The sequence below is a fragment of the Alexandromys fortis genome, unplaced genomic scaffold, assembly GCF_014885135.2.
Source record: "Alexandromys fortis isolate MF-2015 unplaced genomic scaffold, M_Fortis_MF-2015_v1.1 scaffold_3, whole genome shotgun sequence".
NCBI classification, from domain to species: Eukaryota; Metazoa; Chordata; class Mammalia; order Rodentia; family Cricetidae; genus Alexandromys; species Alexandromys fortis.
The window spans coordinates 29468438-29538209 of NW_026067909.1; the positions used below are offsets into that span (position 1 = coordinate 29468438).

A 69772-nucleotide genomic window follows, 5' to 3' on the forward strand; every position below is an offset into this window, starting at 1 on the left:
CCTCAGTATGATTTTCAAATTTTAAAAAAGCCCTATTTTTAACCACAGCATTTTCATACCATTTGAAAGAGACTTCCGTAGCTTACTTTTTTCGATAGTAAAATCTTTCACCATGTGCCTAGCCGGCTCGCATGACTCATGTTTGAAAGTTACAGACGCCAGGGTCCCTCGATCCTCCCCTGCACAGTCTCCGGGCAGCCATCCCAATTAAAGGATAGCGGTATAAATAGCTGCACCCTTGTTTTCGGGTTTTTAATGAGGAGCTGCACTCCGCAGGCACCCAATAAACACTAATTGGAGGAACTCAGGCAACCGCGGAAGCAGCCCCAGGGTCGACAGTCAGGCAACCCTTGCACCCTGAGTCCAGGATCGCTACCCGCGAGGAAGTGTGAACAACAGCAGCTCTAAAACCTGCGTCCCGTCCGAAACCTGCTCAGCTCCGTTTGCTCCAGGCCACAACCACCTTGCAAAGCCACGCCCACCCGCCCCAGGTGTCCACCGGCCCCAGGCCCGGCTCTAACCCCAGGTCCCACCCCTTAGTTCCAGGCGTGGCTTTCAGCTGCCAATCACAGATAGGCCGGGCCGTGGCCGTCCCAGGCAAGGTGTTCAGTCGGGGTTTGCCTCCGGTGTCCGTGTTACTGAAGCGTGATCTCCGGCGCGGCCGCCTCGGACGTCCATCACAGCCAAGCCTCGCCCTTCAAGGGCAGGCCCGACCTCGTCTACACCCCAGCGCTCGCAGCAGCAGCCGCGATCACCTCCAGGCCCCGCCCATTCCTGGCTGGCTCAGGTACCAACCTCAGCACCAGCAGCCTAAGGCGGTGTTCCCGGTCAGATCCACCCCTGTCCCGACCCAGGCCCCGCCCCGGAGTTCAGGACCCGCCCACTCTCGCCTGGCTCTTGAGGCAGTGGCCTATCAGGCTCGCCCTGTCCCAGGCGCAGGCCCCGCCCCCGAGCCCAAGCCCCGCCTCATCCCGGGCAACCGCCGCTTGAGACAGCGGTCTCAGTGAGGCCCCGCCCCGCCGCACAGGTCCCGCCCTCAGTGCTCGCCGCGCTCGGCAGCGGGTGGGACACGGCCGCCGCTCGCCTGTCTTTTGTGCTTGGGTAGTGGCGGACTCGCAGGCCTTCGGCCCGCACGTTCCTCTCGCCGGTCCGAGTCGCGCGCGCGGGCGCGCTTGCCAGCGACACACCATGTCGGCGGGCGCGGGCGTAGAGGCAGGCTTCTCCAGCGAGGAGCTGCTGTCGCTCCGCTTCCCGCTGCACCGCGCCTGCCGCGACGGGGACCTGGTCGCACTTTGCTCGCTGCTGCCGCACACGCCTCGCGCTCACCTGGCCGCCGAGGACTCCTTCTACGGCTGGACGCCGGTACACTGGGCCGCGCACTTCGGAAAGGTGGGCGCTGGCACTTTAAGGCGCCATTTTCCGCGTGGTTTTCCGTGAGGGTCAGCGTGCACCCCACGGTGCCTGGAGAGCGCGGCAAAAGCTCCGTGCCCCCCCCCCCCGGGTTCCAGGGCGCATGTGCGGCAGAACGCGGTCGGCGACTCAGCGGGTGGGGGCGCGAAATCTTCGCCGGCCCGACCGGCGCCTCGAGGGGGTCTACGGCGCATGTGCAGCGCCGCGCGCGACCGGGGACCTCGGGGGGCGCGGGGAGTGCTGGGAGGGCGGAAAGGAAGCGGGGTGGGCCTAACCTGGCGCCCCGGAGGGCCCAGGGCGCATGTGCACCGCTCAGAGAGCGGGTGATGTAGGCCGCAGTCGGGGCGGTTGGCGCCGAGTCCGCCCCGTCCTCGGACGACGGTGTAGACGGTTCCCGCTCAGGAGGAGGGAACGGAAAGCGGTGCGGGCCCGTGTAATAGAAACCCCTGGGGCAGAGCGCCTTTAAAGCTGGAAGGGATGGGCGCTGCCCTCCTCGTAGTCGTGGGTGTCAGGTCTGCACCTGATGGGACCGCAGGCGGGATCCCGACCGGGGCCGCCCTCCTAGCCTGGGAAGGATGGCTTACTGTGCAGGCGGGCCTCGGTGCGGGTGGTCGCTGGGAATCCACCGGCTGGGCGTCTCCATAGTTACCGGGCTGCGCCTCCGGCGCCGCAAAGCGACCGACTTCGCGGTCTACCGTCTTACCCCAATGTAAGATAAAAACTGAAAGACCTTTTTCACTTCCACCGAGGACGAGGTGTAGACTTGGCTGTAGAGACCAGTATGGTAGCTGAGGCGAGGACTCTGGTTTTGAGCTGTCTTACAAACCTCGATAGTCTCACGATGTGGAACCATCTTGGAAACCCGTTCTAACTAGGAAGGAAAGCTCTTGAGATCGCAGAGGCCGAGCCTCCTTCCCCAGCCTGTTGTCTCCCTTTCTGAAGGTTTCCAGTATGTTTTCCTTAGGATGTACCAATGATGCTGAAGTTACCCAGTCGTTTATGAGGGTTATTTATTCCCGGAAGACTGGCCATTATTAAGGCTTAATTATACCTTACTTTTACAAAATGACCCATTTGAAAGTACTTTCCAGAATTCCAAACCCAGTTTTCTCGGTGGAACATGGCCTAGCTAACAAGTTCAAGTCCTGGGAACTCTCTCCGTGTTAAACGTTAATTAAAAGCTTTTCATTTGACACCTATTTATCTTACCACTGGTTTGTACTTTTATTTTTCCCTTGGGAAATTAAAGGAACTCTTCACCAGGCATTACTTTCTACCTCTGTCTAACACTGTGGTGTTTAAATCTGTTCACTGCCTGCTGTGCAAGCTTTGTAGCCTGCCAATCAATAAAACTCAGAGTGTTTTATTGAAGTGATCTGTCCTTTATAAGGACAAGCTTACTAGCACGTGCTTTAATCCTAGCCGCTGGGAAGGCAGAGGCAGGCGGGTCTCTGAGTTCAAGGCCATCCTGGTCTACAACGGCTTGTTCCCAGGACAGGCTTCAAAGCGACAGAGAAACCCTGTCTCGAAAAACCAAAAAAGGAAAAAAAAAGACAAGCTTAAATTGCTTACAGTGACAGAGAAGGAGACCCAGGGTCCTGTTTGCTCTTGGAATTGCTTGCAACCAGGCACAGCTTCTTCACGGCCCTGTGGTCAGTTGAGGAGAAACAAGCAGTCCAAAATTGGAGAGCAAGTAAGTCCCAAAAATTTCCTGGCCACATGGCAGGCACTTGCTGGAGTCATAACCAGCAGCCAGCACAGTGGGACCTGGCTGTGTCTTGTCTTTGCTTGCTAGTCTTTCAGTTAGTCACCTGCTGGGTGAGCTCAGCTGTGGTGTGACTTTTTTTTTTTCCCCTAATTTTCTTTCTGTTCCCTTTTTAAAGACTGAGAAGGTGATGGGGAATCAGCTTTGGGTGGCATTCAGTGTAGAATGGTTGTTTGTGCATGATACAGAAAAGTCTGACTGTAAAGAGTTTACTATACTTAAACATTTTTTGTGGCCTGCCAGTCAGTAACATTTTTATCCTGTGTGAAAGTCTTGATAGAAGTTTTAGAATAATTCACTCTTAGCTTAAATGTTTTAAAATTTTTGTATAGTGTTGGGAAGAGATTAACGTATTGTCAGAAGGAAAATTAATGGTGACAAAAATGCCACCACTGGTGACCGTTATGGAATTTAGACTGTGTCCTGTTAGTTGCTGTACTGACACGTCCTGTTTTTGTGCCCCCCCCCCCTGTTTAAAGTTGGAGTGCTTAATCCAGTTGGTAAGAGCAGGCGCCTCGCTGAATGTCTCCACCACTCGCTATGCCCAGACCCCAGCCCACATCGCTGCTTTTGGAGGACATCCTCAGTGTCTGGTCTGGCTGATTCAAGCCGGGGCCGACATCAACAAACCGGTAAGAAGGCCTGATTGACACTGCCCTTGTTGACTTTTCCAGCTACAGTTACTCACAGGATGCTGTTTTAATTCAAGGCCTTAATTACAGATTGATGTCTTTACCTGAGGCGAACTGGAATTTGTTCCTTCGGTTACTTGTGGATAATACGCCCTTTCCTTCTGAGGCATGCACCCAGTTTGTAGAGTGCTTTTACCTGTTAGGTGACTCACCCAGATCTGGTCCGATGATCTGCCCAAGGTCACAGCTGATAATAGAAGGCTTTTGGCCCACAGCCCGGATTTCCTGGCACCCACTCACTGCTGCCTTAACTTCATAGATACAGAAGAAACACATCCAAACTACCAAAAGGATGGCTTTTATTGGCTTCAAAGTGGGTTTGCCCTCCAGGCACAAGTTGGGGGTGGTGATTGGTGTAGAAACGTCACTTTAAATGTCGTTTTACTTAGTGGGAAGCGTGAGTGGCTGAGAAACTGGTATTTAAGGGTGCAGACTAGAGGATATATGAGTCAGAATTTTTATGATGTGTTTTAAGTATGTTTACGTTATTAACCTATAGTAGAGAAACATCCAGTTAGATGGTCTGAAATGGAGTAGAGAGAACTTACTGCCCAGCTCAAAGGGTGGATTACATACTGGCAGCTCTGGTAGCTATGTTATGCGCCTTTTTTCCCTCTTTCATTTTCCATGTGCTTTTCTTTTTTAAGAAAGAATTGTGTGGGTATGTGCACCTGTTTGCTGAGACCAGTGTTGGCTCCTCTCAGAGCTAGACTTAGCGGTGGTTGTAAGCCACCTGATACGGGTGCTGGGAATGGAACTCGGGTCCTCTGGGTAAGCAGTACATGCTCTTAACTAATGTGCCAACGTTCCAGTCCCTTATGTGTTTTCTTATCCTCATCAGCATCCTGTGTGCAAAGGATCTTCAATTCCTCTTCCTTTTCTCTTTGCTGAGGTTTTGGCCTTGGTTATAACAGCTGTAAAGCAGTGTAGTTCCTTCCTGAGATAAGTTAGCTGCCCACATGAAATGGCAAGTGTTTTGGTCCTGGGTCGGAACGAAGACAGTAGGAGAGGGGTGCGGGGTGTGTTGTGCAGCTTTTTGTCACTGAGACATGAGTAGAGACAGCTTTAGATCCTTACATGCTCTCTTCTCTTACATGAATTTTCTCCTTTGCACTCTCACCTTAAAGGGCAGAGGCATGTCTGTCCATCTGCCTGCTATCCATACTGTTGCCTCCTGGTCTCTGCAGAATGGGCACTGTGGGTTTGAGTCTAATATCTGCTTTGGGCTGTCTGGCTTTGAACAAGTCACTTACTTATTAGACTGTGGTTCCAACTCCACCAATAAAATATGGATAATAATTCCATGAATGGAAATATTTCATATTCGCTGTTAATACGAAATTTAAGTTTAGAATTCCCTATGTGTTAACTTTAGGTAGTTAACAAAGTGTGTAATTTAGTGAGGTATAAAGAAATTGGTACCTTTTTGTTATGTGTGCCTTTTAAAAGAGAGATGCTCCTTTCAGCTAGCATTTCGTTTGTTGTTTTTAGCAGATAGTGAGAGTACAGGCTCACAGGTGTGCCTCTGATGTCCCCCCTATTCTCTGGGGTGCCTTCAGATAGCACCACATGCCTGACTTCCCAGGGCAAGTCTTCCTAGCCTTGCTGGCTGTTGCTGCTTTGCTGGGGCACTGTGAAATGTAAATAGAGACCTGAGCCCTGTTTGAAGAGTTTTCTCCTTCAGGGAGGAAGTCACAAAGCTGGGGCTGGGTAGTCCTGCCTCTTCTCTGACCACTGTTAATATCCCTCCATCTTTTTGAGAAATTTTTTCTCTTGTTCCAAAATTAACTGTAAGGGCTTTTTTTCTTTTGAACGTATTTCACAAAACCTCTTCTAAGCCTGTTAGCTTTCCTGCAGAGTATGTGTGTCTCTGTGTGTAGTGTTGGTATATGCTCTATGTGCTCTTGTAGGTGTGTACAGACAGGTGTGTGAATGTGTGTGTGTATATGGGGGCTGGAGGTCAGTGTTGAATGTTTACCACAATCACTCAGTCTTTTTTAAGATTGTTTCTCATTGAACCTAAAGCTTGGCTAGTCTAGCTGGCCAAAGAGCTTCAGAGACTTCTGTGGTTCCCATTTCCAGGGTTACAGACGCACAGCGCCTTGCCTGGCTTCCATATGGGAACTGGGGCCCAAACTCAGTTCCTCTTGCTTGTACAGTGGGCGCTTTACAGATAGAACCTTCAACCTGGGCAATTTTTGTGTAGCTTTTGTCTCTTTGATGGACGTGGTAGCACACGCCTTTAATCCTAGTGTTAGAGAGACAAGGAGTTGGGTCTGTGTAGCAGGTTCCAAGACAGCCAGGGGCTACACAGTTGAGAGAACCTGTCTCCCACAAAGGAAAAAAGTGAAAGTAGTTTGCTTAAATATCTGGGTTCATCAGTAGTTCATGATTAGTCATGTGACTTGCTGTTTCTCTTTCTTCAAAAACAAGCCCAACTTTTTCCTGATTAGACCCTTGTAGCACTTTATAAAGTCCATGTTTAAATAAGTGAACACTCTTCACTGTGCAGAGCACTGCGTTTGCTAAATTTATGAATGGCCATTTCCCAGGGACCCACACTGTACAATTTCTTTATCCCTAAATTATGTGGTGTGCTGGTACTGCCAGCTGCTGCTCCCGGGAACCTTGAAGTGGGATCCATTCAAGTACTGGCAGAGCTCTCCCTCAGGGCTTCCTAGACAGCACTGGGTGTCTGAGACCCTCCTCTTGCTTGCAGCTCTGGTTCTCACAGCTTGGAGGGATTTCCCTGGTTTTTGTTTTTTTGTTTTTTTGTTTTTTTTAAAGATTGTATTTATTACATATACAATACAGTATTCTGCCGCCATGTATGCCTGCATGCCAGAAGAGGGCACCAGATCTCATTTTTTTAGAAGGTTGTGAGCCACCATGTGGTTGCTGGGAATTGAACTCAGGACCCCTGGAAGAACAGTCAGTGTCCTTAACCTCTGAGCCATCTCTCCAGCCCCCTGTTTGTTTGTTTTTTAATGACTATTGTACTCCTTCCTGAGTGGCTTCCCTGGGTGCTCACTCCTTCTGTTTCCTTTTGGTGTCTCCAGTGTCTTTGCCTAGCCAAAGGTCTGTTAGCACTACAAAGCTTTCCCTGCCCATTACCCCATCCTCTGGCTTGAGATCAACTTTTCTAAAATACAGTTCCTGTCAGGATAGGGAGTTGAAGCAGGCTCTCGTGTCTTACTGGTGTTGGCTCTACAGAAGCTATAGAGGAATAACAGGAGGTTGGACTTTATGTTACCTTATAAGTTTTTCTTGACCTGGGTAGCTGTTTTAATGTGAATTTGTTTTTATTTGTCGTAAGATAGTTATTTTGAGTTTGTATACAACACATTTGTACCAAGCTTCAGGATAAAATGGTGGGTAAATCAGCATCACTGGCCTACACCATCCATGTGGGACACCTCCCAGGTCTTCCTCCATGCCCTGCAGCTAACTGGTGGAGCAAGCCTGCCCTGCAGCCTGGTTTTCCGTGTGGTCTCACAGGTGACTGCCTTCTCCATTTCAGATTGTGCTCAGGTTACCTTTTGTCAAAGATAAGGGAGGCTCTGTACTCAATACCTACGTGTCACTGCCAACAGCTGTGGTAAATCTGAGCATGTGCATTCTGTGTTTCAGGACTGTGAGGGGGAAACTCCCGTTCACAAGGCGGCCCGTTCTGGTAGCCTGGAGTGCATCACTGCCCTGGTAGGGAACGGGGCTCGTACTGAGTAAGTGTCTTCAATTATTCCTCTCACCTAGAGACTGCTCGAGGTGTTCTGTACAGAAATAGCATTTAGAGCAGCAAAAGCCTTAAAACAAGGTCTTTGTTTCTAGAGTTAGCAATATAGTTTGATCAGGGTTAGTGAGAAAGGCTGTGCTAGGCTGACCACTAGCAGATCTAGGCTTCTCTCCGTAGCCAGAGTGAGGCAGCAGAGTGAATGAAAAGAGCAGTCGGTCCATTAGAGACTTTGCCACTAAGTCATGTCACTATGGCAGGTCTTCCTCACACTGTCTGCCAGGCTATAATTTCACACGGGGAGGCCTGGATTAGAGTCAGGTTTTTGCAGGTCCCTCTGGCTCACAGTCTTGAAGACTGTTTCCAAGTCTGGGTTTCCTTAGCAGTGTGAGGCCTCGTTTAAAGCCTCCTTGGACCTCATGATTTACAGCTTCTAGTAAACGAGCTCCATACATAAAGGCTTAACTTGCTTGGAATCTGATGCTGAGGGTTAGTTTAGAATGTTCTTATTTTAGTGCTATTCACATGAGCTGTAGTCTGTCACCCACTAGAACAGTGCTAATGTGTGAGTGTGTTAGTTCTCAGAAATGTGATCTTGTATGCAAATCATTAGCTAGCCATAGCATTATGCATCATTTAGGTATTATATTCATTTGTTTAACTTTTTTTACATTGTAAAAATTTTCTTCTGCAGTTCACAGCATTAACAAATGGATGCGGTTTTTCACCCCTAAATCGTTGAGTATAAGCTATAGAGAGCTGCAATAACCAAGATAACTGAGAATGCCAGCTGTTAAATTCTACTGTAACTTAATGAGTAATTCATTTAAAAGTTAATTAGAAACCACTTTATTTTAACAGGAAATGTGGAAATTGAGACTCTTGGATGTGATGAGACCCAGACAATTTAGTTTAACCCTTTGGTTTCCATTTTATTGTTCCAACTCTGTATTACAAGTAAATTCTGAACTTAGATCCTAAGTAACAAAACCATGTATGTTAGCTCATGTAGGCATGTCTGTGTCCAGAGCTCACCCTAGTCATTGTCTTAGCTTCCGTTTCCTTCTTTATTGGCTAGTTTTGCCATTAGTTTGGGCTTGGTGGTTTAATGTTATAAACACAGCCTGTGTTGCCTAAGCGTAGCAGCACATTGCAGAAAATCCAAGCACCCAGGAGGCTGAGACAGAATGAGTGGACCTTTGAGGCCCACCTGAGTTACATTGTGAGACCCTGTCTCAAAAACAAACAAAAAAATGGCATATATTAACTGCTATATTTTAAGGACCCTTGTGACCATTTAGTTGTGATGGAAGGTAAGGTAAAAAAACAACTTGATAATGTAGATATATATTATATAATCTTAAAACATTTAAGATGATTCTCAGTTGCTTTAAAGTTATAGAATCAGTTTTATCCACTGTACTTATATTAAAAACTTACACCTTTAATAGCAAGCTTTGATTTTAAATTGATTAAATTACTTAATTATCATTTATGGAAATAATGGGCAATTAAAGTTGGGTTTTTTAAATAGCTTTTTTTTTCTAAATTATGCTTTAATTGGTCCTGAACATTTTATTGCAAAGATTTTAATTTTAATGGATAGCTTAATCCTTTGAGCCAGTAAATATCTGTCAGTATGTCCTTTTTTTTTTCTTTCTTTCTTTTAAGTAGGTATCTTAAAATATGAGTATCTTTTATTTACAATTCTGTCCTTGGTTACAGGACCCTCAAGTGTCTCTTTTCTACCAGGTGTGGCTGAGCATGGCCTCGAGTGTCAGTCTGTCCCCCATCTCAGTACAGGAGCCACCCCCTCGAGACCCTGCAGTATGGTGACTGCCCTGGACTGAGCTTTCACATTTTTTTGGAAGGAACATTTAGCTTGAACTACCTAGGCAAAAGCAATTCTTAAAATCAGAAGTCTTTGGCTTAGAGTTAGAATACAGGTAGTCATTATTTATTGCTATTATGTGTGTGGTTATTCAGTTTATTATCTAATGAAAATGTCGGTTTTGCTAGTAAGCTAAATTGAAAACTGCTTCTTGGTGTCTATTCTGCACACTTTTATAATGTATCTGTTTAGTCTGTTTATATAAGCAGTTTGAGTCCCCCAAATAGCAGCGCCTAGATCTCTGTTCCCTTACAATGCTGCTTTACATGGCCACATAATAGTCCCAGCACAGAATAGGTCTTTTTCCCCCTAAGACCAAAGGTTTAGCATTAGTTTCCTTATTTAAAATTACTTAATATATTTTCCATTTCAGAATGGGTCAGATTGTTAATTTATTTTATAATCTATAATATTTAAGAGATTAAAAACTTTCCTTTTCCTGTGAATAGGTTAAAAGCTGCCTCATACTGCTATTTTTAAATTAATGGTTTTGCTCTTAATTCCTACTCTGCTTTTTATCTATCTGCTACATTGCAGTGGCCAAAGACTAAAGTTGTGTTTTTCTGATCATCAGGTAGATAGTGAGGGTAACTGTGTCTGTGGTAGTGGTTTGTTGTGGCTGACTTATTAATGTAGGTTGCAGCTGTAAGATAACCCTTTTCAGCAGCTGTGCATCGTATTAAATTTTCTAGCACCACACGTGAGTATGCTGATGGACTTTTGTTTTCTTCTCTTAATTTAAATCTTGAATTTTGGTGCCAAGTTATCTTTCCACATAAGCTTCTGCTGCTGGCTTATGTGGCAGTCATCAGTAATTGCCGTTGTTCACCCCTAAAAGTCCGAATACAGAGACTCAAATTCCAGTTCTGTGAGCACACTAAATGTTTGTGTACCTTAAAGGACCTTGAGCTGTATCTAAGCATGTTGAACTCTGTTGAATTTCTGAATCAGTCTCACATGATGTGGAAGGCAGGGATGATACCATTCTGCCCCTCTATAGAATATGGCTCCAGTAGAAAGTTGTATATTTTATGTCAACCAGATCTAGTGTGGTACCTTAGAAATAATTACCGTGTTAGCCCAAGAGCAGCCTTACTGTCGAGGAGACGGCTGAAGAAGCAGCATTGGACTAAGATAGGCTGGCTCCTTCACCTTGTGTAGAGATTGGGCTCAGTTGTCTCTGACAGCAGCAGTCCAAAGTGACAGTAGGCCAGCCACAGTTGCAGGCTTTGTGGATCTGCTAGACTTTTGTAGTCACTGAAGCAGGTGTATGGGCTTTAGCTGGACCCTGCCTAGATAGAGACAGGGTCATCACCAGGACAAACATCACAAACGTATGTAGAGTAGTATATCAGTTCTCTTGTAACGTTTTTATGGGCAAAATGTAAGCATACTGTCTTAGCCATTCACTTCTGAAGTTGATGGTTAATTCATCTCAACATATTTGTCCTTCAGAGCATCAGTCCTGCTAAGGAGATGTCTCAGACTCACCGTGACTGAAGAGTTCTTCCATCCTCGTATGCTTGCCTCTTTTCTCATTGTCCCTACTGCAGGATGGAGGTGGCTGTGCAGGTCTGCCCACAGGCAGGAGCAGTCAGTATATGACAAGGCTCCAGAGCTGAAAGACTTACTTAGAATTATTAGTAACTTAAATGACATAGATTTCACTGTTTCTTTAACTGTTACTTTTATATTAAATGGTGTTTTAAAAACAAACCAACAGTTTAAAATATCAATTTTTCCTCTCTGCTAAGTCATGGTGGAACATGCTAGGTGTTTTAACGTATGCAAACAGTAATTGTGGTTCACTTGCAGTGCTAATCATCCTCAGTAATGTTGAACTTGAAATGAAAACTTGGCACCAAACTTACTCAGGTAGAAACTTTAAAAACAATAGTTTCTTCCTATTGTTAACTGAAGAGTGCATTTATGAAAGTCTTCATGATTGATTATGTGTTTGGATACCAAAGGGTTAAAAATACACCTGTATTTCTTTACTGCAATAACATGTTTGCTAATGTTTTGTCTGTATGAATAGACATTTAGTAAATGTTTTTATTTTTTTATCTTTTTTTAATGATTGCATTTATTTGCTTATTTCCATCTAGGAATAGTTACTAATGTATTTGCGATACAGCATACCAAATTTTAAAGTAACCAGAATCGTGAGTTGATGGTTTTTAGTCCATACTGTTAAACTTTTGTTGAAATATTGACATAAATTGGCTTCACACTGAAGTTCCTAGAGGTAACTCTTTAAAGACAGCGCTAAAGCAGTGAAAGCGGTCACGCCCCAGTGGCTTAGCCCTGTGACTGCCCTGCACCTCATGTGTGTATGTATTTTTAATCCAGTGTTGCCTGCAAATGTGATCCCTTATGATTGACGTTTCCTGTGTATGAACCATGCCCGTTTTAAGTCACGCAGAAGATTCTGAATCTGTAAAAACTACACATGTCAATGTTTTACAGCTACATAATTCGAATTGACTTGGTTTTTTCAAGTAATCCTAGAAAGGGGGAGCATTCACATAGAAACTGCTGAAACTGCCACAGGTGCTTCTCCGAAACCTTACGGTTGTGGCATTGAATGTTCAGTATGGCTTCCCTTCTGCACACAAGCATACTGTTGAGGTATTTGTTGCGGTGATTGGTTTTAATGCTAATCTAGGAATTCAGATATAGATTCTTTAGATTTGCATGCTTTGCTTACCCTAATTTATGATATCTACCCTTTTATTTGTAAACTAACAATAGCTAAATTCAGATCAGAATTTTAACAGAAATATTATTTATATAAAATTGTGGTTATTTTTTGTTGTCACATGGCATTAGCATAAAGAATATCACAAAGGTGATGTGACCCCTTGAATTGTGAAAATGATAGCATGACCTGTGATTATTATGTTAATTAAAGTAAAAACAGTCATTGGAACTGCTTCTCTACTCTGGTATTGTGACACTGTAAGTGGAAAATCAAAGGGGCAGCTGGCCTCAGTGGCAATCGGTTCCTTGGGAGGAATTCTTGAGCAAATTAAAATTGAATGCTCCATTCAAAGTATTCTTACAGGAAATTGTGTTTGGTGACAGTTTGATTCATTTTTGCCACTTTGGCAAAATATTTCATTTGTGGCTGGGATTGCTCTCTCATGCTCGTTTTCAGATTCTCGAAGATGAGCCAGACGTCTGGGAGTGCAGCTCAGTAGTTGAGAGCTTGCCCAGCAGTAGGATCCCTCAGCTGGGATTGACAGGCATGGGCAGCAGGTAGCGTTCTGCCAGCCTCCTCCTCAAGTCCATTTCAGAGCTTCAACAAGACTAGAGTTTTTAATAGACTCCCCATTTTAGTACTTTTGTGTGTGTGGGTGTTAGGACCAGAGAGAGTGGATAAGGCCTAAGGATCATTCTTAAAAAACAGTTTTAGCCATTTCTCCCAAGTAATATATCTTTATTGGTACTTCGTTAGAGTCTGTCGACAGGACACAGGTAGTCCTGTGGTGAATGCTGGTGAATCAGGCTGAAAGGGCATGCTGTTAGTTAACAAGCACTTGACCCAAAGTAGAGTGGACATAGAAATCGTAAGTGAATTGTGTCATTCATTTGTGTGCCCACCTGCCATGGGATTTAGAAAACTAGGGCAAGGAAGGCTGAGATTACCTCCTTAAACTGGGAACACTACATAGAGGCCAAAGGTACAGTTAACTTGGTATAGTCTGACAAAGATTGCTGTCTTGCCTGTCAAAATACTAAAGTTGAAATATAAACTAAACAGTGTGTGAAACCAGAATTTAAAGACCCAAGCTTTTTTTTATTAAAAATTACTATTTTATGACTAAGGGTATAGATCAATGGTAGGATGCTTACCGTGTGTGCACCCCAGGATTTGATCCCCAACACTACAAAAACAAAACCCATGTTTTGAGGGGATATAACTAGTGCTATCCTGATTGATGTGCAAGCCCACATAATTTTTAGCCTCTAATGAATTGAAATTAAGTTCGTAAAAGTAGTTGGAAGACCTAGAAAGCAGTACTTGTTCCGCATAGTCCCACGTACGGATTCCGCCATGAGGCTCTCAAATGAGGCGTAGCAGATACTGAGACAGGAGTGCTTGATCTGATAGTTGTCTTGGTATCCAATATTTTGTGATAGATTTGGCAGTTAGTAGAAAGTTTCTTTTTGTTTGACTATATAGTGAATCCAGTAGTGTATAAAACAATGAGGAGGACTCTGGGGGTCCTGGTTGGTTTGAGGGGAGCAGCCTCATGCTTGTCAGCAGCTCTATTCCTGGCCCATGAGCTATAATTTTAACAGGAATCAAAACGAGAAATAGTGGGCATTATATGTGAAGTTGCATGTGACTCAGATTGTCTCTGCAGGCATTGTGTAGCACAGATGTGTAGACATAGTGATGTGTCCCATTCACTTTTTAGAACTTTTTGTTTCCCATTCTTCTGGTCCTTCAAAATTGTAGCAAGGCTCAGGTTGACGTTTGACTCTACTGCTGCTGCACAGGATGGCTTGGCTCTCATTTTCTAGGATTTTCTCTTACATTTGAAAGTTGGACCCTATAAACATCTAGAAGTTGGTTGGCTCTGGTGGTAGAGGAAAGCGCCAGTGTTAGTGGCTGCCTGGGCGATGGGGGCAAGCTGTTAAGCCTGTTGTGATTTATGTTGCAGATTTCCTAGTGCATTTACTTACCCTGTTATTGATGTTGGCTTCCCATTTCTGCATTTTTTCATTTTGGTGAACAAGACCATGCTTATCCACAGAAATGACCATTTGTGGGCGAGTGAAACAGTGAGTTTAGTTCCCAGACCCCGTATGGTAGAAAACAATAGTCTTTAACAGGTTGTCTTCTGATCTCCATACATAGATCAAAGTGCCCATGTATTATATACACATGCAAATCTAACAATAAAAGTGTTTGTTAGAAATTTTGTCTATAGCGTTGCTCTTGTCTTCAAATTCTGAGGGAGTTTGAATTTTTCAGTTTGTTTCTTGACAAGTGGACCTGTCTAGACCATCCTTACTCTGCTATCTGATAAACTCCACACATTTATAAGAAATGTAAGTCGTGTGACTGTGTGGGACACTTAATATCTGTGTATGTCATGTTTTAACAATAGGTGGGCTTTGTTTTGGCCATGTATTAAATCTTTTTTTTTTTAATTCATGTATCGGTAAGATGCTACAAAGACTCTACATCAGAATTCATTGTGCTAAAGTCTTCTTACTGGTCCTGTATATAATTGCTTTTTATTTTTAAGAAAATGCTACTGATTCCTGGAATTCTCAGGTCTTGCCTCTTTGTATCTCATTCAACTGGACTTGAGGACTGGTAAGATAACTCAGTCAGTAGAGAGCTTGTTATACAAGTAGGGAGCTGATTTTGGATCCCCAGGTATTGAGGAGACAGGCAGATTCCAAGAGTTCTCCGGCCTGCCAGTCTAGCCACATCAGTGAACTCAGGTTCAGTGGGAGACCCTGTCGCCACACGCAAGATGGAGAAAGATTGAAGTTCGTCTCTAGCCCCTCCCCCCACACACACACACCGCAGCACTACACATACAACAGACTGCAGGCATGTGCATCACATGCACAAACTGGACTTGAGGACTTGAGTCTGTCTTCAGATAGGTATTACATTTCCTCTTTTTATTTTTTTAAATAAGTCTAATGCGTGTCCAAAACACTTTGCAGTCTAAGCCTTGTGCATGTGATGGAATACGAGGCTGTGTTATCCTTGTAAGCTAAGAACGTTATTTGTCCCTGAGCCTGTAGTTTGGTGTTCCAGTTTTAAGTTTTTCTGTTTGTTTCCTTGACAGTAACTGTCAACCAAGGCCTTCATTTCATCAGGTCTTGGTTGGGCGTGGAGGATAGCTGGCTGAGTAGGTATGCATGCTCCCCTCACTGCTGCTGTACCCTGTGCCAGTTGCCGAGCCTGAAGCCAGCAGCTGCTTCCCTGCAGCTCTGCTCTCGGCAGCGCTGTCCTCACCTTCTGAGGGAGCCCTCACAGCATAGCTTTGTTCCTTGGCTCTCGCTGGTTTCTCCTGTTGACAGATTACGCTGTTTCTTTCCTGTTTGACTCTGGCTTAAATTCTGCCAGTATTTCTTTCTCCATGACATTTTTTTTAGTGTTATTCCCAGGCGACAGTAATGAGTAGGACTGAACCTGGGGAATGAGCTCCGTGGTGCTACTGCAGGGTGCTCAGGGAACTAGTCACCCAAACGTCATAGGTTTCCAACATGATGTGCTTCTGCAAGTTTTCCTACAGAGGACAAGTCTATCAAAACATAACTCACCTTGTCCAAGGTGGTAGGGCCTGTGGCGGGTCACTTTGTCAGAATACTTCTGAATTTGTCTAAGATGTTGGGATCTATGGCAGGTCATTTTGCCAGGATACCTTCTGAACTTCCACTTAGAGTGTCACATATCAGCCACAAATCTGGCTTGTTGCTACGCTGTGACTTTGCGTGTTCAGGGAGCCACTTGATATGAATGCCATGGACAATGTTGTCAGTACATGTTTGTTATAATTTTACTCAAGCTAAAGGATGGGCTTTTAAAATTAGGTGCAGGTAATTCAGAATCTGTTTCAGATGAAGTCTGAAGTTAGAATAAATTTAGATTCTTCAGACTAACATAAAACACAACTTTAAGAAGTCAAATAGGAAGTTACCTTTTAATTTAGTATATTGATTTTTTTTGTTTTTACTGTCTCCCGAATCAAATATGTGTAGGAAAAGTTAGTTACAGACCAGGCTGATTAACTGCTCTCTTAATGAAGATTTGCTGTAGATCTGTTGTTACCTTCAGATAGTTTAGTCAGTTTGGCAAGAGCAGACACCAGGGTCAAGTGCTACGGGGTGTAATTCATTGTTTTTGTGTTGTACAGCCTGAGAAATGCCAGTGGCCTGACGGCAGCAGACATTGCACAAACCCAGGGTTTCCAAGAGTGCACCCAGTTTCTCTTGAGCCTCCACAACCATCAGATGAGCCGTTTCTGTCATAATGGCACCTTGAATGGAGGTCACGAGAACATACTTCCCAATCACATTAGCCTGGGAACAAATCGAAAGAGATGCTTGGAAGACTCAGAATCTTTGGGAGTAAAGAAAGCTAGAACCGGAGGTGAGACCATGTGGGAGTGGGAAAGAGCAAGGGCCCTGCCCGACAAGTCCCTTCTTCATGGCTAAAAGCAGCTTTTAGAGGCACCTTCTGCCAGATACTAAGCACTGAGAGAGTTGTATGTGGGGGCGTGGAGACCTGTCTGTCCTGTGCTGCACTGTGAAGAGGGGCTGCTTACCAGAAGGGAGGTGTGGAAGTGGCTTATGGGTAGCTCAAGTGTGAATGAATAGGACCTGTGGCTTCTGAGTGTCCTTGTACTTCCTCTGTGAGCTAGGGGGGCATGTTTTCATTTGTATTCGTTTACAGTGTCACCGGTAAAGAAATCTGCCATCGAGCCTGATTTTGTTGTTAATTTCTGCGTTGTTTCTAAGCTCCTAAGAATTGTCAATGGCTGACTGTAGTGGCGCCAAGTAAGACTTGCCGAGGATGACCCTGTCCTGTGCAGCAGGGCACCAGACAGATATTCATTGGCTGCCTAGTGGTGCCCAGAACTTGGTGTGAGCAGCACCGTCTTTCTCCTGCTCAGCACTGTCCAGCATGGTCTCTGTTACTGTATCACAGCCATTGACATTTCTTCACTGCAGGTTTTTGTGTTACTGTGACTTTAGTAGATGAAACATATGAACGAACACATTAATAGCTTAGCCAAATTGGAATTTGTGTAATTTGTGGGCCTCACAGCTTCATAGAGGTGTGCTATATAAGCTGAGTGTGGCACACCGGGACGGGTTTAGACTGGCAAGGTGTTGGTTAGTTGATAAGTATGGTAGTTACTTGTACAGTGTTCCAGTTTATTTGTTAATGTTTTAGGTTCTTTGTTGTTCGAGACAGGGTTTCTCTGCATAGCTTTCAAGCCTGTCCTGGGTTTGTGGACCACCCCCAGCTGTTAATGTATTTTTTAAAAGACTTTTTCTGTTTCATGCAGTACCTCGTTGGTTTACTGAAATTGGAGTGTTCATCTTAATATCAAGTGTGTAAATTGTACATTATCTGTTATAATTGATAGATCCTTTAAAGATAGTTATTTGCTTTTCTTTATGGCTATTACATTTTAAATTCTGATTCAATTTTAAAAGCTAGACTTAGATTGAGAGATGTCTCAAAGCTTAAGAGCGATGACTACTCTTCGAGAGGTCAATTCCCAGCATCTGCATGGTAGCTCAGTGCTGTCTTTACCTCTAGTTCCAGGAGACACACCTCAGTGGGTTTCCCTGGGGCACTCACCGGACCTTCCTGTGGTGTTGAGATCAGTGGTCTTTGGTTCTTAGTATTTGGAAAGGAGTTATTTTCCTGTTTTTGTTTTTTCTCGCTGGTGCATGGGCTTTGTGGCAGCACACACCTTTAATCCCACCTCTTGGTAGACAGAGGTAAGTAGATCTTTATGAGTTTTAGGCCAGCCTGGTCTACAGAGCGAGGTGCAGGCCAGTCGGGGCTACTCGTAAGGCTTTGTGGCAGAGGACAGAGAGAATGTCCTTCACATTTATTGGATGTTTTTATTTTGGTGACAGTTTCACTGTGTGGTCCAGCTGGGCTCAAACTTATGATCCTTCTGTCTCAGTCTTCCAAATGCTGAGAATATAGAAGGCACCCCACATCTATGCTTCAGGTCAGCGGGTGTAGGTAGAAAAAGGCAGAAAAAAAAATCTACTTTTCAGAGATGCGAACTTGCACAAAAACAGTAATCTATAGTTGCCACTTTCCATGAGGCCTGAGTGTCTGGTGCGGCTGTCTAAGGAGTACTTGGGTTTGACTGAGCAGACACAGCAGAATGGGGACCAACACTGGTCACTGGCCTCAGGGTCCCAGTGTGTGCATTGTTACTTACTCAGCTGCATTATTGACCCCTCTGGATCACAGCTGGTGTGGTTGCTGTGGTGACACTGGCCAGTTGGTACCTAATTCCTGCTAACTTGGGACTTTGAAATTTAAAACAGCTTTGTGTGAGAAGGACAGCTTAATGGCTGTCGTTCCAAAGTCCTATTTAAACTGCTTTGTCTGACTCGTGCAGACTGTCCATCCTGCACTGCTCATTCAGATGGGTTCTCCTCGTGTCTCTGGCACCTTTGGTTTCAGTCTACACATTAGCATCTGGGTGGGGTGGGGAATGGAGTGTTGGTATAAATAATTGGAAAGACCCTCCTGCCTCTAAAATGAGAGCTAGTTAAAGCTATGAAGTTTATTTCTTCTATTTTGAAAACTACTTCATACCCTGCGTTGTTTATTTCTGTCCTTTGGCCCAGAAATAACTGTAGGTATTTATTGAAGAAATGTCAGCAGAGATGAGCATAGGAGGCTCGTGACCGTGCAGTTGTGAGAGCGCAGAAAGACTCTGTTGCCTAAGGTGTCTGGGGCCATATGGTGAATAAAAGACTTTTGAAGTAGTTAGCATACAAAATAATATGCTCCAATATATTTCATACATGTATCATTCCTTGCTTATGTTTGACACCCCCTACTCTTCCTTCCTACTAATGTCCTTTCCCCAAATAGTCCTTTCTCCTTGCACCTGCATGTGCAGTGTGTGTGTAAATCTAGATTTACATGTGAGAGAAGACAGTATTTTTGTGTCTAGCTTATTTTGTTTAGTGTGATATCCAGTACATAAAACCTGCAGATGACGTGTGCTTTCCCTCCCCTCCCCGCTCTCTTGAGACAGGCTACTCTGTAGCCCTGGCTAGCCTGGAACTTGTGCCTTGCCTCAGACTCAGAGAGATCCACTGCTTCGTTTCTCTAGTGCTCAGACCACACAGCTACACCACGATTTCACTCTGTGCTTGAATATGAGAGAAGTCACTGAAGCAGCATGTCGCAGCAATTCTCAAAGCCATTTTTATCATGATTTTAAAGGAAAAAGGAAGCCCATTCTTATCAGTTAGAAGCCATTTGTCAAAGAGAAGCAGTGAGAAGATTGCCAGGTTTGGGACAGAGGTGTCTACAGAGTGTGTACCTGAAACGATGGTGTCTGCACTTCCACCCGCAGACAGAATGGCAGTCTGTTCTTCTGCCTCCCATCACAGACTTTCTAGTATGTACCTTTGTGTTGGGGACTCAGACTGGACATTGCCGGGAGTGGGTCCCCATGGACAGCCTCTGCTTGAGTGCCACCCTTTCCATATTTTTTTTTTAGTTTATGGGACTTTTTTTTTAATGTCAAGATTGTTTTGAATGCTTCATGTTGAGAATTGTCTTCAGTATTTAATTAAACCCACTTTTTGTGGAGGCGAGGTGGGATACACTTAGAATTATCTCTAGGTCATACAACTCTGTTACCCAAAGAACAACCTGGGAATTACAGCTTTTACCATTTAAAAAATGAGCAGAAATCTGGAATTCATGATTTTGAGCTAAAATTGCATACATAAACACTTACTGTTTTTTAAAAAAAAGTACTTTCATGGGCTGGAGAGATGGCTCAGAGGTTAAGGATGCTGACTGTTCTTCCAGAGGTCCTGAGTTCAATTCCCAGCAACCACATGATGGCTCACAACCATCTACAATGAGATCTGGTGCCCTCTTCTGGCATGCAGGCATACATGGAGGCAGCACACTGTATTGTATACATAATAAATAAAATCTTTAAAAAAAAAAAAAAAAGTACTTTCACAACAGTATAAAAGTTCACTAGCACCAGACGGTGGTGGCACACACTTTTAATCCCAGCACTCAGGAAGCAGAGTCAGGTGGATCTCTGTGAGTTGGAGGCCAGCCTGGTCTGCAGGGTGAATTTCAGAACTGTCTCGACAAATAAAATATTTCCCTAGTGATCTTTGCTTCTTTAAATTTCAGTGTAGATAAGGGGGGTGGAAAGCGTGGCCTTGGTCTCTTTGGGGCACGGAAATCTAAACTTGCCTGTCTCCTGTGCAGTTCCCAGCCTGGATCACACCATGCCACTAGCAAATGGCGAGGCTGAAGACGACGCTGAGAGAATGCATGTTGACAGAGAGTTTACTGCTGTATCAGGTGGGAGTGGACAGTTTCCTGTTAGCTGCAACAACACCCCAGTGGTCGAAGACACCAAACAACAGGAGAGTGGTTCTGTTGGACCCAAAGAAATAGAAATATATACTGTTTCAGCAATGCAGACCCCTTGTCGTTGCAAGAATCAGTATGCTTACTATTTCTAAGTTCTCAAACTTTGCACTTTCTTGTCCAGTGTCTTTTAAGAAAAAAAATGTTCTATTATAATTTAATTTTTTGGCACTTGTATGGATGCAAGAATTAAGCATTTCATTGAATTCTAGTGCAGTGAGAGCGAGTGCAATCCCGTTCTGATTTGAAGCATTTACATGATGTGCCTTGTTTGTTCTCATGAGGTCTGCAGCTGGCTTCCTGGCATGGCCTTTGGGTGACTTTGCACGTGCTGTTGCTTATATTCTGATGGCAGTGCAGCAGGTGGACAGCTGTCAACACTGGGAACTGTGGGGGTGGTGACTGGCTTGTGACCCACTTGTGACAAGTTTGGGATAGTTGCCCCACGCTCTTGGTTGTTTTGGTGTCTACCAATCCTTTGAAGACTGTTAAAGGGCTGACCATTTTCAACAGTGTTCTACGTGTTAAAATGTTCAGCAGTGAAAATAATTAACTCTTATTTTACAGTTTAAAGTCAGAGAAGCTTGGGTTTTCCAGGCTTTAGGGTTTCTGAAATGATGTATTTATTGGCATGTGCCTTTTTCTCCTGTTCTTTAGGTGATGACAGAACACCATGCTATTTCAGTATGTCTGTCTGTTTAGAGATACTGATTTTCTTTATAAAAAGGTTTTATTATTTCTTTCTGTTCCTTTCTTTACTGGGAATAAAAGGTCACCTGTGTGTTTTCAAACCCATGGGAAATGTTTCTGTGCCCCTAAGTTGCTCTGCAGTCAAGGGTGGTGTACTCACCTGTGAACAGTTGCTCAGAGAGTACATTTTAAATAAGGCTTTCTGTCAGCAGGTGTAGTTTTACCTCACAAAGAAAACTGACAAAAGCCGGAACCTGTCCTTTATGAAGATGACATCGCTCCCTCCCTGGTCAGGCAGGAGTAACGGCTCTCCTCTGCTTCTGTTAACAGCCAGCCCGTGCTAAGCTTGTGGGCAAGCTTTTCCTTCAAGCCAGGTGGTTCTGGATGTCAGAAGGCCATGTGAGTCTTCTGATGCTTCCCAGTACTGTCTGACTGAAGAAAGGGGTTAGGAATCCCTAGAAAGTCTTGTAGTTCCTTGAGTGAAAGCCCGTAGAGACAGCAGCTACTGCCCTGGGGGCTGCAGAGAAGGAAGGCTTTTCTCCTTAATGCCGCTCCACACTTAGGAAAAGCTGTTGTAATGATGCCTACGCATTTTTAATGCCCCTCATTTGAGACTCGCGGAGGGTGAGCTTCTCCGGTGAGCATATCAGAGACATCTTCCCAGCTGGGCCTGGCTACCTGGACCCAGTGCTTTGTGGCTTCCATCCACAGCTGAGCAAGTGTGTGAGAGGGGGAGTAGAGTGGACTCAGCTTCTCCTTGAGATGTCAGTCATTGCCGCAGAGGAGGCTAGGCGACAGTAAGTAGTGAAACTGGTTTACTGCAGCTGGGCACTGACACTGTCTGTAGGGCATCAATAACTTTGAAATTCTCCGTCCTGTTTATGAGTTAGCGTACAGGAAAGATGATTTATACTTTATTTTTGGAAAAAAATTTCCCCTTGAGAAAATCGTGCTTCATTTTTTTTTTAAAGTTTTGTTCCTAGTACTTGAAATATTCATTCTCTAATACTGAGTTGTTTACAGAAAACTAAAATTTCAGGGGGAAATTATCCTCTGAATGTATTGCAATTTCCAAGTTATAATTACTACTAATATCCAAAAAGAAAAACTGTTGATGCCATCTTGATGTTTTGTTTGCTTAGGAACCACAGTCCTTGACAGGACACTTGCAAACTGTGGGGTACAGGAAAACGTCCCTGTGCTCCTCCACAAGCCACTAGAACTGAGCTTGAGTAGACTTAGTGTCTGTCTGTCTCAACAGCCCAGAACACTGAGATAAAACTCAGTATTACCAAGCAAGAGCTTGTTTTTTACTGAGTGTGGACTCCTATGAACATGAGTTTAATTCTCTGTGCTCTAGCCCTGTGCACCCACATGTTCTCTGTACAGCATCATCTTGTCACTGGACATTTAAATCCGCGGACTAAACTGTTCACTCTTTTCCCAACATGAGTGTTTTCTGAAAATAACCAGATAGGAGAGTTTGGCTCTCAGGGTCATCTTTGATGCTGGACTCAGCAGAAACCCTAGGAACTGCTCTTGACCCAGGACCGTAGGAGCCACTGGTGTTGATAGTTGGCGGTGGCCACCGTTCTGTGCTGTGCCAGTGCACTGAGTGGCATCTCGGGCTGTATGCCGATAATGGGTATTGATGAGACAAAAGCAATTCTTTTTACTAATGTGTCTGTGCTGCCCTGACTGGGAGGCATCCCCCAGTGGTGCCCTAGTTCCAGCTTCCTTAATGTATCTACTTCATTGCCTTTTCCCTCCTTGACTAGAAAAGTTCAGTGTCGTAAGTGGAGAGTGTTCTGCTGGGTTCTGATGTACCTTCTGGGTTGGCTTAAACTGTTCTTCAAGGGTTCAGAAGATCGGTATCTGCTGCTCTGTGTTTACTTTTGGTGATCGTTTTATTTCTGCTCTCCAAGGCTACTGAAGTACATATACTTTTCCTATCTTATAGGAAAATACTGCAGTTGTGTCTTCTGCCTGTATAACCTTGGAAAAGGAACTGGTTTGTTTAGAAGAAAAAAATAGCAGTACACAAACAAGTTTTCTAGAATTGTGGCAGGGATTGAATATGTGCTAGTTTCTCCTTCCCCGTTGGTCTGTGTTTTGGTGACAGGTATATTTCTTAATGCAGATATGAAAAACTGTAGCTCCGTGTTGAATACATTGACAAATGGAAGTGTCATCAATGGACATTTGGACTTCCCCTGCGCGACCCAGCTCAATGGGATGGAGAGCAGGAGTAACCCGTGCTTAACAGGACCTAATGGAGTTAGCAATGGACAGCCATTTTCCAGTGACCAGGGTTCTGTCTGTGCTAATGGGACTGAGGAGCCAGAAAAGACCATGGGTGTTAACCCTGAGATGTGTGGGTCTCTGCATCTGAACGGGAGCCCTAGTAGCTGTGTGGCCAGCAGGCCGTCCTGGGTGGGGGATGTGGGAGAGAATTTGCACTACGGACACTACCATGGGTTTGGGGACACTGCTGAGAGCATCCCTGAGCTGAGCAGCGTGCTCGAGCACTCGAGCTGCGTGCGGGTAGAGCAGCGCTATGACAGTGCCGTCCTGGGCACTATGCAGCTGCACCATGGCTCCTGAGCCCAGGCGCCGACCTCAGCCACACTGCGGTATCAGCCTGCGCCGTTGGTGCCGCAGCTCTCTGAGAAAGGACTTGGATTCATTGACGCAGTTGCCAGTGAGTGCGGCTCTGCGCAGGGAGCTTCCCAGGGCACAGATCTTTCTCATGGGATGATGTGTGTGCCTCCTGCGGGGAGCACTTTGTGGATGGTGTGGGTTAGTGATGAGGGGCCTGGTGACACGCGGGCATCCTCGAGTCATTTGCCACTTGCTGCAGCACTCGCGACAGCATAGGACGAGGCCGTCAGTGGTCAGGGCACAGTACTCTCCCTTCTCCCACGTTTCTACTTGGTCTCTAGACTTTTTACCACGGATAATGGTTCTCTTTATATTTAGTGGAAGTCACTGTTTGTAGGAACTGTCAGGTCAGAATATTTTACTATGGTGACCTATTTTTTGTTACTGTTTTTTGAGGTTTTCTGCTTAAATATATATACCATATATATCCAGTTAACTGAGAGAATTTTGGATTTCTCTTATTAAAACTGCATTAAACTTATGGTTTTATAGAAATTAGCTTTTGTTTAGGCCACTAGTTAGGCTGCGAATACTGCAATGACTTCTGGTTTCTGTAATAGCAGTCGGTGCAGAGAAGCCGTGAGATGAAGGAACCAATGTAAGAGTGTGCTAGCATTTTCTTTTTAAACTGTTCTTTACAAATTGAATAAAAACCTCACTGCTGATCTGTTTCTCTGGAGTGTCCTTTCTCAGTGGGGTTGGTCGGGAGGTATCTGTTGGGTTTGCTCACACTCTTCATTCTGTGGCCCTGTCTTATGAAGCCTCTTGAAGAAGTTGTATGTCTGCAGTATTGCTGCCCTCAGGGACTTATGGGTTGTAGTTGCCATGGTTACAGTGAACTTCAGCCTTTTAAGGGTGTCAATTTAGTTAGATAATTAGAGTAAAATAGTCACCTGGCATGCCTGCAGTGGGGTTCTGCAAACTGCCATTCATGTTATCCTTGTACAGCTTAGACTTACATGAAGAAGGTGAAGTTTTGAAAATGTCCCTGTCACAGCAGTCAAGGTCAGAACCCTTGCTTGAACCCTGAAAACCACTCACCAGGGTCTGAGAAGCTGCCTGCTTTGCTGACTCTCTGGTGAGGCTTAGTCCCATTCTCTGGATTGTGCCCCGGAGTATCAAAGGCTTATACAGAAGCAGTTTGTCCACAAGTTCATGGGCGACTCTCTCAAAATATTCTCTAAAGGAAGCTGGAGAGATGGCTAACGGTAATAGCGCTCCCTGCTCTGCTGCTCTTCGGAGGCCCTGAATTCAATTCCCAGCACCCACATGGTGACTCACAACATCTAAAATAGAACCTGCCCTCTTCTGGCAGGCATGCATACATGTGGACAGAGCACGTACACAGTTTAACAAAGAGTAAGAGGATAGAAATCTTGAAAATTGTCAGAATATGACTGTTCGGGAAATGCTACATAGAATCCGTAGTGGCGGGACAGGATGCTTTCCACAGGAGGTTAGTGCCAGCTGTTGTCCCCAGCCCTAGTAAACAGATGGACACTGCCACTGAACGGAGCAGTGTGAGCTCCGCTGTGCACATTGTGCAGGGTATTGGTTTAACTAGGCGAGGGCCTGAAGGAGGGAAACACTTTCTGAAGTGGTCATTTCAGCACCCTCCGAGAAAGGAGCGCCAGCGAGCAAGAAAGGGTTTTCATTTTATTCAGAAGGAAAGGTGTGAAGCCACATACAATTGACATTCTAAAAGTAGAATAAGGCCACATGAGAACAGCCCAGCTTCCTCCTGCCACCACCTCCCTGTCCTCAGGGGACCTCTGCGATCCACAACCCCTAGTTAATGTGGTTACATGTTCTCGGAAGCACTACTGAAATTCTAGCAGGGGTGCACCTGTCTCGGGTTTCTGCAGAAGGTGTTTTCATGATCGTCATGGGCTGACTTGGCCCTTCTGACAGTTCGAGGTAACTGAAGGCCAATTTTGCAAGCATGGTTCATGAATCATGGCATCAAATAGCACATTACGTCGCCAGCACGTGACAGCAACACCAATTCCTTATCCTGGGGTTTGGAGTTGTCCCCAGAGGGAGAGGAATGTGAGGGGCATCCTGAAGAGATCAGTGACTGTCTCTCCAGCCATTTGGGCTCCTCAGCCGAGGATTTCGAGCTTGAGCTACTAAACACGGTGCCCTCTGGGTCATGGCTCCCACATCCCATAGGAGGCCAGGTGGGTCTTCCAGTGACCAGAGCTGGAGGGCATGTTCTGTGCCTAAGAGTGCCGTGGGCAGAGCGTGCGGCTGGACTGCATCATTCTGGGGGCAGTGGGCTCCAGTAACCACCAAGGTATAAAGATGCGAGTTCCTAGAGAGGCCAGAAATTCAAATGTCATGGCAACAGGTAAGCAAGAAGCCAGGGACTCGGTGGACAGTGGAGCTCGGCTCTAAGCTCTTCACAGACCTTTGGACAAACACCCTGCTCACATCGGATTTGGGGCAAGTCTCCATCTCCAGAGCCTCCAAACTGCATGGCCTTGGCTTTTCATCCCTGGGCATGGTGACTCGAGAGCCACAATAGGTACACCTGTCCCCTGGGCTCCAGTGGGAGTTGTTCCGGGAGGTTCCGAAGAGTGGGTTTGTAGCCCCTGGCCAGAAATGCCTCCTGGGTTTGGAGTTCTCCACGGCAGTGCGGTCAGCTTACAAGGAGCCATGCTCTTTGAAGATGAATGCTCTCATCTTTCAGTGTGTGGACAGATTGCAAGCACTTTTGAGGTCGCTCCCAGGATCACAGAGCAGGAATTGTCACCCTCGTGGAGAGTCATTTCCCTGGAAGTGGGTTAGTGAGTCCACGTCTAACTGCCAGCACATCAAGCCCTAGCACACCTGGGGATGTAGTGGGGCATTTTACACAAGCAGGTGTGCTAGTGCAAGCTTAAATCTAGAGCCTGGGCTACAAAACCACTAAAGGTTGGTTTTAACAGTTTGTGTGAGTGGTCAGCCAACGTTGTCACTTCTGCAGACATGTCCACAGACATGAGCCACCTTGGCTGGTTCTGTCAGAGTAGCTGGAAGTAACTCCAAGTGGAAAAAAAAAAATGGGAGCAGCCATTTAGGAAAGCAACTGCCTGGAGCCAGGCTGCCGCTTTCCAGGAGCGGGTATCAGCTCCATCTGAGGGCCTAGTAGGAACTTGTCCACCAGATGAGGACAAGCTGGCAGGAACGGGCTGAGGCAGCCGGATCTCTAGGTGGACAGACAAGACTGCAGTCAGGGGCCGTCCATCTCCTTTGGGCAGGGCACTGCATCGTGAGCAGTCTGCTGGACTGACAGGGAACAGTGCTCCCGTGCCAAGACACGGCCTGATGGAGCTGCTAGCCCACGGGGACCCCTGCCCCTTGTATGAATTAGATATGCTCTGCAGAGTGAAGGCTGGGTTGGAATAGCCCACACGCCTAAGCTGGCATAGTATTCACAAGACCCTGAGTTCCATCCCTGCACCCTCCCGCAATCCCTAAAACCAAGGTTGATGCCCGCAATGTGACCACAGTCATGCAGGGAGTGTTTTGCAACCAGGCCCATGGCCCTTTGGATGGAGAGGACCCTCATTCTCCCATGAAGAATAACTTGAGCACAGGCCCAGTTCTCTAGCGTCTCCTGTGGCTTCGGCCAAGTCCCCTCTGAGGGAGAGACAGGCAGACATGACCAAACACCATGGGCCTCCCTGACGCGTTCTATGCAATGCTCAAGTTTGGTAATCCAAGCCATATATGCAAGTGTAAAAATGTCACATGAAGTCATATGTAATTAATATGAGTTGATAATAAAAGGCTAATATGGGAAATCCAGGTGCTGTCAAAAAGTAACCCATAAGACAATTCAGAAATAAACATAATTCAGATAGGCACAGCAAATGGAGTCCTAAAAGTGTTACAGGATATGAATGAAGTAAAATAAAATGGGGTGGGTTTTTTTTTTTTTTTTTTTTTTACCAAGGTGCCCGCAGTACAGAGAGACACAGCTCAGTAAGGATGAACACACAATAGCAAATGAATACATCTCAGGGCATTTCAATCCAAGTGTGCAGAAAAGTATTCCATTGGACTCGGAATGTGGGCCAGCAAAGCGGCGCGGGAGACAAGAACTTGCCAGCAGCCTGAGTTTCTCACCCAGAACCTACATGGTGGACAGCGAGAGCTAACGCCCACAAGTCACCCCCAACCTACACGTGCACCGTGGTGTGTGCCCTTACACATGCACAAAATAAATGTAATAAAAAATAAGAATTTTAAATGGTGAGGGGGGCCAATTGATGGTGGCACATGCCTTTAATCCCAGCACTCAGGAAGCAGAGACAGGCAGATCTCTGTGAGTTTGAGGCCAGCCTGGTCTACAGAGCAAGTTCCAGGACAAGCTCCAAAAAAACTACAGAGAAACTCGGTCTCAAAAAAAAAAAAAATGGTGAAGGCGAGGGGAAGTAATCCTGCCTGTAACTCGCTGGAAACGTTAGCAACACTGTCACTTTAGGGTCACCAGGCTGGGCAGTCCTCCTCAAGGCTCCTGTTCCAGACAGCCTCAGCACCCAGCCTGCCGTGGGTCAGCTGGAAACTCCTACCCCAGGGAAGCTGCCTGGTGTCTGCTCTGGAGCCCATGTCTTCCTCTACCAGTAGAGGGCAGCAGCACCCTCCTCGCAGCACAAAGGCCGCCAGAGTCAGAGCAGGACGTGTATTTTCTGCAGGGCACTTAAGCCTCCGTCCTGAACCTCAGTGTGGGAACGGTAGTTAGGGGCAGCCAGTGACTGCCCTATGCCTAACTCTAACACCATTGCAGCCTGTTCCCAGTTGCTGGGGACGTAAGGGGTTGTAAGGTCCTGGGCTTGTTCTCTGAGGCAGGTGACTCGGATGGCCACTTCCTCTGCAGCTGGCATCTGGACAGACAGACCGAGGCATCCGCAGACAGTCCACGCAGACTCTGGTGTCGGAGAATCCCTTTGTTTCGCACTCATCTGGGAGAGAAAAGGATGGCTCCCAACTAAACACTGTGTTCCCAACACCTAGCATGCTGCGTTTACACTTGTCAGGAGAGCTATTTTCAACTTATTTAGACATAGCCTTTTATCAGAATTTCTCCTTTGCATACTTAACTAGGAAAATAAGACAGAAACAATTAGTTCTGACTTTTTTGTTTGTTTTTGGGGGACAGAGCCTGTCGATTGAAAGCTCTGCTGTGGGGCTGGAGAGATGGCTCAGCGGTTAAGAGCATTGCCTGCTCTTCCAAAGGTCCTGAGTTCAGTTCCTAGCAACCACATGGTGGCTGACAACCATCTGTAATGAAGTCTGGACAGAATATTGTATGCATAATAAATAAATAAATATTAAAAAAAAAAAAAAAAAAAATAAAAAAAAAAAAAAAACAAAAAAAAAAGAAAAAAAGAAATAAAAACAAAATAAGAAGATAAACAATAAAGAAAAAGAAAAAGAAAAAAAAAAAAAAAATAAAATAAAAAAAAAAAAGAAAAAAAACAAAAAAGAAAACAAAAAAAAAAAAAAAAAAAAAAACAAAATATAAAAAAAGTATAAAAACAAAAACTAAAAAAGAAAAATAAAGAAAAAAAAAAAAAGAAAATTGAAAATAAGAAAAAGAATGAAAAAGAAAATAAATGAAAATAGAAGAAAAAAAAAAAAAATAAAAAAAAAAAAAAATACAAAATAAAAAAAGTGTACGTGTGTGTGTGCATGTATGCATGTATGGGTGTAGCTGTGTATGCACTCAGGTGCACAGCACTGGATCTGCAGCTGAGTGAAGGTGTGTGTGTGTGTGAGTGAGTGTGGTGGGGTATGTGTGTGCGTGCACGCGTGTGTGCGTGTGCATTTGCATGTGTGGGTGTAGCTATGGGTGCACACAGGTGCACAGCACTGGGTCTGCAGCTGAGTGAAGGTGTGTGAGTGTGGGGGTATGTGTGCATGTGTGTGCATGTTTGGGTGTGGCTGTGGATGCACACAGGTGCACAGCACTGGGTCTGCAGCTAAGTGAAGGTGGGGGGGGTAGCTGTGGATACACATGGGTGTCCTGCCGTTCTCTGTTCATGAGGTGTGAAAGTGAACAGGGGGTTTCTTTCTTTGGGTCAGGAGTGCAGTCCGTAGGCATAGCCACCCACCTGGGTCCACCTGGGGCAGCACCTAGCACTGGAGATGAAGGGTGTCTGCCCTGACGTCACTGGAAAAGAAGCTCCAGCAGGGCTGGAGAGATGGCTGAGTGGTTAAGAGCACTGCCTGCTTGGGCAGAAGACCAAGGTTTGATTCTCAGCACCCACCTGGTGGTTCCCAACCACCTGTAACTCCAGTTCCACGGAATCCAATGCCTTCTTCCAATCTCCACGGGCACCAGGCACACATGTGGCAAACAGGTATACATGCACGTGTGCGCACACACTTGCATACACAAAGGCCCTCCTGGGGTGTCAGTGGGAGCTGACTAGGCGCGCGTCTTGCCGCTCAGTCTTTTGTCATCTCACTGTCACACATCCACCCCACAGGGATGATTTCTAGAGCTGCCCCCAGGCATGCTGCAATGCCCTGGAGCTAGGGAAATCATGTACACTTACCTGCTGTGGGTCTCTTCTGCACACACTGGCAGTGAGTGCCAAGTGACACCCTTGCTCTCAAGCAGAATGCTGGAGGCATGCGTGTGGAAATCTGGTAATGAACAAGTTTTGGGGGTCAGTTTCTCTCCCTGCACCTTGTTGGAGAAAGGTCTGGCTTGTTTCTGCCGCGCCTGGCAGCTTCTGTCCAGTCTCCTCTCCCACCCCCACCTCTGTAGGGATGCTGGGGTTGCAGAGAGAACCTGATTTCTTATGTGGTTTCGGGGGACTCAACTCAGGTTGTCAAACTTAAGACACAGGGGCCTTTACTTCCTGAGCCATATTGCGAGTTCTAGATGAAGTAACTGTCACTGGGCGGGGGTGTCCTATCTTTATTATTTCCTTCCGTGTTCCTGGCCTGTCCGTGACCTATGACAGAAGCAGCTCTCATAATTATGACAATCAAAGATGGCTCCCGGGGCTGGAGAGATGGCTCAGTGGCTAAAAGTGGCTCTTCTAGAGGATCCAGGTTCAGTTTCCGGTGCCATGTGGAAGTCCCTAAGTCTGTACGTAACTCGAGTTCCAGGGGATCCAATGTCTTCTGGCCTCATTGGCCTCCCCCCCACACACACCCCATAAACACAGGCAAGCACACACACATACACATAACAATAATTAATTTAAAAATTGTTGTCAGAAACTGCCAGACAGCCTCCTGGGTAGCAAATTGCCTGCCCATGAGATCATGGACATTGCACCTGGACACTGGCTGCTGTGTTATGGAAAGCTGGGGTTCTGTGATGTTCTCCTGAGGAGTACTGGTTTTCCCAGTTCACATTTTAACACTGTTGAAATCAACCGCAAACTCAGCTTCCAGGCGGCTGTTCAGTCTCCGCACACCGCTTCTCTCCTGTCTTTTTTTTTTTTTTTCTGTTATTTATCGATACGAAGTTTCTCTGTGTAGTCCTGGCTATCCTGGAACTCACTCTGTAAACCGGTCTGGCCTCAAACTCAGAGATCCACCTGCCTCTGCTTCCCACCTGGTTCCTGTTCCATTCTTTTATTATTTTTGCTTTCTGTGTTTTGCCTCCGTGTATGTCTGTGCACCGCATGCATGCCTGGTGCCTGTGGAGGCCAGAAGAGAGCATCGGATCCATTGGAGCTGGAGTTATAGAAAGTTGTTAGCTGCTGGGCGGTGGTGGTGCATGCCTGTAATCCCAGCACTCAGGAGGCAGAGGCAGGTGGATCTGTGAGTTCGAGGCCAGCCCTGTCTGCAGAGTTTCAGGATAGGCTCCAAAGCAGAGAAACCTTGTCTTGAAAAAAAAAAAGAAAAAAGAAAAAAAAATGTTGTGTTTATGCACAGAGCCTGAGACTTCCCGAGTACTCTTCCCTTTTGCCATATTTTTCCCACTGTGTCCCTGAGACAGGTCAGACCCCAGGTCCTCTTCACACTAAAGAAGCTTCCATTTTCTACATTTCTACAACCCTCTGTTGCCACCACTGTGATGACAGCCAGGGGCTCCGGCCAGCCTTGCAGACAGACTTCTGCCACCCGTACCCCTTTCGGCATCTCTAGGGCTCTCTTGATCCAAGCCCCAGTATTGGTTACTTTCTCTCATTACTGTGACCAAAGGCCCAACACGAAGCAACTTAAAGAAGGAAGGACATGGGTTTGCAGGGCCATGGGTCCATCTTGGCAGGGAAGGCACGGAGGATGCAGAGCGAGGCAGGGCAGTGTCCACGATGAGAAGCGGAGAGAGATGAACGCTGGCGTTTCACTCGCCTCCCTGTTTCCCCTTCTCATTCAGTCTGGGATCCCAGCCCAAGGGCTGCTGCTGCCCAGATTAGGGTGAAGCTTCCTGGAAACACCCTCACACCGGCTCAGGAGCTTGTCTTCTATGTCATTCCGAAGCGGCTCAAGCTGACTGCGAGGATTAACCATAACAAGCCATCGTCAGCTTGACATGAGATTACATCACTTCAAACAGCACCGGGCAGCCTGACGTGCCTGCTGGCTACAGCACGGTGCCCTCCAATATCCCCTCTGCCCCGGAGTTTCCCCTGTGCCCTCGAGGAACAAGAACTTCAGCCAGGGGTGTGCTCCTAGCCTCAACCTTTAACCCTTCCACTCGGGCATCTGGGCAAACCTTCAGTCATTGGAGCAAGCTCATTCCCCTTGAATAGACTTCGTGGCATGGTTTCGGGTGACTTCCAGCAGGAAAGCTCAGGTGCTTTCCTAGACAGCACCGACCAGTGTGCCACTTACTTAGGGCACGCCACCTCTTGTTTCCCTGACCTAGAGCCCAGTTCACCAGGCACCACCACCGTCTCAGCCTCCAACCAAGGCCCCGAGGCTCAGACAGTGCCACACTGCTGTGTCTTGGAAAGAACAGCACGGCTTTTGCCTGAAAGTAATTTTTTTTTTTTTTTTTTGTGGTGAAACTCAAGCATGTGGCTTGTTCTTGGCATGACTTCTGTGGGTCACGGTTTAATACAGAGCAGGCTAGAAATCCCCCGAAGTGCGTGATTCTCCTTGTTTTTCTAATTCTGTGTGAGCGTGGAGTGCGTGCGTGTGTGTGAGTGTGTGTGTGTGTGAGATACACATGAGGGTGCACATGTGGAGGTCAGGAGAGGGAAGCATCCGCCTCTCTCATTCCTAACCTCATTCCTTTGAGACAAGGTCTCCCGCCAAACCCGGAGCTTGCATTTCTTTAGCAAGGCTGACAGCCACATGCGGTCCTCCAGTCGTGGTCCCCAACAGCAGTGGAGTTACAGGTACGTGAAACCACACGCAGCTTGCCACTTGCATCCTGGGACCCGAATTCCAGTCCTCGCAGTTTGCACAGCAAGCACACTTAGCCAGGACCATCTCTCAGGTCTGAGTGCGGCTCTGTTTGAGCTTTTGATGCTTGCATGAAGGAGGCTTCTTAGGAATAAACCGTCAAAGGAGGTAGAAGTCACTTACACATTGTGACCCCAACAAGCCTTCTCTCCCAGCCCCATCCTCCTCCTCCAGGGCTCCTGCTTTTTCAGGGGAGATTCTGGCGGCATGGGAATAAGATGGGGACTGGCGGATCACCAGAGCGGCTCACAGGTTTGCTGATGGAGCCAGAAAGCTCCTGGCCACATAAAGCTCGAGGGATCATAGCCTGCCCCCACTCAGTCACTTGTACGCAGCCGGTCTACGTGGCCACCCTTGCCTGGGGATCCTCCAGTGCTGCAGCAAGTCAGGTCCCATTGTGGCAGCTTCCACATCTTCACGTGTTCTTTGGGGCCACATACCATAAAATTATTTCGGGGTGTGGGGTGTAGAAATATGAGTGGCGGGGCTGCGTCCCCAATACCCCGGCCGCTTGGCTAGCTCATGCCCGAAATAACAGCACACAAACTGTATTCATTTAAGAACTGCTTGGCCCATGAACTCTAGCCCTTACAGGCTAATTCTCGCACCTGGACTAGCCCATTTCTAATGATGTGTGTAAGCACCCCAAGATGCGCTTACCGGGAAGATTCTAGCCTAAGTCCAGGGTTGCAGCTGCCTGGGAGAGCAGAGCATGGCGGCTGTCCAGTCCCTCTGGAAGCAGCGCAGAGTCTGACCTCACTTCCTCTTCTGCCCAGAATTCTATTCTGTTTACTCCTCCCAACAATGTTCTAACCTATGAGGGCCAAGCAGTTTCTTTATTGCTCAGCCAATGAAATCAACAGATTGATATATGACACTCCCACATCAGTGGGGTAAACTTCATGTCGTTCAGGCTGTCCTCAAATTTAATATCTAATTGAAGATGACCTTTAACTTGTTGTTGTTATTTTTCAAGACAGGGTTTCTCAGTAGCTATGCCAGGCTATCCTGGGACTTGCCCTGTAGACCAGGCTGGCCTCGAACTCACAGAGATCCACCTGCCTCTGACTCCCAAGTGCTGGGGTGTGTGCCAGCAACTTTTAACTTCTGATCCTCCTGTGTACCGGGGTCATGGGTGTACCCCACCACACCTGATTCATATGGCACTGGGGACAGAACTCAAGTCACTCCACTGCTGAGCTCCCCAGTCCGTGTCCCTAAGATTGCTAGTGCTACCCCTCGCGAGGAAAAAGGAATGGTTGGTTCCCCTCTCTTAAGCTACGCTGGCAGGACAGCATGTTCACTGCTCTTGTGAGGGAGCGGTCTCACCAGCTCTGATTATAAAAACCTCTTCTGTCTGTATTCGGTGGGCATAGAGCCCGTGACGCCACTACAAACGCTCCTGGGAGGATTCAGAGGACTTTACCGTACCAGTGCCAAATGGGGGGAAAGTCCATTTCAGCACAGCCCGTGAAGCCCCAAGGACAGGATCTGATTTGCAGCCTGGCAAACCCTTCGTTTTCAAACCAACACTGTATTTCATAACTTTTCACATTCTCAGGCTTCCGGCACTAAGTGCGAGACCTAACTCTTGCTGTACCTGTGCAACCCACCACCTGTCGCTGCAAGACAACACACAGACAAAATCCACCCTGCTCGCTGGCCTGACGCTGTTTGGTTCTGCACATTCTGCACAGGTCTAGGCGGCTCTGATCCCAGAAAGTGACCCAGAAAGTGCTGTCGCCAACCCTCCTGCACAGCACACACTGAAGAGGTCCCTAGGCCGTTGGGAATCTGGCTCTGTGGCCCAGTGCTTGCCTAATAGCCAGGTATTCAGGAGGTAGCGACAGTAGGGACGGAGGCTCAGGGTCCTCCTCAGCTGCATAGTGAGTTCAAGGCCAAGCTGAACTACTTGACCCCCATCTTAAAAAAACAAAGCGTTCCAGGCGCCCGAGTACAGGTGAAGCCAATTTAGCCCCAGTCTGTTTTCTCTGTCTTAGCTGCCCAGGCTTTGAAGAGCCCAGGTCAGCCCCACTCCGCTCTTGCCCTGTCCATTCCTCCTCTCCTTCCTTAAGAACAGGATCCAAGCCAGGTGGTGGTGGTGCGCAGCTTTAATCCCAGCACTGGGGAGGCAGAGGCAGGTGGATCTTGTGAGTTCGAGGCCAACCTGGTCTACAAGAGCTAGTTCCAGGACAAGCTCCCAAAGATGCAGAGAAACCCTGTCTCAGAAAATCAGCCCAGCACTCAGGAGGCAGAGGCAAGTGCACCTTTGTGAGTTAGAGACCAGCCTGGACTACAGAGCGAGTTCCCAGGACAAGCTCCAAAGCTACACAGAGAAACCTTGTATCGAAAACAAACAAACAAAGAACATGAGCAGGCGGGTTTGTGGAGTCTCGGTACTTCAGACTTGGCAGCGGGGCCCATTCCCGCTGAGCCTTCTCTCTGGTCCCTGGTGCCTGTTTTTCTAAGCATGCAACCAGGAGCATTTTGATAATAACGTAAGCTATTCTGGGCCACAGCAAAATTTTAGCCCATCTGTCTCCAGAAGGTTCCCTCAAATTTCTTTCCAAAAGATGTTGATTTTCCTTGTTACTTTAAAAACAAATCACTTTCTCTTGAAAGTACAAATCACCCAGTGTTTTGTTATGTTTCACTTTCTGCCAAGAAACGTGCATCTGACCCCCCTTTGCCTTCCACAGGGAAAGTGACAAGTCTTGAACAACTAGACTTTCTTTTTTTTTAAAGAAAAAAAAAAAGAAAGAAAAAACTTTTATAAATTAAAAAAAAATCATGGATTTTGGCTTGGAATGGGACAAAATTTCCAACAACTTCTAAACTGGCCCTAAACATACTTCTGCCACCCCGTACTGTATGTTTATTCAAAATCGCATTCTAGGCATTGACGGTTATAGAATCAGAATATTAATGGTTTCTACTTTTCCATCTTCAGGTCGCCATGGCCACCCTGGACGGCTCTGGCTGCAGTTCCATTGTCCCTCCTGATGAGGGACTCTGTGAGGCCCCACGCGGCATCACTGTGACCTCATTCTAAACCCTTCCCTTCAGCCACATTTTAAGAAATAAGTCTCTTACTGTCAAGCAAATAAGCTTTATGGTGTAGCTTTCCTCAGATACACAGAGCTTTTTTTAAGTTTTCATTTTGATCTGAGCTGCAATCAGTACTTGGAAGACGTAGGCAGGAGACTCTGCAGCAGGCCAGCCTGGACTACATATGGAGAACTTGCTCCAGCCATGGTCATCATCCATAATAATAATAAACATAAGGCATATAATGAATGTGATTAGCCACAACACATTGGCCACACCTGTATACCTTGATTAGAAATGATGGCTTGTCTCCCCACAAGATAACCGGAGCTACAGAAGGAAGCGGAGCCATTGTATAGGAGAAACCCCTTGCAGAGTAGATCAAAGTTGCCATCAGATCCAAGATGCGCTGCCTTCTCTTGCCCTGGTGTGAGGAGCTGGGAAGGACACACATCCTCCATGGGACTCCTGCCAGAGTTGCAGAGCCTCAATCCATGCCTGCAAAATAGTCATGCAACCCCCAAGTGAGAAGCACCCTAAAAAAATCTTTAAAAAAGGGACAACATCGTTTTAAAAAATTGTTTAAAAAAACACAGATTAATCAGAAGTCCAGGAAGGCAGACACACCTGGGGAGGCCAGGGGTTACTCTCTGCTCACCCACATGCCCATCCAGGTGGCCAGTGACCATCTGAGATTCCAACTCCACAAGGGTCCTGGTGGCCCCATGGATATTCTACTTCAGTAGAATTTAGATGGCCACATTCGCAGAAGTCCAGAATTCCACCACCCCCTTGTTTTATTCTCTGAAGCTGCTCCGTCCACTTACCAAGACTTAACAGTGCAGCCGAGTAAATAAATATCAGGCAATTGAAAAGAAGTTAAACTCAACTTTGTAGGCATCGTAGTGAAACCACCACACTGGACCACTCGAAGGGTAGAAAGGGAGGTTTACTGGGATCAAAGTGTCAGTGCTTTCTTTCGGGGTGGGAGTGAGGAAAAAGGAGCGGAATGGTGGAAAGCCAGCAGACTTTACGACAGTTGGCTGGGTGGGGTCTGTGAGTCGTTACCTGTTATTCAAATTGACTAGACGCCCTTGCCTTAGGTAGTTGACGTTTGGAGGCAGATGAAGGCAGGATCACATCTGATTAAGGGAGGACCGTGGTAAACAGAAACCCACCTTTAGGCCTCTGTTTTCCCAGCCAAAGTCTCCATGTTTAGGACACTGTGACCAGCGTTCCTATTTTGGGGGAACACTTTGGATCTAGCAAACTTCAAATGTGTTTGTACAGGCAGAAGCCATTTTTCTTCAAGCTCGCATTGGCTCAGCTCAATATCACAGAGCAGGCACTGAGGGTTCTACCACAACCCTGTGGGAAGGTGACTCTCTGCTAGGGGACCACCACGGTGGCCTTGCCTCAAGCACTGCGCTCCCGGGCACAGGTACGGAAAGGAAAAGGCTTTCACTGCCATCATTTGGAAGGTTTTCTTCTTGTCCCTTCTTTTTGAGCTGGGCCTTTTCCAGATGCTGAAGGAGTGGGGGTGACCCCACATCTTGCCAGCTCTACTGGGGTACGGGGGTCACGGAAGACAGCTGAGCTTTGGAGTCAGCTCGGAACAACTATGCTCACACATGTGAAAAAACCCACATCACCTTGGGTCTAAAGTCCCATAAATCAGCCCCAGCCTGCAAGAAAGGGCCACCATGGGTCCTGTGTTTTATTATGGAGTGGCTTGTTAAGACGTCAAGGAAATACAGCCCTGCATGGAAACCACTCAGGAAGGATAGAAGGAAGAGGAGGTGAGAGGGAAGATGGGGTGCCAGATTGCTGTTCCAGAGGAACCAGGAGTAGTGGACCAGAGGGAGCCCATGGTCAGATTCCTGGGTGGCTGAAAGCACTGGACTGGCCATGGGCTTGTCTGTGCTACTGGCATCAGCTATGATTTCTGATAAAGAAGCAAGTGTCACCTTCCAAAGCTGAGAAAACGGTACCAGTCCACCCATGAACTGGCAGGTACACTGGGAGAGTCTCTGGTTACCCTGCGAGTGAGCAGTGTTGGAAGGGCTGACCCTGAAATGCCAGCTCCAGTGGAGAGAAACAACTACAGGAAGTAAAGCCTCCCTGCCCGGTCGGTGCCTCTAGGCACAGCGCAGGGCATGACCCCGGAGAAGGAGGCACGTGAACTGCCAGAGCATGTCGGGAGATCTATAGCTCACTCAGTCACAGGATACAACATCTGTTTTTACTCAGAAGCCAAGTCGTATTTATTCCAAGTCTGTGTCAGTAAAGGGCTTTCTTTTGCTGGCAAACCAGAATGGCGCCTTGTAAATTTGAAGGCAACACATTTTCATAACTTATTCCTTCTGAGGACATATTGGAAAATGGAAAAACCTGAATCTCTGCCTCCATGCGTGGTTCACTAGTTCCTTGGGGCCTGGGAACAGTTCCCATGCTCCAGGAATAGAACTCTGAGATCCTCTATTTCCCATCCTTGGACAAATTCAGAATGCCCAGGTTGAGGAAGAATCCTGCTCACTTCACAGGGACAAAAAGGGAGCTAAGTCATGCTCTGAACAATGCTCCTCCCCGTTTTTAGGTTGCTTTTCTATTCCTGTGACACACTCCATGATCAAGGCAACTTAGGGAAGAAAGTATTTGATCTGGATTTGTGGATTCAGAGGGACAGAGTCCATGATGGCCTGAAGGCAAGGCAAGGCAGCAGGAATAGCCGCTTGATCTGCAAGTGGGAGGCAGAGGGAAAAGAATGGCTCAAGTCTTTGAAAACCTAAAGCCCATCCCCAGGGACACACCTCCTCCAACAAGGCCACACCTCCTGATCCTTTCCAAACAGTTCCACCAATGGAACCAAATATTCAAACATATGAACCTATAGGGGAGGCAGCATTCTCATTCAAACCATCACACCCTGGTCCTATTCTTTCTCTTCTTCCCTTCCCCCCTTCTTCCTTCCTATGCTCCCCCTCTTCTGTGACAAGGTTCTGCTCTGTATCCTAGGCAGGTCTCACACTCACAGCAAACGTGACACCTCAGCTCCTGACGGTTGTAATTAGAGGTGTACCTCCACACCCAAAGGAGAGTGCTGGGAGCTGAACTTGGCTTCTCTGGAAGAGCAGCAGATGCTCTTAACCACTGAGCCATCTCACAACCTGAGCCTCCTCAGGAAGACCTGATGAGATCTCTTTGTCCTTGGACAAAAGCAAACAGATAGCTTCCTAGTGGCCGAGGGATACGGTTGCTGTTTGTTGTCTTCCTCAAGGACCACTCTTTGTTCTTCTAAAGATGCGTGTTCCCAGCTGCTTGGAGGACAAAGGGATGATTTCCTTCCAGCTTACCAGTATCCGGGCAGCATGCCTGTGGCAGACATGTTAGGCTTCATGTGCACTCAGTTACAAACACTGCTTTCTGGGCGATGGTGGCGCACGCCTTCAATCCCAGCACTTGGGAGGCAGAGGCAGGCAGATCTCTGTGAGTTCAAAGCCAGCTTGGTCTACAGAGAACAAGTTCCAGGACAGGCTCCAAAGCTAAAGAGAAACCCCTGTCTTGAAAAAACAAACAAACAAACAAACCCCACTGCTTTCTATGGCTCCTGTTTCCTCGGCAGCCTTCCGGGTTGGTGAACTTTGTTTTTTATTATATTTTACCAACTGTTAGTGGTACTTTCCCATGGGGATGTTTCCGAGTTTTTGTTTAGCCGACTTCATCAGTGTCCTCTCACTGGCTTCAGCTGTCAATTATTAAAAGGTCAAGCTTGCTTGCTTCTCTCAAGAATTTACCTTTTTATTATACTGTCCACACACCCTCATAATCAACCTGGGATGTACATTAACTGGTGAGCTGCCGTGTGCTGTTGGAGCTCATGGGAAGCTTGCCCTGGAAGACCCCAGGTCTGACAATGGGTCGTTTCCCCCCCATGACTGTGTGGAGGGAGAATAGCGAAACAGCCCAAGAGTAAAGCAAACAGCCTTGAGAACAGCTGGAAGTGATCCTTTCCCACGAGAGGGCACAACTGTTCATCCCATGGTATGAAAGCTATGGAAATCCGTGTGGTACTTCAAGACCCAGCTATACCACACTTGGGCGTATTCCCAAAGGTGTCTGCATTCTACCACAGAGATCTCTGCTCATCCATGTTCCTCGTTGATCTATTCATATCAGCCAGACATCGGAAACAGCCTCGATGTTATCAACGGATGGACGGATAATGAAAACGTGGGGCATTTACACAATGGAATATCGTTTCTCTGTTAGGAAAAATGAATTATTAATTTTCAGGTAAATGTTTGGAGCTAAAATCATCTAGACCCAGAAAGACAAATGTCGTATGCTTCTCTTATATGTGGTTGTCAGCTTTTAATCTTTAGATATGTGTGTTTCAACTAGAATAACCACAGAGGTCAGGGACCAGGGGAGAGAGAGGACCTTCCAAGGAAGGGGGATTAGCATGGAGTGTTATAAAGGAATAAAGGGGAAGCAGAACAGGAGCACTAAGTAGCCAAGATTGGAGAGCAGGGTAAAGGAAGGGACAACTAATGTTAGAAGCCTTTTGGGAAGTCGTAGAAACTTAATATTGTAGATGCTTCCTAAAATATATAAAAGGAATTTTAAAAACAGTTGCTGTATAATGAAGGAGACAATACCCCAACATCCGGTACCAGTTATGGGCTACATCTGTAGAGTCACTGGATAAAGGGATTTCACCTCAGTGGTCTCTTTTTTTTTTAAAAAAAAAATATTTATTGGGCTAGAGAGATGGCTCAGAGGTTAAGAGCACTGACTGCTCTTCTGGGGGTCCTGAGTTCAATTCCCAGCAACCACATGGTGGCTCACAACCATCTATAATGAGACCTGGTGCCCTCTTCTGGTGAGCAGGGATACACACATACATAATAAATTAAAAAACTGAATGAATAAATAAATCTTTAAAAAAAATTTATTTATTATGTATACAATATTGTGTTTGCGTGAATGCCTGAAGGCCAGAAGAGGGCACCAGACCTCATTCCAGATGGTTGTTAGCCACCATGTGGTTGCTGGGAATTGAACTCAGGACCTTTGGAAGAGCAGGCAATGCTCTTAACCGCTGAGCCATCTCTCCAGCCGTCCTCAGTGGTCTCTTAATCACAGCTCCAACTAACCAGTATCAGTTTAGCAGGAAAGCAATGGTTTCAATGAATCTTAATTCTAAATAGCAAATACTCAATGGCCCCAATCATCACTAAGTAACTCTCAGACCAGGAAGTAACTCCTACAGACCAGGAAGCAGTCTGCACTGTCTGAGTTTGTCTCTGCAATGATCGTGGCTTCCAAGTTTCCGTAGAACAGCTCCACAGTCTTGAACATTCAATGAATTTTCTAGTCCAAAGTTCCAAGGTCCCTCCAGAAAACTTAAGTCAGGTCTGTTACAGCAGTGCCCGGCTCCTGGTACCAACTCTTCTGTTTTAATTAGAGTTACTGTTGCTATGGTGAAACACCATGACCAAAAGCAACTTGGAGACAAAAATGGGTTTCTCTCAGCTTATATTTCCAGGTAACAGTTCAACATCAAAAGCAATGAAGGGAAGAACTCAGCAGGTCATGAACCTGGAGACAGAAGCTGATGCAGAGGCCATGGAGGGGTGCTGCTTGCTGACTTGATTCCCAAGGCTTGATCAGCCTGTTTTCTTTTTCTTTTTTTTTTCTTTCTTTCTTTTTTTTTATTTTCAAGACAGGGTTTCTCCATAGTTTTTTTTTTGGTTCCTGTCCTGGAACTAGCTTTTGTAGACCAGGCTGGCCTCGAACTCACAGAGATCCTCTTACCTCTGCCTCCCCAGTGCTGGCAGCTTCAGCCTGTTTTCTTATAGAACCAGACCAGGAATGCACCACCTACAAAGGGCTGGGTCCTTTCCCATCAATTACTACTTAAGAAAATACCCTACAGGCTTGCCTACAGCCTAATCTTAAGGAGGCTTTTTCTCAATTGATGCTCCCTCTTCTCCAATGCGTCAGGCTGGCGCAAAACTCGCCAGTGCACACAGATACCCACAAACTGAACGATGTACAGAGAGTGAGAGATCTTGAAGCACTAAGCCCTCTCAGGGACGTCTTTATCAAACTCGTCCCCTCAAGATGGAGGGATGTTTGAGAAGGAGGAGGAAAGAGTGTGTGAGCCAGAGGTGATGGTTGGCTCCGAGGAAGCAGCGTGTTCCGGACACAGCTGGAATGACGCACCCATGAGCTCACAGCAAGCGACTCCACACACAAGACCTGTACAGGCTCAAACAGGCAAAACCCCAGCGCTGAAGAAGCCAAATCCCAGCCCTACCAAAATTCTGTTTGTAATTGATTCCGGCTGAGGGAGGGAAAAGTCAGTTTCCTCAGTGGAGTGACACCTTGTATATCAACCACACCCTGGAGCAGTCGCCACACCCAGGGGAGGTTAGTCAACGCGAATGGACTCCGTGACTTTGTGTCTGCTTTGTCGCTGCTATGCTTTGGCTTTTTCAGTCCTTTTGGGTTTTGTTTTGTTTTCTTGTTTTGTTTTGTTGTTTTTCCTTTTGTTTTTTGAGGGAGAAAGAACATGTGTTACGTGGGAAGGATCCGGGAGGACTTGGGGGAGGGGTAAGAATATAATCAAAAGATACTGTATGAAAAAATTAAAAAATATAATAAAACAAAAACAGGGAGCCAGAAGTTCAGTTACGGGAAGCGCATGAACAGAGAGAGCTCAGGTGGGAACTGCAGCTGTTTGTCCTGTCTCTGCCTCCTCTCCTCCCCTTGGGAGCCCCATCTCTGGCTCTCATTGCTGCTTGCTTTTCCCTGGAAGGCTTCCTGAGGGTCCACTGCTCCTTCTGCACTCTCCTGCCCAGAACGTCGGCTGCCTGCCTCAGCATGCTTCCCAGCCCATTCTGCTCCACGTTTGTGAGCCCCGATTTGATGATGTGACCTCTTATGCGCTCTCAACCGCTAGATGCGATGCGGGCCCGATCCCGATCACACGTGTTGTTGTCTGCCGTTGCGTCTCTCTAGCTGCTGTTCGCTATTTATTCTTTGACCTGAAGCTTGCTACGTACTTAATAAATTCACTCTGATTCCTCATAAACTGCTGTAGGCCATTCTCCGGAATGCACACAAGGAAGTCCACACAACCCGCGATGCGATGAGCCGGAAAAGGATAAGTTGTCTCCGGAAGTAAGGGTACCCAAGACCTCATAAGGGCTCTCCTACCTTAGAAGCCTCTCCCCTCACACCCTCCAGGGTCCTTCCAGCATAGCCTAATGAGTAGAGGTGGCCTCACCTCTTCCCACCTGAACCTCAAAACCTCCTCAGCAAGAGGTTCTTAGCCCTGAGCACCATCCCCGTGTGACCTCCATCCTCCAGAGCCTAGTGATAACGGGGTTCACACGACCCGAGGCTGAGAAACAGAAGAGCAGTCAGGGAGGATGACGCCAGCACCCTCCAGCCCAGGGCTGCCCTTCCAGTTACAGGCTCACAGCCTGAACTCCACACGGCCTCTTCCACACAGCTCACAGGTTTTACCTTCCCATGGAAAGTTCATGATTCTTTGGGGCTGGCGTGGCTTGGGTTTGCTGAGCTGCTTCTCATCTCTGAATGCAGAACTCAGGGGCTGGAACGGGAAGCCCAGAGACTGCGCTCCTGATTTTTCATTTTTTTCAGCTGCCAGGGACAGAACCCAAGGCTGTGTACACACTCAAGCGTTCTGCGTTCTGCCATCAAGTTACTGCCGATGCACCCCGACTTGGATCCAGATGTTGACAGCCTGCAGCTGACACTCAGTGTTAATGACAAACGCTCACAAGGAACTGTAGTGCCCCACGCCCATCTGCGCTCTAAGCACCACCATATAGTTTGTGAGCCGGGCAAGGGGCTGGAGATTGAAACACACAAAGACACACAGACAGAGAGAGACACGGGTCATCCTTGAGACAGGAATGCCCCCCCTTACTGTATACCAGAACCGCTTATATAAGGATCCTTAACTGCTAGCCACGCCCCAGCCAAACGCACCAGAAACCACTCTCCTGCCTTCAGGAACTTCTGAGGGTCTCGTGCTCAGAGCAGCTGCAGGCTGTCTCAGAGCAGAGGAAAACAAGTTGTTTACCATAAGTTCAGGATCTGGGGGTTCACAGCTCCCAACATGAACAAGAAACACTTGGTCTCTAAAAACAAAATGTAATTGTGCAGCCTGGATGTGCGTTACCTAGAACGCGACCTCCCCCAGAAGGAAAGTTCCTCTCTAAATGAATTACTATCATCACTGCCAAGAGATGATGCTGGGGGCATCTAAGATCCACTCCTGCCAGAACATGACCCCTGAGTTCTTACTGGGCACCTGGGAAAGTCACTAAATTCCTACATTAAGAATCTCCTGGCATGTGTTTTGAACCTTCAACGTCTCTTCCTCCCTCATGTTGACAACAAACACAAGCAGCTCACTCTTCCTCTTCAGAAGTAAGCCGTGTGCGTCAGCCATGCCCTTGCTCTGCTAGGGCTGACTGAGTGCTCCAGCTTGGGCAGGCCCAACCTCGTGCCTGAGCTGTATGAAGTGGACATCGGGCAACTGTGTCTAGATCCTGAGCTCAGGCCCTGCCCCACCCCACTTCTCAGACCACAGAGACTTTGGAAAGCCACCACCTGTAGACTGGTTCCTGGCCCAGTCCCCCTCCACTCCGCCTTCCCCAACCTTCCAGTTTCTTCCTTCTGACCCTGCTTAGCCTGCAGCAGTGCACTTGGCTCAGGCTCCCGCTGCCTTAGGGCATTTTGAACAGGAAACACTCAGCAGACTCTCCACACCCTGGGGTCTGACTCTTGAGCAGTATTCGTCAGGACAGTCCAAAGGTAGAAGTATACCTCAACAGGCAGCAAACAAACACATGGTGTCTACGCACATCGGCATAAGACTCAAAGAGGAAGACAGCTCTGACGCGTACTACAGTTTGAATGAGGCCTGAAGGGGAAGTCCCTAGGGAACGCACTATCCCAGACACCGGGAAGCGGCTGAGATGGGGACAGAGCCTCAGCCTGGAGGATGATGATGTCAGGTAGGCAAGACTTTGGAAAAGGTAACAATGAAAGTCCGTCTGTATGTGGTTGCCGTGACTCCTGATGCTCAGATCATCTTTGTGGCAGGCTTGAGGCTACAGATGGGCTGAGCAAGAGTGGAGTGACCAGCTCCAGGTCAAAGACCTGATGGAAGGATAACCTGCTTCCTCCACCAGTTTGGTTTTATTGTGCAGATGATCTTAACTGGCATCGTGGACCAAGAAGTGAGACAAAGACAAAGACACACAGGAGGGAAAACCCTGAGATTCTTTTCCTACCGATATAAAATGTACACTTAAATAAAAGGCCTTGTTGGGGCAGGGAAAATGGTGGGAAAAAACCAGCTTATCTATTTATCTATTTATTTATTTTGGTTTTTCAAGAGCGGGTTTCTCCGTAAAGCCCTGGCTGTCTTGGAATTCAATCTGTAGACCAGGCTGGCCTTGAACTCAGAGATCCGCCTGCCTCTGCCTCCCAAGTGCTGGGATTAAAGGTGTGTGCCACCACCATCTGGCAAAAAGCAAAACAGCTTCTATGTTAGATATATTTCTCCCCACTAAAAATAATGTATAACATGGAAGCTAAGTTATTACCTTATGGAGTCTTCACACCCCTCGAGCACCCACTGGTCGCAGGGGTCTGAAGAAAACTGACAAGCAAATACAGAGGGAGGACAGACAGCCCCGTGTAGCTCCATCCTGAGGCCACACCCTCTACTCACACTTTTTATGCAGGTTCTTCCAAAATCAGAGCTGCTGTGGGGCTTCAGGAGAGCAGAGGCTGAAATTTAACCCCTGGGTGACCAGGCCTCTCAAAGGTCCCTTGCTTGAATGACCCTTGACCTCCTGGTACCTAAGTAAGGTTGCTGAGGGGTGTGAACAGTGAGACAGGCAGGCCGGTGTCCCCGCCTGCTTCTCCCGTGTGTCTTCTGCAGCTGCTTGGTTTTTGCTGAGTTTTAAGACTTAGTCCCGAGAGCTCAGAGGCAGCATCTGCGCTACACCCTCCACTGGGTTGGTTGTAAAGAAGGAAGCTGAACTAGGAGGGATCCATGAGCCAATCTGAGGTCATGGCCAATGTCAGCCGAGGACAACAAGGGGGCATCTCTGACGACAGAAGAGACAAACTTCATGCCGCCATCATTTTCCTCAGACTTTGCAATCCGATTGGTATAATTGGGCAATTTACCCATGCCGTAATGTCTCCACTCTCCTAGTGGAGTGGCTTCACATGGTTTAAATTAAGGTACAACTGGGCCACTTCCCAGTTAATCCCATTAACACAGATAGCTCTTACGAATAACTAACTTCCTGAGAGTTCCACACGCCACAGGGAGGTAGTTGAGTTACAGAATCAGAGCGTCTGAAAAAGGAAATTGCTTTGATGGTTTTTAGAATTTCAAAATAATTACTTGAACTCGAAATGACTGTTTCTGGCATTCATTCAGATGGCATTTCCTGTACACACAGGTCCTAGGAAACAAAAGGAGTCGTGGTCCCTGGACGTCAGGGTCTAATGGGGGAGGTGCTGCTGAGACTCGTTCCCAGCAGGGCAGCAGGCTGGACACTGGAGATCGCTCCAAGTGGGTACACAAACATGCTTGCTTTTCAGACACCAGCTCACATTGTAGTCTGGGCTGTCATGGTTTGAATGGAACTGACTGTGAAGGACTAGGTGTGGCCTCATTGGAGGAGGAGTATCACTGGGGGTGTGCTTTAAGGTTTCAAAAAAATGGTCCCTAGCACGGTCTACAGAGCAAGTTCCAGGACAGCCAGGGTAGTTACACAGAGAAACCCTGCCTCAATAATCAAACAAAACAACAGAACAACGAAACTGGCCCCAATCCCAGTGTCTTTCTTTCTGCCCTGAGCTCCTGCCCCAAAGCCACGTCACTGCTGGTCTTTTGCCACACTCCCCACCATGAAGGCCAGGGGCTCATCCTCTGAAACCTTCGGCCCTAGTAAACTCTTCTCTACGTTGCTTTGGTTATGGTGTCTTATCACAGGCACCATTAACAGTGACTAAGACACCAGCCTTGAACTTATCCTCCTCCTGCCTCAGCCTCCTGAGTGCTGGGATTACAGGTGTGCACCACCATGTGTGGCTTAAAAATACACTTTCAAAATACACTGTTGGGGGCTGGAGAGATGGCTCAGAGGTTAGGAGCACTGGCTGCTCTTCCAGAGGTCCTGAGTTCAATTCCCAGCAACCACATGGTGGCTCACAACCATCTGTACTGAGATCTGGCGCCCTCCTCTGGCGTGCGGGCATACATCGAGGCAGAATGTTGTATACATAATAAATAAATAAATCTTTAAAAAAAAAAAACAAAATACACTGTTAAATGGCTTGAGGATAAGAGAAAGCCATAGGGCCGATGGCTGGGTGAGCACCAACAGCCTGTCACCTTACCAGATGAATTCAAAGTGGGGGTAGTTTTAAAAGCTGCCGGTAAACAAACAAAACTCAAGATCACATGGAAAGGCAATCTGCTGAATTCTGGCACTGAAGTTGAGGGTCAGTGGAAGCTCACAGCATTAGAGAAGCCGTCTGCCATCTGCAGGCCTTTGCCCTGAGCCACTGCCTCATAAGCGTGTCAGAGACACATGAGCTGAAAGAACTGCACTAGGCTTCATCAAATAGAGTTTACACCAGCATGCCAGGCAGGAGAGCGAATCCATACAGAACTTCCAAGGTGCCACAGCACAGAAGACAGAGACACCACGTGTGAGCATAAACCCAGACACACGTGGGTGATACCAATCCATGTCGCTGTCGACTGGGAGGAAATGTAGCGCCCACAGGCATAGTTTTTATACTATGGGGCTGTGTGTGTGTGTGTGTGTGTGTGTGTGTGGTTCAGGCCTCCTGAATAATGCAAGGTGTCTTAGTTATTATTTCATCGCTGCAATCAAACACCATGACCAAGGCAACATATAAAGAGAAGCATTTAGCCGGGTGGTGGTGGCGCACGCCTTTAATTACAGCACTTGGGAGGCAGAGGCAGGCGGATCTCCATGAGTTCTTGAGGCCAGCCTGGTCTACAGAGCGAGTTCCAGGACAGGCTCCAAAGCTACAAAGAAACCCTGTCTCAAAAAAATGAAAATAAAATAAAATAAAATAAAAGAGCAAGCATTTAATTGGGAACTTGCTTACAGTTTCAGGGGGTGAGTCCATGACCATCTTGGTGGGGGGGCATGGCAGCAGGCAGGCAAGGCACTGGAGCAGGAGCTGAGAGCTTACTTACATCTGACCCACAAGCTGCACGCAGAGAGAGAGAGAAAGAGAAAGCGGGCCAGGCTTTGAGGTTTCTAAAGCCCGACAATCCTTTCTAAACAGTTGACTAACTAGAACCAGACATTCAAATATATCAGCCTACGGGGGGGGGGGGGGGGGCATTCTCATTCAAACCGCCACACAGGGTAGTGACAACTGTCACTTGCTTTCTTAGCGGCAGATAACACTTATGCAGGACACTGGTCTGTACACCAAGCAACCCCAAGTCTCCTTCCAGGTCTGCCTTTTCCAGCTGGTGAGAGCTTGCTGCAGGAGACCACCCAGCAGTGCGTGCACACATCCCTTTCCTTTCTGCGGGGGAGGGGGTTGTTGGATGGAATGAGGGACCAATGCGTGCCAGGTGTCAGCTACCAGAGCCCCATAACAAAGCCCTCAGGAAAACCTTCAACTCTGTGCCCCAGAGTTTCTCCCATCTTCCACAGGGCTGGTCACAGCTCCTAGCTCCATCAATTGACCCTCAAGCAGCACCAAGGCCGACCACCAGGCCACCTGGAACAAGGCAGTGGATGCTACAGAGGCTGCACAGGCCCTGAACCAGTCAGGTCCCTCACCTGAGAGGGAAACCCTCACTAGAAGCTGGCATGGTGGCACATAGTAATCCTAGCACTAGGGAAGTGTAGGCAAGATGATCAGGCTTGAGGCCAGCCCCAGCTACTTAGCAAGTTCCAGGCCCATTCCAAAAATAAACAAAATCCCTAACCGGGAACTGGGTCTTCTTGTCCACAGGGATGTAAGGGATCTAACACTGAAAACGAAAACAAACATAACCGTAGCCCACAAAACTAAAATACTTGCATCACCTGTTCGAGGTCAATGTGAGCAACAGAAGGAAAGGATCTGACAGGAAGTAAACTAGAGCTGGAGGAACGGAACAAACAAGAACGGTGTGGCGGCAGGGCACTTGTCCTGCAGCATGAGCACACACATGGTGTCACCCCAACCCTCAAAAGTGAGTGAGTTAGTAGGCCTGCTCACCAGCAGTGCTCCATGCTTTGACCCAAAGTTGGCTTGCTTAGCAAACACCAAAACCCATACTGTGTGTGTGCACGCAGGTGAGCACTACTTGTGCATATGTGCCGCGGCACAAGTGTTGAGGAGAAAGAACAACTTTTAAGAGTCCAGCCTCAGAGGTGGACAGATGGCTCAGAGGTTAAGAGCACTGGCTGCTCTTTCAGAGGTTCTGAGTTCAATTCCCAGTAGCTGCAGGGTGGCTCACAACCATCTGTAATAGGATCTGATGCCCTCTTCTGACCTACGTTAAAAAAAAAAAAAACTGAAAATAAAAGAGAGTCCAATCTCAGTCGGGTGGTGGTGGCACATGCCTTTGATCACTGTTTACATAGTGAGATCCAGGACAGCCAGAACCACACAAATAAATCCTGTCTCAAAAAAACCCTAGAGTCCAATCCTAGCTTACTAAAGAGTGAGCTCAGATGGCCGGGCTTGGAGGCAAATACCTTTATCTTCTGAGCCATGAGTCCACGGGCTTTTCTCCTTTCCCATGACAGGGTCTCTCTGTAGCCCTGGCTATCCTGGAACACTCTGTAGGCCAGGCCGGCCTAAACACCAGAGATCCACCTGCCTCTGCCTCCTGAGCGCTGGGGTTAAAGGTGTGTATCACATCTGGCTACAAAGACTTTAACAGAATGCTACAATTATTCAACCTGCTACTTCCGGTAACTTCCTTTAGCCAGGATTTTAGATGGGAGAAGACACTACCCTATCTTTCTGAACAAAATCAGGTAACAGCAGACATGAGGCACAGAATGAAGGATGGGACACCCTCAAATCCCAGAGCTAGCTAAGGGTGGGGGTTTAGCGCCCTCCTGTTGTGAGTCAAACGCTGAATAGTAATATTCAAAAAGCCCTAGGGGCTATTTCTATTCCCAAATAGGCCCTCTTTATTCCTCCCACTGTGTAACTACCCCCGGCCTTCCTGAGCCCCTCCTACAAATTCAAGAGGTTTAGATGAGCAGGCCCTGTGTCTCAGGAAAGCAGGCCCTAGTCTGGCCCTGACTAGGTTTCCACATGGGAAAGCCCAGACCCCATCAACTCTCCTCCCTTTGCCGTGGGGAGCCTGAGACTAAGGATGAACAGACAGTAAGTCAGGACAGGGATAGAAATGCAGGAAGCTCAGATGGGCTGAGTGCGGCAAGAGCTTCAAGTTAGAGACAACCTAAATCTGCATAACAGAAAGGCTGGGGATGGCCATAGCCCACCCAGCACTACAGGAAACACTCCCGCAGCCTGCGACCAGGTATCACAACAGCCACAGCAACACTCATGCTGGGAGCCAACATCCTTGTGGGTAGGACCCTGTAACTAGGCAGCATCCCTTCCTAGAACCTGGGGTGTCAGCCCTCCCGAACCCCTCAAACCTTGCTTTACTCATCATTTCCTTTGTTCAATTTAACAGGTGGAGCTGGAGCTGTGGCTCAGCGGTGAAGAGCAAAGAGCCCTTGCAGGGGACCTGTTGATTCCCAGCACCCACGTGGCTAACACTCCAATTCCAAGGGACCCAATGCCCTCTTCTGGCCTCTGTGGGCCATACTCATGGAAAAAACAAAAACAACCACAATACCAGCAAAGGTATCGCATCATAGGGAGACCTGTCTGAACTGTGCCCACAAGTGAGTACTGAGCAGCTGGAAGCAGTTGTCCCAAGAGACCCAAGTGTCCGTCTCCAGTATCCGTCCCCGGGGTGGCAGAACTTTCCTACATCCTGATTGCAACCCTAGATCCTGACACAGCAAGGTGCTCGCCTGGGACTGATCAGTGATTCAAGCCAGCGAACACAACTTGTGGGAGGTGGTGCCATGGTTTGTGCACATGCAAGGTGCCATATGATAGGTCACCATCAGAAGACTCTTAGCATGCCCTGCTACATTAGCCACGGTCTTACTGGAGTAACCGCCCTTACTTCTCAAAGCCATGCTAACATGAAGCAGGCATTGTGAAAGAGAAGAACTTGGGCCAAGAGTTGAGCGGGGTTAGGAGTAAACCCCAGGACAGATGAGGTCCACACACAGCAAGGTGCCCCGCTATCTTATCTCTCCCCTACCTGATTGCATTGTCTGAAACAAAACATAAAGAAAATGTACTCCTTTCAATCTTCTAGCTTTTCATTACTGGCTTCATTAGAAAAGAGAAACTCCCAAACAATTGTTGAGTTTTTACCTCTTCTTTTTTCCCCTTTAGTCAGGGTGTCACTGTGTGGTCTTGGCTGGACTGGAATGGAATTTGTTATATAGACCAGGCTGACCTCAACCTCAGAGATCTCTGCCTCCTGCTGCACTGAGTATTTTTGTTTATATGTGTTGAGTGTTTGCCTGTGTAAATGTAAGTTACCTCTTGCGTGCCCAGTGCCCATGAAGTCAGAAGGAGGCATTGGTTCCCATGAGCCATGTGGATGCTGGGAATCAAAACTGAGTTTTCTGTAAGAGCAAGTGTTCTTAATTGCTGAGCCGTTTCTCTGACCCCTTTTATGATATATTTTAGCTTTCTTCATCATTTATTAAACTCTGGCTCAGTCGGATTTTTGTTGTTTTGAGACAGGGCTTCTCTTTGCAGCCCTGGATGGCCTTGACCTCAGAGATCCGCCTGCCTCTGCCTCCCAGTGTTGGGATTAATGGTGTGTGCCAGCACTGCCAGGCTAGTAGATTTATTCCTAAAGGTTCTAATACTCTGCCAGAAAGTAAAAGTGTCTGTGAGCATCGATGAACACAGGGCTAAAGTTTAAGGCATTACTGGCTGTGACACAGTGCTCACCCAGTAACTCTACAATGGAAAGACCAGAAAACGAATTTATGCCCAGTGTAAGAAAAATTCTCAAAAGTCAACAGCTACCTGACGGACACTGCCAACGACAGGCGCCACAGTGACTCTACAGTGACCTGGCCCAGAGGCCCCACAGACGGATCAAGCAGTGTGCTTGTCACCCAGGGATGTGGGTAGCTAAGGACGCGATGGGTGGCCAACGTCAGCTGTCAGCAGCGGTCTCTGCCAAGCAGCCACAGACAGCACATAAGGAAATAAGCATGGCTGTGTTCCAATGAGTCTTTATTTATAGACACTCAAATCTGAATTCATAGGACTTTCATGTATCGTGAAATGAGATTTCTCAAAGCACTTAGAAACACAGAGCCCATTCTTAGCTCACAGGCCATACACAACAGATGGTGGGGCTGACCTCTAGTACACAGTCACTTCCTAACCTCTGCTCTAAGTAGTTTTGACATTGATTTGCTGGCATGGACATAATGTCTACTTCCTTATTATGTGACATCAGTAATATACAATTTGCTTAAGGCTTTGTCTAAACTGCTGGTGTATAAATTTTTAAGACAAAAAACTTTAAAATTATTTATATGTTAAAATTAGATGCTAAAGAAACAAACTGGTCAAGTTTCATTTATTTCTTGACACAACATCTACACAGCTCACACACGCAGCAGGACGCGCACCTTGGCTTCACAACAGCACCAGGCTGCACTTCCGGTTATAATACAGCAGGGGCGGGGTGGCTGGGAAATGTACCTGTATACACTTCATAAGTTAAAGGTGGCTACACTATGACCTAGGGTAGCAAAGGCAAGATTTGAATCACTTGTGTCTGACCTATAAAAACTGTACCCAGTCATTTAAAATGGCCAGTTGGGGAATAGGCCATGTATAAAATGTCATGTAAAATTTACTCATTTACCCTTTTAAAAAATAATATTTAGACTTTAAACCTTTGACCAGCTTGTCATGTGGATATACACTGTGGTAGAGAGAAGCAAGCACTCTTGCTGCACTTCAGCAACCTGGTGAATTTTTTTTTTTTGTAAACCATAACATTTTTGTTAAAACAGCCAAATTAAATCTCTTCTTTATACATCTGTTATATTACTTCCAAGTCACTCCCCAACCCCCAAAACCAGTCTGACATTTGCTGCCATGTTTAATTGGAACCTCTCTTTGTAGTTTCTAAACTGCTGATCTGCAGCCCCAGTCTGGTTACAGGTACACCATGAAGACACAGGCTGTCTCCGCCGTCCCGAGGAGAGGACCCCCCCATCTGACCGTCCTCGGACTTCCGCAAAGGCAGCGACACAAATACACTGGCGGGTCTGTTCTCATGTGTGAATGTCCACAAACTACCTGTTGTAAGCCCTTTCTTTCTTGGACTTTTCCAGGGCTTTGTCCATTGTTTTCTCGTTTTCCCCCCGACATTTGGGGCAGTACCACTTGCCCTTTGGTTTATGGTTGAGTCCCACGCAGGAGAAGTGGAACCACTCGATGGGGCACTCGTCGTTGTCACAGCCAATCATCTCTCCATAGGAGACCTGATTGCACAGACAGTACGTGGGCTCGTTGGGGTCAATGGGGAGGTCTGCGGGAGAGGCTTCCCTCTCTGCTTTGGCCTTAGAGCGTTTCTTCTTCTTTGAGGTTTTTGCTTTCTTCTCCTTGGGCGTTCCTGAGGTGATGTCATCATGGTCGTGATTATTAGATGCATTCTCTCGATTCTCGTTGTTTCGCTGCCTCCGGGACCGCTTGTTATTCGGCTTGTCTGCCTGAGCGATGGTCTCACTCTTTGACTTGTCCTGGCCGGCCTTGCCGCTGCCGCCAGTGCTGTCGCTGATGTCCTGGTGGGCTTCGAAGAGCTCCACATGACTGTCCACCTGCCTGGTGCGGTTCTCCACCAGCTCCACCATCTGACTGACGATCTGGATCTTCTCATCGCCCAGCTCCTGGCTGCGGATCAAGGCCCTCTGGATGCAGTGCAGCACCCGCCTCTTCTGGGTGCCGTCCGTCTCCCGCTTGAACTTCTCATAGTAGTCATCCAACTCCTTCAGGATCTCTACAACAGAAATAGTCTGCATTACACATCGCAAGGAAAGAAGCCCAACACCAACTGAATCAAAAATCACGAGGGGCCCCAGTTCCCTGTGTAAAACTCTTGCCATGTGTGAGCCGTGGCTCCCACCTAGCAAAGCTGAGGAGATGAACAAAAAGTTCAAGCTTAGGTAAAGGGCTTCAGTTTCAACTGTTTCTTCCCCAGTCCATTGTATTTTCACAATTCCTGTCCAAATATCTCTGTAAGAACTTAGAGCTTTTATTCTGTATTTCTTTATGTTCGGGTTTTGTTCTCCATCTTACACGAGACAGAGTCTCACTGACTCTGGAGCAGGGAGCGAGCACCTGTCTCCACCTCCCCTGTAATTGACAGGCACTTCTTACCCGTGTTCCTCGCGTTTGAGATCAGGACTCCCCACCCCCTTGCATCTGAGCATCTCAATGTCTGTAATACTCTACAGAGAAGGCGTGTGGACCCTATGGCTTACAGACTGGGACTGCAGCAGAGGCTCTGTGTGTACCTGTCCTCTTGAACCACTCTGGCATGATGTTCTGTATTACTGAAAACAAGAATGCTTTGCTCAAGACAACCTTGCTTTAAAATCAAAGTGACAGATTTGACTTTACAACTTGTAATAATTAAATTTATGGCTTATAATACTGTTTTTTTAAAACAGTCTCTTTGTGTAGCCTTGGGTGCCCTGGAATCTACAGAGATCTTCCTGCCTATCTCTGAGTACTCAATATTACCATTCTGAGAACTAAACCCTAGTATTAAATTTAAGCCTTCTTAGGAAGGCTAAAAATAAGTCTATATGCTTATAAAATATTTGGCAAATGGAATTAGACAATTTCCCAAGAAATAAAAGCTGTTAAGAAGTCTAAGAATTCAGCTCAGTACAGCCCCTATTCCAGGACTCACGGCACTGTGGCAGAAGCGCGGGTGTGAGGCCAGCCTGGGCTACACACCCAGACCCCGTCTCAAGAACAAATAGTGTTCCCTTTGCAGACAGTCCCTAGAGCCTGGGTGTTTTCATGATTTGGCTTTGTGGTAACCCACGGCCACAATGCAAGGAGGGATTTCTGCTTGAGGTGTAATGAGTATCAACACTGCCTTACAAGAAGTGCTGGAGATCGCTCTCACCCACAGCTCAGGTTTATAAGGCCACCAAAGCCTTAGACAAGTGCCAAACCCATCTTTGTGTGCTTATATCCAAGTATGGTGAGTCTCTTTGTCAAGCAGATAGAGATCCTTTGCGCCGAGCATCAAATCAGTCCAACTAGGGGTGAAAAGTAGGAAAGTAGGGGAATGGGTGGGCGTCTGTAACGCTGACGGAGGGAAACCCTGCAAAGTGGGTGGCTGCAGCAGTGAATGCTTCAAGACTACAAAGGATCTCAGGCCAAAGATGCCAGAGAGCGCTTCAAATGCCAGAAATGAGCAAATAAAATCGTTGGCCACTTTAAAAATAAGGGATTAGACAACTTAAACATTGTGCACCAAAGTCTAATTATATACACAGAAAGGTCCTTGAGTAATTTTCCTCAAATAGCAAATAGTACCAGATTTTTTCGAGACCCTTTTGCCATTTCTTAAGGCAACCACTGGAAATCAGAAGGGCTATCCAGAAACTCTGCTCTCTTTTCTCCTGACAGTGAACGTAGGAACTCAGGCAGAGGTCAGCAGAGGTCTTTGAATTCCAGGCCAGTGTAGCTTATACAGGCCAGCCAGGAGTATATATGGAGACCCTGTCTCAAAACAAACAAAAATAACAACAAAAATCCTACAAGATATCAACAAGGGCTGACACGGAAGTACCGGGGAAGGCTATGTTCAGGTTCTGGAGCATTCCAGGAAGAATTACAAGACATTATCCCACTGCAAAGGAGGATGAACAGTCCCAGTCTCCAAAGAGACAAGTCAACTGATCTGACTTATCAAAAATAACCCAAAATAGGCATTTTTTGGCATGATGGCACATACCTTAAATTCCAGATTCACAGGCATTAGAATTTTTAGGAGTTCCAGGTCAGCTAAGGCTACGCAGTGAAACCTTATCAAAAAAAACGATAGTAAGTGAACAACAACCTAAATTTTGTGTTATTTAAGTGGATTTAACTTAGGCTTAGCCAGTAGTCAGGTTTCTTTTCTTTGTAACCCAGCACGGTTAATACATTAGACAATCAAAGCTGGCCTTGAGTTGCTGATCTTGCCTCCGACGGGATTACAGGCATGTGTCATCGCACCCAGCCATATTTAAAAAATAACGCTGGTATTTTATAGAAGAGCAATTCTATCCATTGCTAAATTAAATTTGAACAACTGCTTCTTTCAGCTTTAGGTGAAGCTTATGGAGAAAAATCCCATTAAAAACTTACCACAAAGTTACTGTGGGCCCCACACAATAGCAGTTACCCTAAGCAAAGTAATCAATAAAACCACTGAAAGCAGCAGACAGGAACAACGCAGCTGAACTTCGGAGTGCTGCTGGACCGCCATAAAGTACCAGCGGAGGTGAATAAACTGCGGGAGATGGCCCGCAGTACCATCTAGTCTGTCCTGTTCTCTAAAAGCTATTTTAACTTACATAAGGTAGTCTAAGTTTCTAATGAGGCAACTGCTTCCAAGGTATTTTTATAACATTTGAAAAATGACTCAGGCAACAAGCTCTATGTACAAGGACCGAACCCTAAGTTCTTCCAGACTCTTCTACACCCGAAGCACTGGCGACCGTCAAAAAGCTCCACCTACAACAGTAACTCTGAGCAAGCAAGGGCTTATTCTAAGGTCGGTCCACACAGCGCGGGAGTCGCGTCGGCCAGGCTCCAGGAGGACAGCACCCGAACACACCGACCCGCGACCCGACAGGACCCTCCCCGCTCACTCACGCCTCCGGGAAATGCGACAAGTGGCCGGAGCTGCCCGTGCGGTGCTGGAGCCGAGAAGACCGCAGCGGCCTCCCGGGGGCCATTGCCGCCATGGCCCCGCGGCCGGAAAGTGACCGCGATCCCGGCAGCCTATGAGACTCGCCGAGAGCGCTCCGCCCCGCCCCGAGGTCTCTGTGAATCGACGACGCTGAGGGCGGAGATCACAGGAGGCAACCAATCAAACAGCAGGAGCCGCGACAATGGCCCGCCCCAGCAGAGGCAGGAGCCAATCCGAGGCCAGAGGACGGGCGACCCGAAGACATTCAAATCAACTCGCCTCCTCCCTCCGCCCGGCCCTCTGCCACAGAGAGAATAGCAGGCAGCGGAAACACAGACCGGAGCGCGTCCCCGAGCCAGGCCCGCCCCCATGCAGGCCGTACCCCAATGACTGCGCAGCACACTGATAAGGACATTCCACGGGGGACGCTGCAACCAATCACAGGGCCGCAGAGGCGGAACGTTCCGCAATATGTTAATGACTCTCCTATAAACCGAGCTGCGAAGCTGCAGCTCGGACAGAGCGCGCAGGGGCGCTTTCCCCGGCAGGACTCGGTGTGCGGGCCCGAGCGTCGGCCTTCCACCTCCCCCAACTCTTCCGTTTCCCTGCTGCGCAGTTCTGTAAACAGGAGTAAACTCCGAGCGGCCATCCATGTCCAAAGCAGAGCCCCCTGACCTAGCAGCAAAGTTTCCCCAACAACCGACAGGAACCGGCGGGCACGCAGGCTCCGCCTCTTCGCCACTCGGGGCAGCCAGGGTCTCCGGGAGGACTGCAGGTCTCTCACCTGCCCCGCTCCTCTCGGGCCAGAGCCCCAGCTCGCGCCTACCGAACACAGCCCAGTCGTGCACCGACCCAGTCGACTACGATCCTCCCTTCCACCCTCTCCCTCCGCCAGGCACACCGCGCCGGCGCCCCTCGTAGTCGGGCCCCGGAGCCGGGTCCAGAGCCAAGGGAGGGCCCAGGCAGGCAGGGCCTGGGCGATCGCGCGACCCCGGGTCCGGACTGCCCAGTACTTTATGTAACACTCGGGTTCGGGACCGGGCGGGGGGCGGCGACTCTCCGGACCGGCACTCCAGACCGCGGGAGCCCGGCCCGCAGCCGCCTCTCCAACTGGGCACCCGCGCCCTGCGGCCGCCGCGTCCGTAATGCACTCCACCTCGCGCGGCCGCCCGCGCCCCCTCCCCGAGGACGCGGGCGAGCCCCGCGCCCCCTCCCCCGCAGCACCGCCTCATCACTTCACTACAAAGAGCGCTTTGGTCGCGCAGCCTTGCAGCCAGCCGTTCGCGCTCCTTCCTCCTCCATGTCCCGGGGCTGGGCACACAAGGACCTCGGCGTCTCAAAGGCGCTCCAGACCTTTTGTTCCTAGCCCTCCGAGGACGCCACCGGGAGCTCCAGCTCCTGCAGGACCGGCCAGCCTCGTCGCCGGGACCCGGGGATGGACGCGGCCGCCCCCGCCCATCCATCACCCGCCGTACCTTGGTATTTGGCGTCGATCTCCCGCATCAGCGAGACGTTCCTCTGCAGGTCGAAAGGCAGTGACTCGATGGAGTCCAGGTAATCCTCCACATAGTTCACCAGGTGGATCTGCTCCCCGTTGGCAGGACTCAACATGGTTCACCCCGGAGGTCCCCGGCGACTCGGCGGCTTTCCGCTTCCTCCACCCCCCGCCCCCCTCAAACAGCACTGCAAAATGCAAAAGCTCTCGCCCTCCCGCGCCCCCCCGCGCCACTTCGGCCGGGCCGGCCGGCGGCTACATCTGGCGCCCGCCGCGCCGCCTCCGGGGCCGCGGGGACCCCGGCGCCTGCAGGCGCGGGCCGCGGCGGCCGAGGCTCTGGCGCACGCCCCGCCGGCCGTGCAGGCCCCCTCCCGGGCGGCGGGCGGCGCGGGGGGCCGTGCGTACGAGCGCGCACACACCCAAAGGGGGCCGGCCACCGCCGCCCACCCGCCACCAGCGTGGAGAGCGGAGAAAGCGGGGCCGGCAGCGGGAAGGGCGCGCTCCGCCGCCCGCCTCGCCGCACTTGTCCAACGTGGAAAACCCAAATACCAGTTTCAAACACTTGGGAAACATTCAGCCCCGCGCGCAGCGCGCATGCGCTCCGCCACCCCCCTCCCTCCACCTCCCGGAGGCGGCCCCGCCCCCACCGCATTCACGCCCCTCACTGTCCCGGGCCGGGGGGCGGCGGGGCCGCGAAGGCCGGCCCGCGCGAGGGCGTGGCCTGTCACTGTCGCTGAGGGGCCAGGGTCGCGGAGGGGACAGGCGCGGGGCAGCGCGGGGCAGGGACGGCCGGCGACGCGAAACTTTACTAGGAGTTTGGCACTCGGTGGCGGACCTACTGGGCGGAGCCGCACGCCGGCCAGGCACGGCGGGGAGGTGGCCCGCTCCTCTAAGGACACTCCAGGGCCGGACGAGCCGCCACACCGCCGCTCTCCAGACCGGACTACACAGAACGCAGCCACCATCCACCGGGCTGAACTGCAGTCCCCCCGCCCCCGAGCGCGGTATAAATAGGGCCCCCGGACGGAACTGGCAACGGCAACAGCCAATCCCCTGGCGGCTCTTACCTCTGCGGCCAATCTGGACGAGAAGGAGGTGTGGTGGGGCCGGCAACGCCTCCCGCACGCCTAGTACTAGAGAGCTGTCCTCGGCGAGCAGGACCGAGCAGGCGGGTCCGAGGGAGGCGGAAATGGGCGCGCATGCGCAGGGCTCGGGCAGGGGCTGCGGACCCGCGCGGGAGGGCCGCTCCCGAGGCACCGCGGGACCACCACTCCCAGCATCCTCGGCGGCTACCCGCGCCTGCGCCGTCCTTCCCCGCCGTCCCTTTGTGTCGCCTCTCGGAGCTGAGTTTGGAATGACCTGGAGACAAAGGGGCCCCCGAGGGGTGCGCTGTGCACCTCGGAGGTCTACGGAGGGCGGGCTGGCGAGAGCAGCGCCCCGATCTTAGCCCTTGCCCTGCCGCCTCCAAGGCTGCCGGGTCCTCACCATACTGAGGAGTCTGCGGGCACCCCGGGCGCACGCCCGCAGGTTAGCGCAGCCTTCGGATCCCCATCTCGCCCTTCCCCCACAGCCCCGGATTTAGGGCTTTCTGAAAAGCCCGGGCCGAGCGAGCAGTTGCCTAGGCGACGGGCTCCGGCGGTCCCGCCCCCTTCCGGCCTAGGTGCCGCCCCGGGGCGGAGTCTGGCCTGCGGTCGCCTAATTTCGCGCCTTTGCATTGCTGCCTTCCCCTCTCTAGAGTCCCGGGTCCTCAGTCTTGCTCTGCTGCCTGGGCGGTGCTCCCGGGTCCTCCCGCCGCTGTGTCCGCTGTGTCCTCGTGTGCCGAGCGCTAATGACCACTCTCTGCCTCGCCTGTTGGAATGTCGCCGCGGCGCCAGGTCAGCTCACTGTCTTCAGCCTCCTCCAGCGTGCTCGGTGTTGTATTTCAGCCTCCGGGATTCGTCCTCCAGCAGAACAGGACTCACCCCTTCAGACCCAGAAGATGTAGTTTGGAACGGTTTGGAACGACTCTTGAAACACGGTGACATCCTAACCCCCTCGGCACGTGTGGAAGTACTCATTGCGCCCCCGTGACATCCACACTTCCACGCAGTTCTCTACAATAGAGTATCGACGGGGGCGACCGCACTCGTTTCAGCGATCGGTCATAGGAATGTCAGTGCAGCAAGAGACATTCAATTCAGCTGTCTGCTTTTCGAGTTAGATCGTTCAGATTGCGCCGTTGCTGTGGGTGTGCACCCTGAAGCACAGGGCGTACATTTTCAGCAGGCTAACGTCAGTTGGCTGTCCTGTGGTGCCTTTTTACTAACATTCAACTGCTTTCAGTACTAGCCAGAAACAGAAGTTTCACTTAGTTGCCAGAAGGAAGTATTTGTCCACTAGTCTGCACAAAGGCTAAGAATATGGCTTGGAAACACGACGTGGAATAAAGCGTGGGCAGGGGTCCAGAACTGAGTATGAAAAGTGGGCCTTATTCCTCAGAGGTCATGTAAACAGTTTAAAGCCACAGTAGCAATTAAGAGACAGGTATCTTAATCTCAGCGCTATCTAAATTTAATAAAGATTGGGTATAACTGACCCTTTCCCAAGATAGCCAAACCGGAGTTTGAACCCGGTTACCTTTGAAAGTTCACAATATTCTTAATCCATTCTGCTGCTCATTGAACTCATAGACACAAACCCAAAGACATCTTGTTCACCTGACCAGAATTATTTCACAAGTACCTACCAAATGCTAACTACAATGTTTTATGTCCTGGGAATACTGAGTATGTTCACCTCTTTGGGGTAAAAAAGTTTTTATTTTTTAAATTGACCTTATAAAGTGGCTTTCTAAGCATGCTCAGAAGACCAATTGATAAAATGTAGTTTAACTATAACCAAGCATTTTAAGTAGACTGTATAGAAAATCAAAGACTGGGAGATGGCTGAGTTAACCTGAGTTCAAACCCTTGAACCCACATGGTGGAGTGACTGAACCAGTCTGCAGAGCTGGTCCTCAGGCCTCCACATACACACTATTAATAAATACAGTCTTTAAGAAAAACCTCTTCCTGGGAGGCAGAGGCTGGGGAGGCAATGACCATGGGTCCAGAGAGAGAATCTGGCTCCTTGAGGCTCTGGTTGGAGGTGTTCCCTGAGTGAGGCTCCTGGGACAAAGGGCACCCTCCAGCTAAATGCCAATTTCCCGTTCTCACTTCAACTAGCCTGAGCTGGGCTTCCATTCCCAGTCCAAGCCTGTGGCTATGTGCAACCTTTTTGGTTTTTTTTTTAATAAGAAACAAGCCTGGGGACACCAAGATGGCTTGGCCAGAAAAGGTGCTTGCCATCAAGTCTGACAACCTGAGCTCACTCCCCAGGACCCCACCTTGTAGAAGGAAGCTCCCGAAGCTGTCCTTGGACCACCTCACTTTTGCTGTGACATACACACACATATGCAAATAAATGTATTGTTTTTCTTTTGTTTTTTCAAGACAGGGTTTCTCTGTGTAGCTTTGAAGCCTATCCTGGAACCCACTCTGTAGACTAGGCTGGTCTCAAATTTACAGAGATCCACCTGCCTCGGTTGGGATTAAAGGCGTGCGCAGCCAACACCCAGTTTAGAACTGCTATTTTAAATATCCGCTCTAGTTCTTTGAGTTCCACATTCCAACCTTTGGTTTCTGTTTTTTGACAGACACGTCTTGTATTAGAGTAAAAGCTTTCTCTAGCAGATCTTTCACTACCTGCACAGGAAGAGTTTTTGAGGGACTTTCTCAGGCCAAGCTCTTTGGTGAATTTGCAGGATTTGGCAAGAAGATCAAGAGTTTACAGTTAAGTACTCAGGGAGTGGCAGCCCACATTTGTAATCCCCAAACTGGAGTTTAAAGACTGAGGCAGGGGGGTTTAAAGGCAAGTAAGCTAGTAAGATTTACATAGTTAGAGCCTGGACTACTGAGTGAAACCATATCTCGGCAACTGAGATAGGCGGGTGGGGAAAGAGAATTGTATATCGCTATAAGAAGGAGACAAACACACACATGAAGGCAGGTGGCTGTGAAGAAGAATAATTCCGGGAGAACTTGGGACATTTGGGGACCACGGATGATCCCCATAAGGTACAGAAACATAGTCTGTTTACGTGGCAGTTTAGCTTCAAGCAGGCAGTGAGATTCCAGAATCGTCAGGAGAAAAGATCTCCAGGAACACAGCTGCTTAATCATTCCCCTGGCAGGAGAGCAGCAAAACGAGTGAAAACCAAGACCAGAAGGGCGGAGGCTGCGCAGTGTCGTAAGGACCGGACAAGCAAAGGGGACCTAACTCAGGACAGTTCTCAGGAGACGGGCAATGGAACTTTTCATCATGTTTCGATTGGTTTCTAAGGCAGGATCTCATATCGGGGGGGGCTGGTCTTGAACTTGATGCTCCTGCATCCCCCCTCCCAAAAGCTTTGATTTCAGATAAACACCACCATTGTGGCTCTAAAAATTTTTTAAGCAATTTATTCTTACGTGAATGGGTATTTCGCACGCATGCCTATCTGTGGACGATGTGTGCAGTGCCTACTGAGTCCAAAAGAGGCATTGGCCCCTCTGGAACTGGGATTATAGACTAGAGTAGCCAAGTGGGTGCTGGGACTCAAACCTGGATCCTCTGGAAGAGCAGCGTCTTTCCAGAAGACATTTCCAGTTACATATACGCGAACAGAGTCATTTCCCGGCGTTGTTCTTTCATCCTAAGGCCAAAGGACAGTGTGAAGTACACAAATACTGTGTGTACGGAATGCAAACATGTCTGAGGATGCATGTGCCGAGTGTGGCAAGGGGCATACTGGCAGTCATGCTGTGTGTATGTTGGGGTGCAGTGTGTGTTAAAGCACAGTGAGTGTAGACACGATGAGTGTACGCTGGTGTGCATAGTGTTTCTGGAGTAGGCAGTGTGTTGGAGTGTTGAGATACACACGTCACGTATGTACATAATGTTGCAGTGCACACCAGGTCTCAGCAGCAGGCACAACGACGTACACGGGGACCAATCTATCCACAAGGACGAGCTATGAGACCTGCGCTATAAAGGGGAACGGCCGAGGAGCCCTGTTTCTCACTGTGGTCAATGCGCCACTGCACAGCTGGGTTCACCGCCTGACTCCAGCCGGGGAGAGTATTCTCTTCCGGGGGTGGGCGGAGCCCTGTGGGGACTCGGGCGTGGCTTCTGGGTCGCCGGGCGTGGCTTGTTTTCAGGGGCGGGGCGGGGCCTGGCCTGCGGAATTGCCTTGTGCCGGGTTCTCTAGTGTGCCCCGACATGCTGCGGGCGCGCGGGCCTGGGCCGGGTTCTCTGCTGCTCCGGGAGGCGCTGGCTCTCGGGCGGCGCGGGCGAGCGTGGCAGCGGCCGCAAGGCCAGGACACCGGCGTGCAGGTGCACAACAGCCTCACGGGCAAGAAGGAGCCGCTGATCGTGGCCCGCACGGACGCCGTCTCCTGGTGCGTGCGCAGGCGGGGCGGGGCGTGAGGGTCTGCAGGGGCGAGTCCGCCCTGAAACCCACAGGTGTGGTGCCCTGAGCGGTCATTGAAACACCGTGTGCGCGTGTGTGCGTAATGATTGTTATCGAGGGCTTAGGGCTCTCTTTTGCAGCTATCTCACATGGTGGGTCTTAATATGTTCCTAGGTATAGCTGTGGACCGACTGTGTACGACCATGCACACCTTGGCCATGCTTGGTAAGTTTCCTTGTTTGAACTTGGTGATTTTCATGATTTGAACTTGGTGATAAAGTTAGAGGATCATTTATTGTGGAAAGGGTAAGTTGTTAGCTTGTATTTTTATCTGTTAAGTGAGCCGAGTAGTGACTGCATGCTGGGAATTGTGAGACCTCAAGTTGTTAGTCTCGTTTAGTGTCTGCAGCTGTTTTTGGTTGTATACTCAGTGCTCAGGTCTGGACACTCAGAGAGTTGGTGTGGAGGAACGCAGAGTGATTTAGATGTTTCTAAGGTTGGTCCAGGGACCCGAATCCAACCGTCATCGCCTGGCTTTGAATGGGTCACTTGCTGGAGTCCTGGTTCTTGCTTTGAGTCGAGACAGAAATGATAATAGCTCAGTGTTTGGAATCTTCATGGTAACTTCAGGAAATAGTATATATGAAGTGCCACTTAACACAGCCGTGACAGCGCTGTAGGGCCGCTCTCCTGGGAAGCACTGGAGCTGGGAGGAAGTTCTGCATTTGTTGACATTCCCCGTTTCCTAATATCTTGTTGTTGTCTTGCACATTTTTACTTGGGCAGTTTTAGACCTGAATTAAACACAAGTGTGAAGGCTAGAGGACAGCCTCAGGTGTCGTCATCAGGTTCTGTCCCCGGTTTGTTTTGAAGTAGAATCTCTCAGTGGCTGGCCAGTGAGTCTCAGGAATCACCTCCCTGTCTGTCTCCCTTGCACTGGAATAATATGGAAAATCCCGGTTCTCGAGCATGAATGAGAACAGTAAAAAGCTCTTGTCATTTGACCTTTTGTTAATGTTGTATTATAGGAGTTTTTATACTTTTAGATAGATGCAAACTCACTCAACAGCTCTAAACTTAAAAACATTAATCTTATCCTGGAACTGATGGAACTGCTGATTGCCTTTTTGTTTTGTTTTGTTTTAAAGATTTATTTATATATTATGTATACAGTGTTCTGCCTGCAGGCCAGAAGAGGGCACCAGATCTCATTATGGATGGTTGTGAGCCACCATGTGGTTGCTAGGAATTAAATTCAGGTCCTGAGACTTGAACTCGGCCATCTTTCCAGCCCCTTTTGGTTGCTTCTTGCAGGAACCCTTCTGGGCTACCAGGTAGGACTCAGTTTGTAAAGAAGTACTTGAAATAGTTCCCTATGAACCAGTTATCGACTGTAGAACACAGCTTAGAAGTTAACATAGTGGTGCTAAATTATAACACGTTCCTTTTCAAGAATAACAATCATGGGGCTGGCAAAGATGGCTCACTGGGTAAAGGCACCTCCTGTACAAGCCTGATGACCTGAGTTTGGTCCCCAGGACTCCTGGTAAAAGGAGAGCATTGAGTCCCACAAACTTCCTCTGACCTCCCTCTACATGCATGCTGCTGTAGTATGTGCGCACACACACACACACACACACACACTACATACACACACAATAATAATAAAGCTGGTGGCTGGAGGGATGACTTAGCACTTAAGAGCACTTGTTTGTGGAGGACCTGGGTCCAGTTCCCAGCACCCCGTGGTGACTCACAACCATTCTGTATATTTTCTGATTTCAGGTGCTCTGACACCCTCTTTTGACCTTGTTAGGCACCAAATAAAGATATGGTGCACATGCATCCATGCAGGCAAAACACATGAACGTGAAATAAAACAAATGAATGAGAAATAAAACAATTTTAAGTTAAAAGTCTAATAGCAACGTTGATTGTGTGTTGAAGACAAGCCAACAGTTTTTTTCTTTCAGCTCATACGTCAGATTTGACATTATCCGAAGGATCCTGACCAAGGTGTTTGGGTGCAATGTGATCATGGCAATGAGCATCACTGATGTGGATGATAAAATAATCAGGAGAGCTAACGAGGTGAGCACTTGGCCTTGATTGACAGCCCGGCGGCTGTGTGGCAGTTCTTTTCTTTGCTTATTGTATTTTTATGTATTTCTTTCTTTTTTTTTTTAACCAATTTATTTATCCTTTTATTTTACTTACATTGGTGTTTTGCCTGCGTGCATATTGTATTTCTGTGCGAGGGTATCAGATTTTGGGGTCACAGACAGTTGTGAGCTACCATGTGGGTGCTGGAACTTGAACCCTGGTCCTCTGGAAGAGCAGTCAGTGCTCATAACCACTGAACCATCTCTCCAGCCACCTCCCTCGCTTTTTGAGACAGGGCTTCGCTGTGTAGCTCTGGATGTCCTGAAACTCACTTTGTAGACCAGGCTGGCCTCGAACTCACAGAGATCCACCTGCCTCTGCCTTCCAGGTGCTGGGATTAAAGGCGTGCGCCACCACTGCCTGGTGTATGTTATGCTATGTTGTGAAAACTCACAGTGATTCAAGCCAGAGACACTTTTTTCTGACCCAGGGCATTAACTTGCATGTCTGGCTTCCTGGGAAGGCGGTGGGATGTGCTGAAGGCCAGGGGTTCTGTTGGAGTGCCGAAGCCTGGCCCACTGACTCCCGGAGAAGGAGAGGACCTGGAATAGCAAGGACTAGGGGTTTTGGCACTTGCCCTGTGTAGTTTGTTTCATGGTGAGTGCCCCGGTGTGCCCTGTGACCAGCCACTAGGGGATGAAATGTAACCGTCTGACTTTGAGAGTGCGATTCTCTTGAATAGAGGATCCAGAGGGAATAGCACAACCAGATGTGAAGACATATTTAAAAAGCTATAGATAATTCTTTATCTATGAACGTATGTACATATAAATACATGTGTGTGTGAGTGTGTGTATGTATATATATGTGTTGTGTACTTGTTTTCTCTGGGCCAGACAAGCATTGTGAATCAGAGCAGTTGTGGTCTCCCTGACTCTCTCCTGGGGGAGGAGGGAGGCCCTCACATCTCGTGAGATTGGCAGGAGGCCTCTCACCCTGAGATTGGAGAGTGGAGTGGGATTCTCTGTCGCTTAGTTGCCTTTGGGTCACCAGTGTTTCTGATGGGAACTCCATGAACTCACTGGCTCACCACGGACTTGGGTGGAATCCTTCCTTTGGTCCACACCTGCTCTGTGTTCCCTTCCATCTCCCCAGTAGAATCACAGGGCACTGTGTGTGTGTGTATGTGCGTGTGTATGTGCATGTGCACGCACTGAAGTCACATGGCACTGTGTGCGTGTGTGTGTGTATGTGCGCACATGCAGGACCTATCTGTGGCAGGTTGTATGTATTATACGAAGGCCAGAAGCTTGGTGGGAATTAAGGTATCTGTGCCCTTCTCCCTAGAGTATCCTTTGTCCCCCCCCCCCCCCCCCCCCCCCCCCCCCCCCCCCCCCCCCCCCCCCCCCCCCCCCCCCCCCCCCCCCCCCCCCCGTCTTGTCTCTCCTCCCATTCCCTGACAGCCCCTGCTCTATCTTCTTTCCGAGAAAGAACAATACTACAGAGGCCAGAAATACACATAATAATTAATGGAATTTGTTTCGTGATAAAAGATGGCATTTCACATCGCTAGGGTTGGATTATTCTGTCAATAGTGTTGACAGTTGGATAACCATCTGGAGAAAATACAAACCCAAGTTAGAGTCATGCCTCACAGCCAACCTACAGCAGATCAGAGATTAAATATAAGATGAGTGGAGCCACAGATTCCTGGCAGAAATCCCAGGATGTTTCTGTGACCTCCTTTGGGAAGGGTTTCTCAGTATGTTTCCGAGTGTAAATCCATTTATGTAGACAGACTCAGAAATAGAAAAGATTGGAAAATATAAACCAGGTTTTCAGTGTTCTGTGAATGACCATGCTGTTAAAAACCTGAAAAGGAGGAACTGAAGAGCTGGCTCAGTGGTTGAGGTGGAACTCACTATGTAGATTAGGGTAACCTTGAACTAACATAGTTCTGCCTGCCTCTGTTTCTCCAGTGCTGGGGTTAAAGGCGTGCACCAATAACACACATCCCCTGCTTTTTTAATTTTTTTTTAAAGCAAGATTTATCACATATACAGTATTCTGAGTGCAAAAAATACCTGCATGGCAGAAGAGGACACCAGATCTCATTACAGATGGTTGTGAGCCACTGTATGATTACTGGGAATTGAACAGAGGACCTCTGGAAGAGCAGGCAGCAAGCGCCCTTAACCTCTGAGCCATCTCTCCAGCTCTTTCTTTTTCTTTTTCTTTTTTTAATAAAGAGTTTATTTATTATGTATACAACATTCTGTCTCCATGTATGCCCATGTGCCAGAAGAGGGCGCCAGATCTCATTACAGGTGGATGTGAGCCACCATGTGGTTGCTGGGAATTGAACTCAGGACCTCTGAAAGAGCAGCCAGTGCTCTCAATCACTGAGTCATCTCTCCAGCCCTCCAGCTCTTTCTTTTAAATTTTTTAAAAAATTTATTCTTTTGACAATTTTATATATACACCGTGTGTGTGTGTGTGTGTGTGTGTGTGTGTGTGTGTGTGTGCGCGCGCGCGCGGGCGCGTGTGCGTGCGTGCGTGCGTGCTCATCCCCTTCGATGTTCTCTTGTTTTTGTTTTTAATAACCCGTTGGATTAATAGTGCTGCCTTGATGTGCACGCCACAGCCCTGTGGATAACTGACTTCCCCCATTCCAGCAGCCTTCACTTGCTGATAGCTCTTCAACTGGGGTGGAGCCTCATTTGCCCCTCCCCCATCTGTTCTGGGATGATTGACAAGAACTCTGCTTCTGGGCTGGAAAGTCTGTGTTCCCTGCTGGGTCCCAGTGCTAGGGGTCTTCCTGCCCAGATGCTCTGCTGTGGCCACCGCCTCCACACTCAGGAGCTGGGTACAGCCCCAGCCTAAGGACATGGGTACCAGTTCCCTGTTTAATGTGTTTGTATCTTGTCATGTCCCCAGTCGACAGGGCCCATAAGCCTTTTAACTACTGAGCTTTAGGGTGGTTTAACACTTAAAATCAACATTCCCTTCTTGGGGCTGAGCCCTCCTGGGGCGTGTGGTCACCGTCTTGTCTGCTGGGGTAGCCTAGTCTGCTGGGATGGGTGTGTGTGCAGGGGTAGCCTGGTCTGCTGGGATGGGTATGTGTGCAGGGGTAGCCTGGTCTGCTGGGATGGGTGTGTGTGCAAGGGTAGCGCCTGGTCTGCTG

General features: G+C 48.2%; 3 protein-coding genes across 14 annotated transcripts in view; 2 read left to right on the forward strand and 1 right to left on the reverse strand.

Moving 5' to 3' along the window:
- Nucleotides 1-1018: 1018 nt before the first annotated feature.
- Ankrd10 (ankyrin repeat domain 10) lies at nucleotides 1019-24659 on the forward strand. 4 transcript variants are annotated; one of them, XM_050136922.1, is made up of 6 exons: nucleotides 1019-1389; nucleotides 3655-3807; nucleotides 7498-7589; nucleotides 16382-16617; nucleotides 20479-20574; nucleotides 23474-24659. In XM_050136922.1, the coding sequence occupies exons 1-6, from the start codon at nucleotides 1189-1191 to the stop codon at nucleotides 23935-23937; spliced, it is 1242 nt and encodes a 413-aa protein (XP_049992879.1). In that variant the 5' UTR covers nucleotides 1019-1188; the 3' UTR covers nucleotides 23938-24659. The 4 variants fall into 4 exon arrangements, with proteins under 4 accessions (XP_049992879.1, XP_049992882.1, XP_049992881.1 ...); XM_050136925.1 differs by lacking the exon at nucleotides 1019-1389 and adding an exon at nucleotides 2100-2119; XM_050136924.1 differs by lacking the exons at nucleotides 1019-1389; nucleotides 3655-3807 and adding an exon at nucleotides 11958-12119 and having other exon boundaries at nucleotides 7508-7589.
- A 28145-nt stretch (nucleotides 24660-52804) lies between these two features.
- On the reverse strand, nucleotides 52805-60457 carry Ing1 (inhibitor of growth family member 1). 4 transcript variants are annotated; one of them, XM_050136931.1, is made up of 3 exons: nucleotides 58999-59122; nucleotides 56582-56651; nucleotides 52805-54604 (listed from the first exon to the last, which is right to left on the reverse strand). In XM_050136931.1, exon 3 carries the CDS (start codon nucleotides 54456-54458, stop codon nucleotides 53901-53903), a length of 558 nt encoding a protein of 185 aa, XP_049992888.1. In that variant the 5' UTR covers nucleotides 54459-54604; nucleotides 56582-56651; nucleotides 58999-59122; the 3' UTR covers nucleotides 52805-53900. The 4 variants fall into 4 exon arrangements, with proteins under 4 accessions (XP_049992888.1, XP_049992889.1, XP_049992887.1 ...); XM_050136932.1 differs by lacking the exons at nucleotides 56582-56651; nucleotides 58999-59122 and adding an exon at nucleotides 60086-60457; XM_050136930.1 differs by lacking the exon at nucleotides 56582-56651 and having other exon boundaries at nucleotides 58999-59147.
- Nucleotides 60458-64223: 3766 nt separating this feature from the next.
- The window catches only part of Cars2 (cysteinyl-tRNA synthetase 2, mitochondrial), a 29488-nt gene continuing 23939 nt past the window's right edge, over nucleotides 64224-69772 (forward strand). For 2 of the 6 annotated variants that reach the window (XM_050136920.1, XM_050136915.1), the window contains exons 1-3: nucleotides 64224-64474; nucleotides 64660-64710; nucleotides 66459-66576. In XM_050136920.1, coding sequence (XP_049992877.1) covers nucleotides 64296-64474; nucleotides 64660-64710; nucleotides 66459-66576 — 348 coding nt within the window. In that variant the 5' untranslated portion in view covers nucleotides 64224-64295. Of the gene's footprint in view, nucleotides 64475-64659; nucleotides 64711-65658; nucleotides 65820-66458; nucleotides 66577-69772 lie in introns of those variants that run through there. The other 4 variants (XM_050136917.1, XM_050136916.1, XM_050136919.1 and 1 more) reach the window with 3 other exon arrangements.

Bases quoted from the DNA above. Each gene is read 5' to 3' on its own strand.
- Ankrd10 (XM_050136922.1), top strand. From the start codon at position 1,189: ATGTCGGCGGGCGCGGGCGTAGAGGCAGGCTTCTCCAGCGAGGAGCTG. The intron at 3,808-7,497 runs GTAAGAAGGCCT...TCTGTGTTTCAG, and splicing joins GGGCCGACATCAACAAACCG to GACTGTGAGGGGGAAACTCC. The intron at 7,590-16,381 runs GTAAGTGTCTTC...TGTGTTGTACAG, and splicing joins GGGAACGGGGCTCGTACTGA to CCTGAGAAATGCCAGTGGCC.
- Ing1 (XM_050136930.1), bottom strand. From the start codon at position 59,134: ATGTTGAGTCCTGCCAACGGGGAGCAGATCCACCTGGTGAACTATGTG. The intron at 54,605-58,998 runs GTACGGCGGGTG...TTTCTGTTGTAG, and splicing joins GATCGACGCCAAATACCAAG to AGATCCTGAAGGAGTTGGAT.